The 60,948-nt window shown below is 45.7% G+C and overlaps 1 protein-coding gene across 1 annotated transcript; it reads right to left on the minus strand.

The window, feature by feature from the left end:
- Positions 1-31,136: 31,136 nt before the first annotated feature.
- LOC148514805 (C-type lectin domain family 2 member B-like) lies at positions 31,137-58,811 on the minus strand. The gene is made up of 7 exons (XM_088480934.1): positions 58,760-58,811; positions 53,220-53,273; positions 46,800-46,892; positions 39,913-39,978; positions 34,433-34,572; positions 33,294-33,403; positions 31,137-31,954 (listed from the first exon to the last, which is right to left on the minus strand). Exons 1-7 carry the CDS (start codon positions 58,773-58,775, stop codon positions 31,792-31,794), a joined length of 642 nt encoding a protein of 213 aa, XP_088337060.1. The 5' UTR covers positions 58,776-58,811; the 3' UTR covers positions 31,137-31,791.
- Between the last annotated feature and the right edge of the window lie 2,137 nt (positions 58,812-60,948).

The following is a 60,948-nucleotide window of genomic DNA, read 5'->3' on the forward strand; positions in this document are numbered from 1 at the left end:
GCTTCTTTTTTTCCTGAGTTGCTTGTTTTTTTTAAAGGTAGCTTGTTTTTGGGCTTGTTTTTTTGTGAGCATTACCGAGGCGCCCCTGGAGGTAAGTGTATGTGTGTGTGTTTTTTTACACCAGTAGTGACTGAGGGAGGGGGGAGGTTGTGTCTGGGGAATAGAGGGCAGCAGCCAGAGTGAAGTTGGAGGGGGCAGGCAAGAGGGAGAGGTAAAATAGATGGTGAAAATGAGGCAGGTACATGGGGGTGAGTTAAAATGACTGAGGCTGTTATAGTGAGGGGATAATAGAATTAGACAGGTTACAGGAATGAAGGAGGTAATAAAGAGGGGTGAGAGGAATGGGGAGTCAGGTAAAGGAAAGGTGGGTACATACTAGACGATATGTCACCCGATCCTGATGATCGGGCCGACAAATCGTCCACATCGGCCAGTGTGTACCCACTATGGTGACCCTGCGCACTCCCACGGGTCGTCCATTGGGGTCGTTCCGTCAGCCTCCATATAGGGCCGATGGATCGACCCAGGTGCCGACGCTGGCATAGTGGATGGAGCCGGTGCCCAACAGTTTGTATCGACCGCCCGATATATATTGCATAGTCGGGAGTCGCTTTGCTGGGTACACACATCGGCAAGTGTGTACCCAGCTGAAGACTGGCAAGGGAATGAGGTATGAAAAGAGGGAGGAGGTAAATATATGGAGGCTGGTGTAGAGGGAGAAAAGCAATATAGGCAGATAAGGCTGTGCATACACATATTTATATTAGTGAAGGGGGGAATAAAGGAAGTTAGGCAGATAGAGGACAAAGAGATACCCCATAAATTGGGCTTTTTTATTGGGCTTTTTATGATTGGTTTGGGCTTGTTCTTTACTTATTGGTTGCTTATTTTACATTTCAGAGTTGGCAACACTGGTCCCAGTTCGGAATCACTTTGGAGTTCCATGTAGCATAAAGTCCTGACTCTCTCTTCTCGCAATTCGGAACTCTGGTATAAAAACTGTATCTCGCGTGTTTTGGATTAAAGTCCCGTCCTCGTGATTTCAGGTGCTGTGAGGCGGTCAGAATTTACTGGAAGTGACTGGAAATGAAAACCAGGAACAGGTCTAAATTAAATGTTTTAGCTGTTTTTATAGAAAACCAAAGTCAAATCCGAACCAAAACACTTGAGGGTGTGTAAAGAACAAACAAATATGCTGGCGCTATGTAAGTAATTGTTAATAAATAAAGTGTAATTAAAGGCAAAAAATGATACTTTCCTCTATCTCTACAACAAATTTGTATTTTGCTTTTATAACAATTTATTGTTTATATGGAAAGTGTATAAAATAAATTTGTTGTACTTTCATATTTGTCTGTTTCGTTATAACATTTACAAACCTTTGTGGGGCTGTCCTATCATTCTGACTGTTGTCCCAACATGATGTGGCCACACAATGGGGGCTTGGAAGTTGCTGTCCCCGGGGCCCAAGTTCCTCTTGGCGCCCTGCAAATGCTAGTTGACCTGCTATTATGGATAAGTGATCCTAAAATACAGAGGGACTGGTTTGACTCCCTTGTCTGACAAACCATCCCCAAGCTAGACAATGTCCTCAGGACTTTAAAATGACCATTGTTTACTGTGCTGCTCTGCCCATTTATTTAATGAACAATATGTTTCTAAATTTAAACTTTTTCATGAAACAAATAGGTAAATATGTGTGCTGGCCAGCAGTTGCAGACTCTAAGGGGTATATTTACTAAGTGCGGGTTATTAGAACTGGAGATGTTGCCCATAGCAACCAATCCACTTCTAGTTAACATATATCTAGCTCCTTCTAGAAGATAATAGCTAGAATATGATTGGTTGCTATGGACAACATCTTCACTTCTATAAATCCGCACTTTAGTAAATATACCCCTAATTATTTTGGTAAACAAACATAAATTTTGGCAAACCATGTTATAGTTTTGAAAATATATTCTATTACAACATTCGAAAAATAAAATGCCATCAGACCAAGCAACATGCTTCTTGTATGACTCTTCATATGCCCCCATTATGCCATCACATCTCTCCACATACTTCTTGTATGCCATCAGACCCTCCACATGCCTCTTGTATGCCAATAGAACCATCCACCTGTATTTAATTGACAAGTAATATTTAATTTTTCTTGAGCAAACCGCAAAACATTTGATTATGTAATGGACATTGGGCCTGATTCAGAGCCGCTCGCTAGATGCAATCGCTCGCACAATGTGTACGCAAATTGCGTAGGCAGTGCTATCGCACAGCAATGCATTAGCATGCCCAGTATTTCTTAGAGAGCGATCACATAGTGTATGCAGACACCCACCAGCCTGTCTTAAGATGCCCACTTGTGCACGTCATGTCCAGGAAGTGTATGCAACCATCGGTACATCGGATGCTATCGCTGTGCATGAGGTTGACTATACCCTGCCGTAAGCACTGCAAGCACTTCAGTGTAAAAACAAGCCAGGTGACGTGTACTATGATGCTGTCTTTTAATTATGCACACCTCTAAATTGCCGTTGAGATTCTCAGGCACGCCTGCGTTTGCACCTCCACTCCCCCATTTTTAATGGCCAACCCCTGTTACCACCTACAAACGGCTTCTCCTATCACTCACTCTGCTGGGCTGTCTATGTGCAGCGAGCGAGTGCATTGTGAACTTTCCCTAAGGTATGCACATGCACACTGCATACCATCGGCAGCAGCGAGAGTATGCATCTTAGCGAGCGGGTCTGAATGAGCACCATTTTCCAAGAGAATCCCCCAATACTGGTATATTACGTGCATTATATATTGTAAGTGTTAAACCACGAATGTGACTCTTGAGGGTATTAGTCCCACAACAGCCTTGAGGGCTGGTATGTCTTGGCCAGATGCGGTCATGAAGCAGCTTTGAGAGCTGATATGCCTTGGTTTGATGCAGGGGCATTTTAAGAGAGGGGGCCCAAACGGAGGCTGCACACGGGCCCCCTCCTCTAAAGACACTTATGGAAAGATGGGCCTGTGGGCCGTAAGACTCGATGTGCCCTTTGGGCCGTGCAGCAACCTTGAGGACTAGAATGCCTTGGCTGGATGCGGCCTGTGGGCCGTAGGACAAGATGCGGCCTTTGGCCCATGCAGCAGCCTTGAGGGCTGGTATGCCTTGGCTAGCTGTGGCCTGTGGGCCATAGGACAAGATGCGTCCTGTGGGCCGTGCAGCAGCCTTGAGGGCTGGTATGCCTTGGCTAGCTGTGGCCTGTGGGCCGTAGGACAAGATGCGGCCTGTGGGCCGTGCAGCAGCCTTGAGGGCTGGTATGCCTTGGCTAGATATGGCAGATGAAGGACTAGTGCCGCTGGAGAGACACAAGCAGCTGACGCTGGAATGCGGCCTGTGCCGCCGGATTGACAGAACCAGCCAGGGCCAGACTGGCCATCGGGCACTTCTGGCATATGCCAGAAGGGCAGGACCGGCTCGTGGAGGGGGGAAAGGAAGAGTCCCCTGCCCACCCCAAGGCTCAGGAATCATTATAATCTCACAGAGACAGAAGGGGTGGAGGCATGTATGGGCCGGCGGTGGCTGTGCCGAGGAAGAGACGGGGCATGCCGTGAGGCCAGCCCCCGTTACTCGCGGCACACACCCTTGAATTAACCATGCCCCCTTTCACAAGCGAGTGCAGGGCGGACTGCCAGGGCTGATATACAGCCCCAGTCCGTCCCTGCAAGCAGCTGACGCTGGAGTGCGGCCTGTGCTGCCGGGTTGACACAAGCAGCGTACGCTAGACTGCACACTCTGGACACAGAGTGCTGTCCGTGCCGTCTGGATGACATGAACGGCAGAGGACAGGTATGCGGACCGTGGCGCCTAGATGACACAAACGGCAGTATAACAATATGGGTAGGAGAACTGGAACTTGACTGGATAACAGGAGACAATGCCAGAACTGGAAACACGGAAATGCTTTCACCGGCAACGGAGCAGCGTTTGTACCAGGAGGAAATAGATGTAGGAGCCAATCCAGACCAATCCCGGAATGATGGACAAGAGGTAGGAGGAGTTTCAGCGAACGCTCGCCCGGCGTTTGTCTCGACCCCTGCATTCGCAGTGTGGCGGATTGTGACAGTAAGCTTGCCAGCAGGGCCTTCACACCTCTATGTCTGTTGTTAATCAGTTTGGTTCTTTTAATGTTTCCAGTTGTGAAGCGCAACGGAATATTATACACTACTGTACATTACTGAAGCATCTTGTTTTAGTAATACACCTTTACTAAATGAATGTACTCTCAACCTTACATATGGCATCTCCCTGTCAGGCTGCGGCAATTTGGGGGCGAGGTGGGGGCGGAGCCGACCTCCTGCTGCATTAGCCTATCAGTTGTATGGTATTACACAGACACTTCCCTGCGGCTGTGCCATACTCACAGATCAGACCCAATAAGAAGTCCATAAGCAGCTTGGTTGGCTACTGTATGCTAAAATCTAGCTCAAGAGGATAAAGCTGCATCTTAGTTGACGTTCCGGCAGTGGGTTAGTGCCCACAACAAGCTTCATTTCATAACATTTTAAATAATTTTTAACCCCTCTTTTCCCACATAAATGGCAGTTCGGCAAATAAATACCACTTAATGTAATGTTTACAGCAGTATATAGGAGTGTTAACCATTAACTGACTGACACATAGCTATCCAGTTTCAGTATGGTATTTGCTCCATGCAGCCTTCCTGGGGTTTCACTGTACATTCAGCTTAATAAGGAGTGCTGCATTCAGTTACACGGGGCTGTTTAAGTACTGCATAATGGATAGTTATGGGGTGCATATTGGGTGACGGTATGGGGTGCATATTGGGTGACAGTATGGGGTGCATAATGGATAGTTATGGGGTGCATATTGGGTGACGGTATGGGGTGCATATTGGGTGACGGTATGGGGTGCATATTGGGTGACGGTATGGGGTGCATATTGGGTGACGGTTTGGGGTGCATGTTGGGTGACGGTATGGGGTGCATGTTGGATGATGGTATGGGGTGCATGTTGGGTGACGGTATGGGGTGCATGTTGGGTGACGGTATGGGGCGCATGTTGGGTGACGGTATGGGGCGCATGTTGGGTGACGGTATGGGGCGCATGTTGGGTGACGGTATGGGGCGCATATTGGATGACGGTATGGGGCGCATATTGGGTGACCACACCAATATGCACTCCATACTAGATGTGGCAGATGAGGTGGTGTCTGGCATTTGCATGGGAGATGGACGGCTCTGCACAGCTGCTTGTTTGTGGCTGTGTAAGTCCGTCCATCTCTGAGTCAGGCCTTAAGACGATGTATCCATCTTGCTTCTAGTTTAACTAATCTTTGCCCTGTCACCCCCTCACAAGGGCTTAGGTGCATGGCCTGTAATCCTATACTTTAAAGTGGCCAGACTAAGGGCTCTATTATTAACATTATTTTGACTAAAATAAAGTGAAAAGAGGTGTTTTGTGTTTTCACACCCTTTTCACATTATTTTAGTATCACATAAAGTTACTAAAGGGCAATTGGAGTAGAATTCGTAAAATTCTACCCCAAGCCCTAATTATCACATATTTTTAGTAAGCAGATCACATTTCCCATAATTGTAATGGGAAATGTGATCTGCCTGAGATTTACTAAAAATAAATTGTGAAAAAATACAGGGGGAAGCCCTGTGATAATAACGCCACCTGGAGATAGCATTATCCAGGGTTTCCCCCGGTTCCCCGACTACTACTTCCAGGGTGATCGGTGCTCCGGCGATTTCCTGTGTGTCTCCGGTCAGCTGGTCTCCCAGCTCTTGTTCTGTGACCTGTGTCAGCTGCTGCATAGAACAGCTGACCGGGTCACAGTGCAGGATGGGAGATCAGCTGATCGGAGCCCCAGGAAAGGACATCACCGGAGCAGCGATCTCTGGAGGTAAGTAAAATGAAGGGGAGGGTCGCGGTGGTGGTATAGCGGCAGCTGGTCGGTGCATGCGCGGCACCTTGTCACTGTATTTTTTCTGAAAAATACAGTGATAAGGCTGCGGAGAGGATTCGCAGGGACAGAGCTTTATCGTAAGCTCTGTCCCTGGAAGGGATTTTTAATAAATCTCTGTGATATTGCCTGAATTCGCATTGTGAACTCAGTCGGTAATATCACACTACAATCTGCATTTTAATGCGGATTGTAGTAAATAGAGTCCTATAAATTACATTTTAAAATGGCTGCTGGCTGATTGTAATCCCTCCCTTATGAAGCCAATCTAATGGATGAACTGTGCAAGGCTAACCTTTCTTTGAACTACCTTGTGGTCTTCCCCAGTAATAGAACACAATGACAGCAGATAAGGGGGCCTATTCATGATGTTAATTATCAGGGTCCGAATGGACGACGATAATTAACATTCCATCTTGCATGTTTTAGATAGCAATTAAGATAAATCCAAACTTAAGGGACACAGGGCCTGATTCAGAGGCGCTCGCTCTGAGTCAGGGCGTTTTTTCTTTGTGTCGGCCTTCAGGCCGCTTGCAAAGCTGTGGGTGACCACCCACAGCTAGTGCGAGCGGCCTGCCGATGGTTGCGATTATCACGACCATTGGGCTTGCGACGAGACCCTGCGGGAGGGTCTCGGCTCCCGCAAGCCCGAGTGGACTTACTGCTCTAATAGAGCAGGAAGTCCACTACTGATATCACGAGTCAGTAGGGCCGCCCACAAACGGCAGGCGTTCCTAAGGGAACGACTGTATTTGTGCAGCCACCCCCCTTCCCCGCCTACAAAACAGGGCGAGCTGTCAATCAACATCGACAGCCGCCCCGTCTTGTAGTGAGCCCCGGAGCGATGGAGCCGCCGTCGCTCGCCGGAGGCGGCGCATGCGCAGTCGGGGACCATCGACCTGCTTGTGAGCGCTATGCACTTGCGAGCTGGTCTGAATCAGGCCCACACTCCACAATTCCTGGGATTGTTGCTATACTGATCTGCGCCCTCAGTGTGGACACTTTCTAGGCTGTTATATCTTGATGGACATTAAACACTTATGTGAGATATTATGTCATTTCACAGAGTTAGCAATTTTAAACTTTAATGGTCCATTGTCAGTCTATTTGTTTTAAACTGTTATTTCCCCCCGGGAGTTTTCTATGTTTTATTTGTACTCATTTCATACATATACATGTCATTATTTATAATTAAACAATATATTAATGTTTCCTGTTTGCTACACCTAGCACCTGGCATAACTATTCTGGTAACTCTCCCAAAGCCCTGAGGGGATGAGTGATCATTTCACATCCAAACAAGTGACTCCTGTGGTTTTGATTTAGATTGCCATAATTGTGCAACTGTGTTTGTGGTTTGCAGATCACTTAGAAGTAAGAACTGAGATGTGGTTTCTCAGACTATAAGAAACTGATTTTTTTTTCACTGACATGTTTGTTACAGATCTGTTTAAGATTGTGGGCTCTATTTACTACAATCCGCATATTGAATGCGGATTGTAGTGTGATATTACCGAGTGAATTCGCATTGCGAATTCAGGCAATATCACAGGGATTTACTATAAATCCCTTGCAGGGACAGAGCTTGCGATAAAGCTCTGTCCCTGCGGATCCCATCCGCACTCTAGTCGCGGTATTTTCGGAAAAAATACCGCGACTAAGAGCCCGCGCATGCGCCGACCGACCACCGCTACTACCCCCCCACGATGCTAAGCCCCACCCCTGCCGCTAAGCCCCGCCCCCCGCGATCGCGGACCCCCGCGACCCCCCCCTCCCATCATTACACTTACCTGTATCCTCCTGGCCTCCGGTGATCTTCTCCGGGCTTCCCGATCAGGTGATCTCCCATACTGCACTGGGGCCCGATCACCTGATGACCGGGCCCCAGTGCACTGTGGGAGACCAGCTGACCGGAGAGGAGCCATCACCGGAGGCCCGATCACCGGTCCCTGGATTCAGGTAAGTAAAAAAAAAAGTTTCATTTTTTTTTTCTTTTTTTTACAGCAATCAGCTTGCGGTCTGCTTAGACCACATAGCTGATTACTGGTACCAGCTCCCGGCTCTGCTCTCCCCGTTAGAGCAGAGTGGGAGCCCGGTAACCGGGGGAGACCCTGGATAACGTCACCTCCAGGTGGCGTTATTATCACAGGGCTTCCCCCGGTATTTTTTTACAATTTATTTTTAGTAACTGTGGTCGGATCACATTTCCCATTACAATTATGGGAAATGCGATCTGCTTTACTAAAAATAAGTGATACTGGGGGTTGGAGTAGAATTTTACTAATTCTACTCCAATTGCCCTGTAATAACTATAGGTGATACTAAAATAATGTGAAAAGGGTGTGAAAACACCCTTTTTCACTTTATTTTAGTAAAAATAATGTTAATAAATAGAGCCCATGTGACTAGTGACATCCTTCCTTATATTGATTCCTGTGTTTCTTATTAGAGTTGTCACAATTGCAAATCTACAGTACAATAATGGTCTTTCAATTCATAAAGTACTTGGTTTCCTATTATTTGATATATTTATGTGTATATGCTTCTTTCTTTGATTACTCACTACATAATTTTTTTTAATAAAACTATTAAAATCGATGATTAAATATAATATTTTTTTTATTAATGTTTCTGTAATGTTTCCTGTAGGATTGGGTATAGAATCCCGGCTGTCGGGATGCCGGTGTTCAAAATCCCAGCACCCATAGGAAGTGACGGTAAGTAATTTTCTAACCCCTACAACTAACCCCTACCCTATCCCTAACCCTCCCTCCCCGGTGCCTAACCTAACACCCTAGTGCCTAAACCTAACCTCCCCCTCCCTGCACCCTAATGCTAACACCCCTCCCTGATGCCTAACCCTAACCTAACACCCTAGTGCCTAAATCTAACCTCCTCCTCCCTGCACCCTAATGCTAACACCCCCTCCCCGATGCCTAACCTTCACCTAACACCCTAGTGCCTAAACCTAACCTCCTCCTCCCTGCACCCTAATGCTAACACCCCCTCCCCGGTGCCTAACCTTCACCTAACACCCTAGTGCCTAAACCTAACCTCCCCCTCCCCGCACCCTAATGCTAACACCCCCTCCCAGGTGCCTAAAGCTAACCCTCCCCCTAGTGCCTAAATCTAACCTCCCCCTCCCTGCACCCTAATGCTAACACCCCCACCCCGGTGCCTAACCCTAACCTAACACCCTAGTGCCTAAATCTAACCTCCCCCTCCCTGCACCCTAATGCTAACACCCCCTCCCCGGTGCCTAACCTTCACCTAACACCCTAGTGCCTAAACCTAACCTCCCCCTCCCCGCACCCTAATGCTAACACCCCCTCCCAGGTGCCTAAAGCTAACCCTCCCCCTAGTGCCTAAATCTAACCTCCCCCTCCCTGCACCCTAATGCTACCCCCACCCCGGTGCCTAACCCTAACCTAACACCCTAGTGCCTAAATCTAACCTCCCCCTCCCTGCACCCTAATGCTAACACCCCCTCCCCGGTGCCTAACCCTAACCTAACACCCTAGTGCCTAAACCTAACCTCCCCCTCCCCGCACCCTAATGCTAACACCCCCTCCCAGGTGCCTAAAGCTAACCCTCCCCCTAGTGCCTATCCCTAACCCTGCTAGCTAACGCTAACCTCCCCCTGCACCCGGATACTTACCTTCGGGATGCCGACGGTCGGGATACTGACGCCGGGAACCCAACCCGATTCCTGGTGCCGGGAACCCGACCTGTTGGGATTTCAACGCCGGTATCTAGACTGTCAGCATCCCGCACGTCAGGATGCCGACTTCATCCCTTCCGATGTGTTTTCAACCTGCCTTTTGCGGTCTGTAGGAACTCTGGATTCCTGTGCCTGTTTTTGTTCCTGCAGCTTTCTGTGCCTAGCCTTGACAAAGCAATAGTGAAACGTGCGTTGCCTCACGCTGTCGGACTGCCGTCCTACATGTAAAAATATATTTTGTACTACAATGCTATTATAATAATGCTTTGTATATTGCCTCAGTATATGATATCTTAATACACAGAAGTAGACAATCTGATACTTCTAATCCTTCTTAGGAAATATAGTTTTTGTTTTATGACATATAGGTACTAAGTATTCGGGACATGATATTAGAAGCATAAATAGGTGAGCATAGTAGTATGCACAGCGGGGATGAGCCTATAATAGGAACAACAGATCGGTATGTGAATTGATTGACAGATCACTCACTAGAGTTCTTTGCTTACAATTCATCCAGCTTTATAATGATATATGCATTTATATACTAACAAATTAGCTCCGTTTGTGCTGGCAGGGTGATCATATTGCTATTTGAATATATGAATTAAGCACACGGCTGCATATGTTTATGGTGGACATGACTGTGATATCACAGACAGCAAATAATCACAGAGTTAAAGTGTGAATAAAGATGATAATTACTACACCTATTAAGGACATCAGTAAAGGATACGGCTGTATAGATATTTAGTGTGAACTATTCCACTAATACTAAGTTCCTGTCACAAGCTGCCGCTGCGTCTTGTTGGACAGAGATGCTCCGGACAGTTTTCTTAGGCCGGTTGCTGGGAGACGGAGACGCCACACTGTCAACCTATGAAAAAACCTCTCTCTGGGCTTAGGTCATCTCTGCAGGGACTGGATTGGTTGTTCTTCCTGTTTTTTTCTTTCCTGCTGAGGTGTTGCTCGGATGCCGGTGATAGCGTTTCACGTGTTTCCAGTTTTAGTATTCGCATCATGTCCAGTCGTGTGTCCTGTACCTCAGCCTGTCTCCAGCGTCCAGCCGCTTGTGTTATCTCAGTGGCACAAGTCGCACACCAGCAGCCTCTGCCGCTTTCGTCATCCCGGCGGCACAAGTCGCACTCGTGCGTCTTTTGACGACACAATACTGCGTCCTGCTACACAGCCCAATGGCTGCATCTAGTCAAGGTGCAACAGTCCTCAAAGCTGCTACACGGCTCAGTGGCCGCACCTTCTACCAGCCCTCAAGGGTGCTACACGGCCCAGTGGCTGCATCATCTGCCAGCCCTCAAGGCAGCTATCTTCTACCAATCGCCCAGTGTGTACGCACCATACGCTGCTGCAACGCTGCACTCGCGGCAGCTGGGCCAGCAGCAAAGCAGAGGGGTGGGTAAAGGAAGGGCGCGCCGGTCCTTAAAGGTATCAAAGCGGGAACCGTTCCGGCGGTCCAATCCGCCTCAAGACACCCCCTTCCATTCCTCCGCATCCGCTGACTCCTCAGCAACCCTGTTCCCGCTCCTGACTCATCCCTGCTACTCATGCCCGCCGACCCTCCTCAGTCAGTCACCCTTGGCTGGCCACTCCTCATCTGCCTGCCCGTTCCTCTGTCCTCCTTTTAGCCGCATGCCCACAGCCGCTGTCACTGGGTGTTCCTGGACAGCTGTGCCCATTACTGCGGAGGAGGCGGCCCGGGACAGTAGAAGGAGCCGCGGCCCGGGGGGCACATGGCACCCTGCCCCCCGGCCCAGCCCGCCTCTGTACGTAACATAAGCAATTGAAGCTTTAAGAGTGATAGAGGAATTTATCTATAAATAGAGAATCAAGTACAATACTCTAGCCACACAAAGCTGATGCTTTGATATAATGAATCTGGTTGTAAAAGTAATAGCAGCAATATGTGGATAATGATTTTGTGATATTATTAATATATGGGCATATAACAATGTAGTATCTGTTTGGAGACGTATATATAATGAAGTGGTTTTGTGGTATAATGTTTATATCACATACATGATTAATTGATGAGAGCACCAATATTCATGAGTGTAATACTGTACAGACCTCATTGGGATTGTCTTTAATATAGTCCTGCAGTACCTATTAATCAATGTGTGACCACTGATATTTGATCATTTATATATGTTAATACATGTATAGAGGTAAGGACTATATACAGCAGTGCACAGCAATTTTAATCATTTTGACACATTCTTTCTATCACTATTATATAATTCGCTTGATTTAAACCTATTGGTTAAAAAAAAAAAAACAACAACAACTTTATGATTTACAGGTAATTTTGCCATTAAATGTGTTGTTACCAGTGTTATGTTTTAGAATATACCGAATAAAGAATGGTTTTGTTTTTTAAAATTTGGGAGATTGGAGTGCACTACTATAAACTATTGGTGAGCGGGTTCGGTTTTACTCGGATTTACTCGGATCTTTAAACGGCATTTTATTGGCTATCGCCTATCATGTGTTTTGGTTAGCCAATATAATAAATCCGAATTTGCGGTAAAGTGGCGATAAGAACCGAGTAAATCCGAGTAAAACCGAGCCTGCACATCCCTACTATAAACTGACTACTTTTTCTCCCTTTTTTGTCCCAAACTTTCTGTGCCTGCCAAGCTAAGGAAATGATGTAAGACTTCTATTACCTTCCATTTAGGTCATTTCTGGACTTATGTTCCTGTGAGCTCCTGTATCTGCCAAGCTAAAGGAACGCTGCCATTTATCAGGTTACCATTCTGCTGTTTGTTTCTGGATTCTGGGCCTGATTCAGACCCGCTCACGAGCGCTTAGCGCTCGAAGCGGGTTGATGGCCGGGCAGTGCGTGACGTGCGCGAGCCCCGGAGCGAGCGAGAAATCACTTGCTCCGGCGCTCGCATCCAAAAGGCGCGGCTGTCGATGTTGATCGACAGCTCGCCCCGTTTGGTAGGCGGGCCGGGGGGGGGGGGGTGTGGCAGGCCATACGGAGGCGTTCCCGGAGGAATGCCTGCCATTTGGGGATGGCCCTACTGACATCACTGATGTCAGTAGTGAGCTTCCGGCTCTATTAGCTCACTGGGGCTTGCGACGGACGAGACCCTACCACAAGGGTCTCGTCGCAAGCCCGATGGTCGCGACCATCACCTGGCTGCTCGCAAAAGCTTAGCGAGCGGCCAGGAGGCCGGCTTCTAAAAAAAAAACAACCTGATTCAGAGCGAGCGCTCTGAAAGAGCGTCCGGCTCTGAATCAGGCCCACTGTTTGTTTCTGCCATTCACCACGTTATCATCCTGCTATTTGTTTGTTTCTGTCGTTACTATTGCAAGATTACAGTACTCAGCCTTGCCAAGTTCATCAGCCTTGCCAGTTAGGAAAGATCATGGAGCATCGGTTTAGGATGAGAGTCTGGAGGCTGTGATGAAGTAGTGGGTTTTGATAGCCCGTTTGAAGCTTTGAAGAGAGAAGTTGAGTCTGCTAGGGAGAGAGTTCCAGAGGTAGGGCGCACACATTGGAGGGAGCAGGAGGAAGTAATTTGTTGGCAGGAAGCAAAGTGGGAGGGCAGGAGTGTGAAGGGAGATGAGGTCAGAAATGTAAATAGAAGAGGATTGGGTGAATCTACATTCAAAGTTCGGTAAAATCACCAGGTTATTAGAGACCAAAGAAATATCTTATAAAAAAATGAAGGAAACCGTAGCCAGCGCTTCTAAACCAACGTTATCACACAATTTAAATTGAAAAGTAAATATGAAGTATAAATTTAGTAAATGTACAGATCCTGGATAGAGGTATCCAAATTAATATTCCTTGCGATTAAAACAAGCCCTATTAAGTTATTAGAAGCCTTGCTGCACTATATTGTATGATAATACAGTATGTATTGTGTGCAATTGTTGTTATTAGTTATTTCATTAAGTTATCATATTAAATAATAGTTTAAACTATTTTATTTATGAATTTATTTTTTGACTATTTTTTACTTATTTGTTCTATATTATGTTCTTGAAACCCTGGCTACTTTTTGTTTCCACTATGTTGACAATGACTATGTCGAAAGTAGAATTCTGGTACCAGTATTCCAGCACAGTTGCAATGCTACTTTAATACATTGTAACTGTGCGGGTATTCTAACTATAAACAGAATGGGTATGTAATACCGGCAGTCTGTATGCCTCCTGGGAAAATACCAACAGCAGTATCCTGATGATCAGTATCCTGACAGGGGTCAGGTAAGCAGGGCTGCCATCAGAAATCATGGGGCCCGGTACTGAGAAAGAAAGCCCCAGGGGATGGCGCAGAGGTGGGTGGAGCTATGTATAATATGGGAGCAGCTACACAGGGAAGGGGGGTCGGACAACAATTGTACATAACCCAGTTTAAAAATTCTCAAACTTTGGGGTGGGGAAGGCAGGATGGGCATGGGGGCACAGGGCTGGGAAGGCTGGACTAGGTGTGCACAAGATAGGGAAGGCTGGACCTTAATTGGGGGGCACAGGGCAGGGCTGGACTGGGGGGGAGGGAAGGCTAGGTACACTAGGGGGGAGGCACAGGGCAGGGAAGGCTGTACAGGGGAGGGGGACAGGGCAGGGAAGACTTGCTGCACTAGGTGGAGGGGCACAGGGCAGGGACTCCTACCTTGTTTCTTCAGCGGGCCCGGGTGACAACAGCAGTGCAGAATATATGAATCGACAGCCGGAGAGACACAGCACCGCTGGCGGTATTTGAAATATGATGCTGCCCGCGAGCCAATCACAGCTCGCGGACTGGCAGCCAATCAGGAGCGGCCGCAATGGCTGCTCCTGATTGGCTGCCGGTCCGCGAGCTGTAATGTCTTGCAGCGGGCACCATATTTCAAATACCGCTGGTGGCACTGTGTCTCCCCGGCTGTTGATTCATATATTCTGCACTGCTGTCACCCGGGCCCGGCCCCCGCTCTGTCCCCCCCTGACAGCGGCCCTGCAGGTAAGTATACTAACCATCCCCTCTTCTCCCCTTAACACTCCCTTCTTGTAGCCTAAGCCTACATCTCAAAATGTGTTTTGACAGCAGTTTTGCAGCGGTTTTGGCCTTAGTAAATCTACAGATAGCAAAACTGCCGCCAAACCGCAGTCACAACACATTTTAGAATAGAATAGAACAGGGCTGTCATTTAGTAACCGCTGCAAAACCGCCACCAAACCCCCGGGGTTTAGAACAGAATAGAACCCACCACCAAACTGCCGGGGTTTAGTATAGAATAGAAACCGCCGTCAAACCGCCGGGGTTTAGAACCCGACGCTAAGTAAATTTTGCACTTATTGTTTAAAGAGAATTTGACAAAATTTTCTGATAATCCAGATACTATAACATTTTTCAGAGAATTATACCCCTTTTCCACTGCCGCAAAACCCGGATTATTGCCGTGTCAACCCAGGTTGCAGCCCAGTGGAAAAGGGTCCTAGGAAAAAATCTCGGGTCAATTGACCTGGTATTTCTTCCTGGATCCCGAGCAGGGTTCTACACAAATAAAACCCAGGTCTCGCTCAGTGTAAAAGGGTAACCCGGGTTATCCGACCAGGGACCCATTTACAGCATGCTGATTGGATGAATTCGGCAGCGGTCTACCTCCAATTAAGAGGCTGTGTGATGAAGTCCATTGTGGCCATTTTGCTAGTCAATTGCTTCATGTTTGACATTGAGGAAGAGGTTGTTTTATAGCAATCCTAATGTTAGAAGTAACATTCTTTTATTTACTCACAAGCAAGCCACTGTATAGATGTGTCCCTCTGTATCTGGGAGGTGAGTACATGTAACTGCAATGTAATGGTGTGCTGGGCATATATGCTAGTGTAGGGACCTGCAGAAAAAAGGGGTCTCTTGCCGCTGGGCTGCAGGCTTATATGCTTTGATCAAATCATGACAAATTCCCATTGGTTTCATTTGCTGCACACACACAGATTTGCAGTATATTATTGTTAGCTCTAATAGCAAAAGTTTTTCTGTTTTGGATATATTTATGGCATTAATAATGCCACGCTGCTGGTACCATGTATTATATGGCTAAAACTGAACATGGGCATATTTATTTTCTTTTTAATTTACTAGATACATTGATGATCTTTTCCTCTTTATGTCGGGCTCTAATCACTTCACTTCATCCTGTCAAGTTCATTTGGTGTTTGTGACACGCATGAAATCTTCTAGCTGGATTTGGCAAATTACAACATCTGTATTTTCAAAACCAAAAGACCGCAACAATATATCGGTGGCTTCCAGTCATCATCCTATTCCCCTCAAGTGAAAACGACCTTATTCTCAGATGCTTAGGGTGCGACCACTTTCTGTGCATGTATCAGATACAGGAAACCATACAGTACTTTTTAACTTAACTTCCTCTATTCTGTTAACCACATTGGGTATGCCGCATGAGAAAAATGTTTTCAGGAGAGAATGGAAAGAGTGCAAAAAAAAAAGTCTCATAACATTTGTAGTTAGAACAAAGAATTGAAAAAAATATTACTTAATGGTAAGGGTCTATCTGTTAAACTTGCATGGATATAATGTAATATAATTATATTATGGTACATTCTTGAATTTGAGAGAATAGTATTTGATAAGTTATAGTGAAGCAGCAATTTCTATTGTAGTTAATTAAAAAAAGTAATGAGGTAGTTGGGACAATTGTTTTGCAGTTTTTTTTTTTTAATGCCATCTTACATTGTAAGGGTGAGTGGGACATACTGTACAGCAGAGGTTCTCAAACTCGGTCCTCAGGACCCCACACAGGTCACGTTTTCCAGGTCACCCAGCAGGAGCACAGGTGTATTCATTACTCACTGGCACATTTTAAAAGATCCACAGGTGGAGCTAATTATTTCACTTGCGATTCTGTGAGGATAACTGGAAAACATGCACTGTTTGGGGTCCTGAGGACCGAGTTTGAGAACCTGTGCTCTACAGAAAAGACCCATAAATGCAAAGGACTTACAAGCAGCATATGCGGGAAGTCTAACCAGCCACAAACACTGCAGCACTCCTGTCTCACAGACGGCTCACATGCTGCGTAAGAGATCGCAGCGATTAATTTATTCACGGCCCTGTAACGGCGTTGAAATGTTCCGACATGCCTGCGCTTTTCTAACCCCCCCCGTTACCTCCCCCAAATGCTGACTACCTGTCACTCACTTTGCGAGTGTTTTTTATGCGTGAGAGTAATCTCAATGCAGCTGCTGCACGTGCGCAGTGTGGCTTTTGCGTATGCACATTTGCAAATTATCGCACCTTCCAGCTTTGTGTAAATCTCTGAATCAGGCCCTGGACACAGAGCGACTGACTTTAATGCCGCAGCCTATGGGTTTCCCACTGAGACAGCGACTGACCGCGGCACCAATCTGCCGCTGTGCGGGAAAAGATGCACCGTCGGTCCACAACTGGACCTTGCACCAGCCTTATGGAGGCGCAGAATGTCAGTCTGAACATGGCTGCCAGTGCAACTGTGACTAAGGGCCTGATTCAGAGGTGGACGCTAATATGATCGCAGCTGTAAAAATATGCTAATGGTTCCAATGATCACCCGAGCATAAGGACGCCCACTGCTGCCTTCATACATGCGGATGACATTGCTTACCTTCATAAGGTAACATCGACGCACATCAAGCTGCCATCTTGCTCTTGCGAAAGGTCTGACCACCTGCAGACTCTACAGCACCCCTGACACGCAGGGGGCTCTCATGGCTAATTTATGCACGCTCACGTAACGGCGTTCATACAGTCAGACGCCTGCATTTTTCTGACAACCTGTCACTCACTTTGCGATGGGATCCTCGGTGCATCCGTAATCGCAATGCGATCACTGAGCATGCGCAGTGCCACTTTGTGCGATCAGTGCAAATGTGACGCTCCCTCACTAATCTGTCATTCACCAATGGTGACCAGTGGTTCAGGTAGGACAGTTTCTACCAGTAGTAACTCCTTGGTCTTCCCTGGCAGAGAGGTAATGGTACAGCACTTCCCAGACACAGAAAAATATGGTTTATCCTTAAATATATTTTTCTTTATTCAAATTCAATTGAATTCGTAAAAAAGTATATATTGAACAGCAATCACTTTCCTTTTCAACACACCAACAATCATTTACATTTATTAAGTATTGTTTCGGATAATAAACACTTTGAGCAAATTATAGGTTTATTGAACAGGAACATTTCCATTGCTTATACTGTAGGATTAAATATAGTTAATGTTTGACACCCAAAAAAATACATACACAAAAATGACTCGTCTCCAACAAGGCTCTATAGGCTATCGGGTGCTTTGCTACTAAAGGAATGATTTTATCTCCCTGTTATAACCCTACAATAAACAACAAATCCTACCACATTATTGCAACACTAAAAGCATAAATTATAAGATAACTATTATACTACATCCTTAATACTACATCCTTTGTAAAGTAACCCAGTCCTCTTTTGTTGGTGTACATAGGTTTATGAATTGTCCCTTTTTTATGAAGAATGCAAAAGGCTACCTGACCTTGGCAGTCTAACAAATAGGGAACAGTATTTATGGCAGGGATTATATAGTTGTCAGTAGTGAGAACAATAACTACAGTCACTTAGCGGAGGTAAAATGGAATCATATTTTTTTCTACTGAGACAAGGGAGTGACATAGGCTCCTTTTTCTCTGGAAAGACAAACACTGCACACTGACCAATATCTCCACGTTGAGCTAATCGTATATGCTTATTATACAGTGGATGTCATAGATCTTTACTGCTCTACAGTGTACTTTGCACCTTTGTATTCCAAAGTGATCATAGATCTTTGCCGCTCTGCAGCGTATTTCACCCTGTATTCCATACTGTAAAAGACTTGCTGCTTGCAATAATAGACAGAAATCCTCTATCATCTGATAAACACAGATCTATCGGTCTGCAAAGCACAAATGCACTTTATTATCAAGCGTTAGCTACTTCAGTATAAACTATAACAAGTACAACTGTGTAGTGGATGATATAGACATATCATTTTTGTGCACATTGTATTTCATACTGTGAAAAAAACTTGCTGCTAGCAATAATAGACAGAAATCCTCTATCATTTGATAAACAGCTTATATATAATACTGTTGGCAATTTGCAGGTGCGAAAAGTCTTTGTAATAAAACGGGGATAAGTTTTCACCACTGTTTAGGTGGCGAAAAAAAGTGCACAATTGGGGTTTTGGGGTGCAGACTTTAAAAAAGTAGCCTGCACCCCTTGGAATGTCCCCCAAAGGTTTTCTGTGTCAAAAATTTTGAAAAAATGTCCTCTACACCCCAAAAAAGGAACTTTCATTTTGGGGGGGGGATGATAAAAAAAAATGGGGGACAAACTTCTAAAGTAGTGAAATCTATCCCTGAGGTGTTCCCAAGTATGCGGCAGGTGTTTTCTAGAATGCGGGTGGTAGCAGCAGGCATAGGCAAACACAGGGGGGGTTTCCGTCTGCCTGGAAACCCCCCTCCTCAGCCCACACCATGACCACAATAGAAATAGCAATATAATAGAATTTTACTAGTGCTGCATGTTCTTCTCAGTATCACAAATGAAATAATTAGCACCACCTGTGGATATTTTAACATGTATCATCCAGTAATAAATAAACTGTGCACCAACTAGGACATCTGGAAAACATTCACTGTTAGGGATGTACTGCTTTAGAGCCCAATATGTACATATATGTCCAGGGCAGTGCTAAGTTATTCGGCTGCTCCCCTAGATTCCCAGAATTGCTCTAATACTCTGGAATGGTGCCCACATCTAAAATAAAACCATTCAGTCGAGGCAGGATGGCCCTACTGCCGCATCTAATGGCTTACTGTGATCCCTGGTCCTCTATATGCTGGAATTATGATACACAATACACTTTGTATGACGCATATTAAAGCTGGATAAGTGCTAATTTTATCCTACTTATGGACTGGTCACACACACTCTAAAATCAAGCTTTTGGAAACCCCCCTCTAGAAATCCTGCGTTTGCCACTGGCAGCAGGTGGATTTTTGATGAATTTTAAAAAATGACTTTAGGGACTTAAAAATATGCTTGCACCCATTTTCATGTACCCCAAATTTGATGGGACTAGTTATTTAAAAAAAATAAATAAAACCTAAGTGCTCTTCTTCACAACTTTTATGCACCTGCCGCGGCTGTTTAAAAAAATACCTTCAGCAGGCCAAATCGGGGTTACCCATAGTGATCCCCCATGTCAGGACATCTTTTGGAGGGGGGGTGACAGCATGATTTCCCCAAAAACTGACAGGACTTTTTGCTACTTACCTTTCCCCCGGGTCCCGTTTCCGCCGGGATCTAATTGAATACGCGGATAAGCGGGCACGCGCCCGATACTTCATCCCCTCTTAAAATGGCGATGATGGCGAAAAGTTCGACCTCTGACTTTTCGCTTCAAATTGAATATGGCCCATAGTGTTAGTCCATATGCATAGTCACTATGCTCATGGGAATCATACAATACATATAACCCAAAATGAAATCTGGGGAATATGATCCGTTGATAAGCAGCAGCAGCAGTGAATTAATGAAAGTGTTGTAGCAATCTGTATGTACAGTCAATTGAAAAAAATACAATGTTGCTACAAAACAAAGGAGCTATAGCCCTCATTCAGAGCTGGACGCTCTGAGCAGAGCGCACGCTCTGAATGAGGGCCGTCCTCCATGAAAATGGAGCGTCCTCCTGGACGCTCGTATAGCTGTGGGTCACCACCCACAGCCTATACGAGCGTGCAGGTTGATGGCCGCGATGGTCTTGACCATCGCGACCATCGCCACTGCGAGCCGGAGCCTGCGGTTGAGTTTCTCAACCGCAAGGCCCGGAGTGATTTTGGCTCTATCAGAGCCAAAATCACTCCCACTGACATCACTAGTGATGTCAGTGGGCCGGCTTCTGACGGTAGGCGTTCCCTTGGGAACGCCCCCGTCTGGGAGGCACGCCCCCGGCACGCCCACCAAAGTGCTGTCAATCAACATCGACAGCACGCCCCCTTTGATCAGACACAACGAGCGAAGGAAAGTCCTTTGCTACTCGCGTCTGGCGCATGCGCACGACGGAGCTCCCGCCGTCGTGTGCATGCGCAGTGCACACCATCGACCCACTTGCGAGCGGACAGCCGCTTGCGAGTGGGTCTGAATCAGGGCCAATGTTTGTAACTGAAACAGAATAAAAATCAAATGAAAAAAATAAATGAGCATGGCAGTACAGCTAAAGGCTCACATGTTAGCTATTACTAAATACCCCTATATGTGTGATACTGTACCTCTCTAGAGAGGTCACACAAGGTACGCAGTCATTTGTTACCTGTGTTTTAAATCAATAAACTGTAAAGTTTTACACTTTTGGCTTGTTCCCCTTCTGTCTTATATGAAGTATAAATGAGGAACAGCGAGACACTGCATTCACTTGAAGGAATCAGGATTCGGATTTGCATATGACACTTCATGGATATTTGTGGAATACATTGATTACCACCTGTGAAAGGAGGGTTTCTCCTCAAAGACGTCACTATAAACAACATTTTATTACCATATATATATTTATTTACATTTTATTACAATTTGGTTTCTCTTTGTTCTGCATTGACATTTTTATTGGTTAGTATCACCATTGTTTATTTAAGAAACATATTCTCTCCCATTGATTTGGGAACCGTATACCTTATACGGAAGAGCGCTTGGACCCCTATAGATCAGTGGTTTGTTTGTGTTGTGATCAGGTGTATGTCACTTGGGTCCTAGCAGCCATCCTAAAGTGTGAGTGCGAGGTGACTAATTTATTTTTACATTGTCTCATATACAGTGGCATAACTAGGGTAAAAAGGAGCCCCCCCCTATGTGCACGCACCAAAAATGGCCACTGAAGAATGGGGCGTGTCAACATGACACACACACCTTTTTGGTCACTCTGTGAACATTCTTTTCCATTCCATATGCACCTTAATGCAGTGCCCCTTATACAGTCCCCCTATGCAGTGCCCCTTATACAGTACCCCCAGTAGTGGTCCCACTTATGCAGGCCCCCATTTGTGCCCCTTATACAGTGCCCCCCCATTATGTAGGCCCCCATTGGTGCCCCTTATACCATACCCCCCCAGTAGTGGTCCCCCTTATGCAAGCCCCCATTAGTGCCCCTTATACAGTGCCCCCCCAGTAGTGGTCCCCCTTATGCAAGCCCCCATTAGTACCCCTAATACAGTGCCCCCCCAGTAGTGGTCCCCCTTATGCAAGCCCCCATTAGTGCCCCTTATGCAGTGCCCCCCCAGTAGTGGTCCCCCTTATGCAAGCCCCCATTAGTGCCCCTTATACAGTGGTCCCCCTTATGCAAGCCCCCATTAGTGCCCCTTATACAGTGCCCCCCCAGTAGTAGTCCCCCTTATGCAGGCCCCCATTAGTGCCCCTTACACAGTGCCTCCCAAATAGTGGTCCCCGTTATGCAGGCCTCCATTAGTGCCCCTTACACAGTGCCTCCCCAGTAGTGGTTCCCGTTATGCAGTCCCCCATTAGTGCCCCTTATACAGTGCCCCCCCCAGTAGTAGTCCACCTTATGCAGGCCCCCATTAGTGCCCCTTATATAGTGCCTCCCAAATAGTGGTCCCCGTTATGCAGGCCCCCATGAGTCCCCCTTACACAGTGCCCCCCCAGTAGTCATCCCCCCTTATGCAGACCCCCGGTAGTGATCACACACACAAAACAAAAAACACTTACCTGTATCTCCGCTCCTGCTGCGACCGCCGATGCTCCTCCGTTTCCGCCTTCATGCTCGGTCCTATGGGAGAGACGTTGTCAGGTTTGGATTATTTTTTTGAACCCGGGGTGGATGCAGGAGATAAAACTGGAACGGGTTTGCAGTATTGAAATGCAGCAGGTTTAATGGGAGTACTGGAATTCATGAGATTGTGGCAGAAATAAACAAATCCAAGTGATGTGTGGCAGAAACACAAGTCCAATTAGTGAGGCTGGAAACAGGTGTTAGGCTGAGAAAACCAAAATCCAATGGCATTGTAACTGAGGAGAATCGGCGGTCTGAAGTGCTGGAGTGGGTTCTGAGTCCGGAGAGCTGGAGGGTACACAAACCGTGGGGTGAGTGACGGAGTATAGCAGGGTAGATGTGGGTATCTGGGAACAGCCTGTGATGGAGACAGAGCAGGAGACGGAGCACTGCTGAGACTGCAAATAACACACCGAGCTAAGGAGCACAGAGAACTATCACACAGCTTGCGCTGTGTATACGTTGTACTGGCAACTAGAGGACATGCTGAACACCCTTAAGTACTGTAATGCTCTGGTTTAGTTGTGGGCCCGGGATGGTGACAGGAGCAAAGACAAGCAGATTTAAATAAAAAGGTAGAATTTTTAATGCGTGGCTTAGAAGACATGGGAATGGCAAAAGCAAAAAGTCCAGGTTTAGCACTAAAGTGCACTTCATTACTGTAGTGAGGATAATGGGAGAATGTCCAGAAAGTGGCAGATAAGAACAGTCCGGTATGCAGGTTAGTGAGCTGAAATAAATACAGGCAGAGGTGATGAGTCCAGCTGGGAGTGAGATAAATACAGGCAGAGGTAATGAGTCCAGCTGGGAGTGAGATAAATACAGGCAGTGGTGATGGGTCCAGCTGGGAGTGAGATAAATACAGGCAGAGGTGATGAGTCCAGCTGGGAGTGAGATAAATACAGGCAGAGGTAATGAGTCCAGCTGGGAGTGAGATAAATACAGGCAGAGGTGATGAGTCCAGCTGGGAGTGAGATAAATACAGGCAGAGGTAATGAGTCCAGCTGGGAGTGAAATAAATACAGGCAGAGGTGATGAGTCCAGCTGGGAGTGAGATAAATACAGGCAGAGGTAATGAGTCCAGCTGGGAGAGAAATAAATACAGGCAGAGGTGATGAGTCCAGCTGGGAGTGAGATAAATACAGGCAGAGGTAATGAGTCCAGCTGGGAGTGAGATAAATACAGGCAGTGGTGATGAGTCCAGCTGGGAGTGAGATAAATACAGGCAGTGGTGATGGGTCCAGCTGGGAGTGAAATAAATACAGGCAGTGGTGATGAGTCCAGCTGGGAGTGAGATAAATACAGGCAGTGGTGATGGGTCCAGCTGGGAGTGAGATAAATACAGGCAGAGGTAATGGGTCCAGCTGGGAGAGAGATAAATACAGGCAGAGGTGATGAGTCCAGCTGGGAGAGAAATAAATACAGGCAGAGGTAATGAGTCCAGCTGGGAGTGAGATAAATACAGGCAGAGGTAATGAGTCCAGCTGGGAGTGAGATAAATACAGGCAGTGGTGATGAGTCCAGCTGGGAGAGAAATAAATACAGGCAGAGGTGATGGGTCCAGCTGGGAGTGAAATAAATACAGGCAGTGGTGATGAGTCCAGCTGGGAGTGAGATAAATACAGGCAGAGGTGATGGGTCCAGCTGGGAGTGAAATAAATACAGGCAGTGGTGATGAGTCCAGCTGGGAGTGAGATAAATACAGGCAGTGGTGATGAGTCCAGCTGGGAGTGAAATAAATACAGGCAGTGGTAATGAGTCCAGCTGGGAGTGAGATAAATACAGGCAGAGGTGATGAGTCCAGCTGGGAGTGACATAACTACAGGCAGTGGTGATGAGTCCAGCTGGGAGTGACATAAATACAGGCAGTGGTGATGAGACCAGCTAGGAGTGAAATAAATACAGGCAGTGGTGATGAGTCCAGCTGGGAGTGAAATAAATACAGGCAGTGGTAATGAGTCCAGCTGGGAGTGAGATAAATACAGGCAGTGGTAATGAGTCCAGCTGGGAGTGAAATGGAGGCAGGGTGCAGGGTGTCAGCAGGCTCAGGCGCTCAGGCAGGGGAAAAAGTAGTGGAGGATGCAGGGTAGTCCAGCAGGTTTTAGGAGTTGACTAGCAGGCTGGCAGGTAGCGTTTACACAGGTAACAAGAGGTGAGCACAGAGAACTCCCTCTCAGCTAGGCTGAGATACACATTGCACTGGCAATGAAGGAAAGCTCTGGACCTTCCTAAATACCCCGTGCCGCACTATGACTGGCTGGAGGGAACACATGACTCACCAGGATTGGGCAGTTGAATCACATAGTCAGAAGACAAGATGGCGGTATCCATGGCAAACAGAACGGAAACACTGCCAGGCCTTATCAGCCCTGAATGACAATGTGCCCGCACAGAACCACGCGCAGCCAAAGCCCCTTGCCAAACACCAGCGCCACTGCCAGACACCCCCCACCATAGTGACCTCACAGGTAATACCCACCGACCACCATGCCGAGAAACCCCATAACTGCACGGGTAGCGTGTCCCCTGACCACCAGAGCACGTCGGCTTCTGACAAGCGGCTGGACAGGTAAGAAACAGGGCCTGGTTTTGGGAACATTACCCAGAATCGTTACAGTACAGTACATTGTGTATGATCTTTGCTATATCTAATATGCTTGAGTTACTATTGTACCAACTAGACTTTGATTCGGCTTTCTTAAATGGTGAGCTGGATGAAGAAATTTACATGGAGCCACCTGAACACTACTATAATGTTGATGCATTTCCAGAAGGAAAAATATGCTTGATAAAGAAATCATTGTATGGGCTAAAGCAGAGTGGCCACTACTGGTACATCAAACTTGTGTATTATTAGAAACTGACTTTATTGAGTTGTGTACGTGGATGATTTGTTGCTTGCAGGGTAAGAGAGCCAAATAGTCGAAGTGAACATGCTGCTAAGTGACAGGTTCAAATCAAAAGATCTTGGCAGGATGTACTAAAGAATAAAGGGCCTGATTCAGAGATGTACGCTAACCCGATGGTTAGCGCACAACTCCGATGGTGGGAGGACTGATCATGCACAGCAGGTGTACTGCACATGTGCAGCCATCCGACAGCAAGTCCGCTCGCAGTGTGTCCCAGCCACAGCCTGATTGACAGGCTGCGGCATTTGGGGTGATCCCTGGCCGGGAGGAATGAGGCCAGACTCTGTGTGGGTGCACGCAGATTTCCTGTCCTCGCAGGCTGCGGGAAGCTTTAGCGCCCACAGCCTGGCCAAAGGAATTCCGATGGTGAACCCAGGCTGTGACCTCGGTCGCAGCGCTGGAATCACGCAAATGCAGCGTGTGACACCTCCTTCTGCATTTGCATTTTAAATGGACAGAATTGCACAGCCACTTGTGTGCGCTTGTGTGTGCCTGTACAATTCCGTCCATCTCTGAAACAGGCCCAAAATGCGGTAAAACGCCTGAAAATGCAGTTTTCGGGGGTTTTACCGCATTCCCCATTACAAAGCACCGGAATGCGATATAATAGATGCGTACAAAATCTACGTTTTATCCGCAACATTTAAAAGGACCACTTATCAAAACATTCCAGAGATTGGTAGAACAAGATATAGAAAAGATGACATCTCAAATTAGCAAAAACAAAGGGAACATCACCAAGAAAGAAAGAGAAGCTATTAATACATTAAGAGATGATAATAGTGTGGTTATTAAACCAGCGGACAAAGGTGGAGGCATTGTCCTGATGGACAGGAAATTATATGATGAAGAAGCATTGAACCAACTTCAGGATAAATCTACATACGAACCACTGAAAAGAGATCCAACTATAGAATATAAAAATTATAAGGAATATTACTGGAGAAAGGTTTGGGAACAGGGATCCTGACCATACAGGAATATAAGTACATTAAGAAAGAAGATCCCATCATTCCGGTATATTACCATCTGCCGAAAATTCATAAGGACACCAAGAAACCACCTGGAAGACCGATTATCGCAGGAGTCGGATCATTAATGGCGAATCTGTCTGGATATGTCGATAAGTTTTTACAACCGGTAGTAAAACGCCAACCGGGGTACATTAGAGATACCACGCATATTTTGAACGTATTAAAAGACATCATCTGGGAGGAAGATTTACTCTTAGCAACTTGTGACATCAAAGCTCTATACATGTGTATTGAACACGAGATGGCTTGCACCAACGTGAGAAAGAAGTTAGAAAAAGACTCAGACTTAGAACCGTTACAAATAAATTTAATTATAGAAGCCATTAAGTTTATCCTCCAACATAATTTCTTTTGGTTCGGTGATACCTCCTATGTTCAGCGGAAAGGGACAGTGATGGGGACTAAATTTGCACCGTCTTACGCAAATTTATTCCTATCCGAATGGGAAGACGATAATATATGGAATAGTAAGTACTATGGAAAAGAATTAAAGCTATGGGCAAGATACATAGATGACGTGATCATCATCTGGAAGGGACCAAGAGAAGATCTTGAAGGATTTATACAGACCATCAACAATAATCAGGCGAACTTGGAGTTTACGAGTACAATTAGTGCAGTTACAGTTAATTATCTTGACCTACCTATATATATTGAGGATGGCCATATACAAACAAAGACCTTTTATAAAAGCCACAGACTGTAATAGTTACTTGGAGGCCACAAGCAACCACCACAAAAAGTGGCTATCTAATATTCCAGGTGGTCAACTAAGAAGATTGAAACGTAACTGCTCTAAGGAAACAGACTTTGAACTACAATCAGAAGAATTATTGAACAACTTTATTGATAAGAAATATGATCCTGAACATCTAAAACAAGAGAAATCGAAGTTCAGCAATATGAAAAGGGAAGACCTCCTAAAGTACAAAGAAAAATCCGAAGGGAAATCAGAAGACGTGCTCTTTATCTCTGACTATTCAGCACAAAGTACACTATTACAAAACAGTCTTAGAAGGCATTGGCACATCCTAATGGCTGACGAAGAACTGAGGAAATACCTGCCAGAACATCCGAGGATTGTCTATAGAAGAGCCCCGACAATCAGATCATCGCTAGTCAACAGTAATCTTAGGGAAAAATGTCCCAAGAAGCAATTAAGCACTGTAGGCTTCTCGCGATGCGGTATTTGTACGGCATGTAAGAAAACAAAGAGGAATCATACACAAATCATAAAAAAAGTTACATCCTTTAGCAATAAAAGTAAATTCACTATTAAAGAACGAATCAGCTGTCAAACCATAGGTGTTATCTACATGTTAACCTGCCCATGCGGGCTACAATATGTGGGAAAAACCAAAAGAAAGCTCCATGTACGCATACAGGAACATCTCTGTAACATCCAAAATCAAAAAGAAAACCACAGTATTCCAATTCACTTTAAAGAGCAACACAACAGCAACCCCAGTGACTTACAATTTATTGGCGTCAAAAAAGTAACACCATCATGGAGAGGAGGGAATATGGAGAACTTACTAAGTAAAGAGGAAACTAAAACAATCTATGAAATGGGTACGCTAAACCCAAAAGGACTGAATTTAGATCTAGAGATCGCACCATTCTTGTAAAGTGAATATCCCTGGAGAAATAGGATAAAATTTACAAAATTAATGATTTCAATTATTTATCTTTTCAAATATCATCTATATGATGAATTAATATTCATTTAACGTCTGTGAATAAGACCTCGGCTAAATAATTTGTGCCCCCTAAAGCATTCATATACGTGTAAACTCCATGCACCTATATAATTAGAAATTATATCAGAATAGGAAAAAGCTATAATACTTCATGAAGTTGAATTAATGTAGCTTTTATTTAATATGTATAGTCCTTCAAATCACGAAGTGATTTGAAGAAGGCATTAAGAAAAATTATAAAAAATTATAAAAATTATAAATATAATATAGGTCTAAGACAGTTTTTTAAAAGTATTATTAATATATCATTCACTTTTAATGAATATAATATATGTTTAGTGTAGTATTGTCTTTGGTTTGTTATTTATGTGATGTTATGTCTGTTAGACATAGATATGTGTATTCTTGGCAATGTCACCATATAAGCCCATCATTAAAAGGACTGCCGTGTATATTATAAAGGAGCCACCGATGGAATGGGTAAATCGCCCTTAAATAAAATGGCCACCATGGCCTCAGAGAACTGAATCAAACGGAGCCCCAGTGGATTTGACTGCTATCTGTCAATATGAAGAAGTCTTCCATCTTAATTTTTAATGAGTACGATATATGTTTATTGTAATACTGACTTTGTTGTGTTTTTTATGTAATGTTATATTAATTAGACACAGATGCGTGTACTCCTTGCAAAATTGCCATAGAAATCCCATCACCAATATGGCCGCTATGCACATCACCAAGGAGCCACCGATGAAATGGGCAGATTCCCCCAAACAAAATGGCTTCTGTGGCCTCAGAGCACAGATTTAAATAGAGCCCTAGTGGATCCGACTGCTATCTGTCATCCTGAGGAAGCCTTTCAGGTGAAACGCGTCGATCACAGAAAAATCGATTCTCCCTGCAAGCCGCATGAGCAGATACGCGCTCACCGCGGCGGAGCAAGGAAGTCTGCCGGCAGACACATCAACCCCACGGGATCCATAAGGACTTGATCTGGAGGAAGATTACCCCTCTACACGTTCAGACTGCAGAAGGAAGGTAATCATCAACCTAATAATCAACTTAATAAGGTGTTCAAGACTTTACCACCTTTTGCATCTGATGCATGTCAGGTTAACCCTGCCACTTGGAATCTAATATTCCCTCTGGAAACCAGTACTATATCACACTGCGCCCTACAGGCTTATTCCTGCTACTGGGAATTTATTATTCCCTTTGAATATAACAATTTATTGCGTCCAGTCCACCCTGGACCCAATACGAGTGCAGAGTAAGTAATACGCCTATAGTGTATTACTCTGCCGAGTACACGCACAATTATTTGTTCAATGGTCTGTATGTATTGTGTGTCTGTCCAATTGTTGGTTAATTTGTGTTATATACCGGTATTGTCTTTTAACACTAATACGGATATATAGTATGGTATATTGTACCTATCAATAAACACTGATTTTTATAGGAATTTTCCTTCTCAGTATTTTATTTACAATTACCTCTATTTGAGTTACCACTGCATTGATTTAATTTACTTATTTATTGTATTGCATTTTAAGTAGTTGAGTATCCATATAATTTGTATAGCGGTTTCCCTATATGAGCCCACACACTGTAGTAATTTAATCCTTTACGATCATATCAATAATCACCTTAGGTGTTACATGCGCTGGATGTTCACCTCCCCCTCTCTCTTACGGACCATTTCTTTTTAATGAGGATTTGTAGTGCCCTCATTTACACCCAGCTGCAATAACCCCTATTAGAATTCTATAGATTAGCGCATCCCTTCCCCCACGTTATTGTACATATTTTTATGTTTTCACCTGATGGTTATATTAATAAAAATATTATAACTGACCCATCAACTGACTCTGGCCCTTATTCTGCAAGGATCGTAATGGCAAAGCTGCACATAGGCTATAGATATATGATGTATGCACGCAGGCTATAGATATATGATGTATGCATGCAGGCTATAGATATATGATGTAATGCATGCAGGCTATAGATATATGATGTATGCACGCAGGCTATAGATATATGATGTATGCACGCAGGCTATAGATATATGATGTATGCATGCAGGCTATAGATATATGATGTATGCACGCAGGCTATAGATATATGATGTATGCACGCAGGCTATAGCTATATGATGTATGCATGCAGGCTATAGATATATGATGTATGCACGCAGGCTATAGATATATGATGTATGCACGCAGGCTATAGCTATATGATGTATGCATGCAGGCTATAGATATATGATGTATGCACGCAGGCTATAGATATATGATGTATGCACGCAGGCTATAGCTATATAATGTATGCACGCAGGCAGCTTTGCAATTGCGATCCTTTGCAGATATGGTAATGCAGCAGGAGGCATCATGCCCCCTGTGCATTACGTAACCGAGCTGCATTGTTCAACGCAGCATCGGATAATCTGCGTACCGTCGGCTGGCTGCGGTGACCCATAGGGTTCCGCAGCCGGCCGCCGCAGTTTAGAGGAAGAGGCCAGGAAATCTCCGTCACCTGACCTCTTCCCTCTCCCCCAACGGGGGCGACATGTCACCGTTTTGGGCAACGGAGGCTGCCGCCACCCCCTCCCAGCCCCCAAATGGCAGCAGACTGTCAATCACTGATAGTCTGCTGCCAGTTTACAAGCGCACTTGCAGACCCGTTCTGCACATGCGCAGAACGGGTCTGGCGCCTGCGCAGATTCCCAAACACTGGGAATCTGTGTGCATTGCTGAATCAGAGTCTCAGTACGAGCGCGCAGTCTTTTTATTCCTGTTGTACAAATTGTCAGTGGTTAGCAGATCCCATCGTGTGAGCTGCTGCTTTAATCAGGAGTGTTGGGAGCATTACATAGCGCACCTTACCTTTTGTATTTTCATTTTATACCTGTTTGGTTTTGTAAATACAATGGAAAAATGAAGAAAGAGCACATTTGAAAAACAATATTAATTTTATTGCACAAGCTACGAGATAAAGCAGGAATCTTTATTGAAAGAAGATATTTCATCAACACAGTGTAACAAAAAAATCACCAACAGTTTAGTAGCATTTAATTTAAAACAATAACTACTATAATAATAGCAACAAACCGGTGAGTCTAGCTCCAGGTAATCTCTCTGAGTGTAAGCCTCCCAGTTTTACAGTAAGATCCAGGGCTCCAGACTTTCCGCCGCTAATTGACTCCAGCCCTTAATCGCACTAACTGTGGGCGGTAGCCAGTCCTCAGCGTGCAAAGCTTACTGTACCAAACCGATGGAGCTGGCTTCACAGGATAGTTTTTTTTTTTTCCCGATACAGACCTAATATCAGTACATACATAGTAAGCCAGTTTAAACACATTTCATTTAACATATTCATATGGGAAGAACGAGTCATGTATCTGAAGGACAGTGTTTTCCGGTGGGCTTAGACTTTATTTAAACATGCCTGGTACCTGCCTCTTTTACATCCTAGGGATGCAGGGTGCAGGAACAAGTCAAAAGTACTCTGAACACTTTCTATTACAAGAGCAATGTTAGTCCTTCATTCCTTCACAAAGGGACTCCGGTTCTCATATATAGCTCATTGGTCTATAGATTCTTTATCCATCTATCCCTGGTTATTTATTTCTCCATCTCTTCTTATCCGTCTTTCCCAGGTTTTTTCATGGTCATCCCAAAAAAGCTTCTTCTGCTACAAATCCATTTTTTTTCATGTTTTCCGTTCTCACTTTTGACACCCTCATGATTCAGGAAAACACATTTGGATTTATCATGCTTTCCTGATATGCTCTGGATTGGAAATCTAGAGAAAACCACAAAGACAATATAGTTCTGTGAGATGATACATCCGGTGGTTGCAGTCTTGCTCAGGACATACTGTACTTTTCTGTAATGCAGTTTACAGTTATTGTATACCTTAATAAAGCATTGACATTACCGAGACAGCGAGATGTTGGACTCACATTTGATTTTAGGTTAATTAGTGATTGTTGGTTAATTTTATATTCTGTTCTTATACAACAAGAATATCAAAGATTTGGGGTAAAATGTAATAGTCTCCGAGCTTCTAACGCTGCAGGATTTATGCGAGTCTCCCCCTATTTTCAAAGTGACAATCCTTATCAGGGGCAAGTGCAGGACTTGTAAGGCTTCTGCCTATCAATCAGACAAAGGCTTGGGGGGACTCCGTATGGTATTGCAGGACTCATTCTGCACATGTGGAGAACGGGTCCTGCGCACACGCAGAGTACAAAAAATTGGGCATGTGCGCTGACCATTGGCGTCCATCTCTGAATCGGTCCCAAAGATGCTTTATTGCTCACATTGGGGGCCATGCTCTGACGGGTAAGCTGCACCTACAGTAGCATAGCGCTGGTGCAAGTTTCAGTGGATATGCCCACTGGTGCGTGTAAAGATGCACCAAACATGATTACCGGGCCTGAAGTTGCTCAAAATGGGCGTCTCAACCCTTGCACAATCGGACGCACAGTTGTACACCAGGTTAGTGTTTTGTAGTGGCGTTAGCATAAAGTCGCAGACAGGACTGAGCCCTGATTCAGAGCCGGACGCTCTGACAGAGCGCTCGCTCTGAATCAGGGCCGGGCTTTTGTTTTTTTTAAAGTGGCCTCCTGGCCGCTCGCATAGCTATAGTGAGCGGCCAGGAAGATGGTCGCGATGGTCAAGACCATCGCGACCATCAGGCTTGCGACGAGACCCTTGTGGTAGGGTCTCGTGGCCGCAAGCCCCAGAGAGATTTCGGCTCTAACAGAGCCGATATCTCTCCCACTGACATCACTCGTGATGTCAGTGGGGCCGCCCCCAAACGGAGGCGTTCACATGGGAACGCCTCCGTTTGGGCAGCCACTCCCCCGGCCCGCCCACCAAAGGGGGCGTGCCGTCACTCAACATCCACAGCACGCCCCCTTTGTAGCGAGACCCGGAGCGATGGTTTGCCCGTCGCTATCCGGGTCTCGCACATGCGCACGACGGAGCCGGCTCCCTCGTGCGCATGTGCACTGGGCCACCATTGACCCGCTTGCGAGCGCATAGCGCTCGCGAGCGGGTCTGAATCAGGCCCAGAGGCCCTTAGTCTCTGTAACTGGTAACATTGTTAATGCTATGGTCAGAGAAAGAAAACTTACAGCTGTTCAGTGTATAATGTTCCATTAGTCCAGGTCCAGCCATTATTATCAATGTTCCATCTTAGTCCAATCCAGTGATTGTCTATGCCCTTAAATCTGTCCAAGAATAACTGCCAGGAAGAAAATACATGTGTTCGGTTAACTTAAAATGCTTGTTAAGTCCTATCATGTAGTAATGTACTGTATCATAGCAGGCGATAACCTGAGTCATGCAAGTTTACTTAGTACAGTATAGCACCTGGATGAGCCCATGGCCCAATTTCGGCAAGACAATATTGACTTCAGGCAAATGCCTATTCTGGAGCTTGACACATTTATTTCAACTTGCAGAAAGTTGGGGAGTATGAGGGCGTCCTGGCACTTAAGAAGGCCTAGGATAGATATATATATATATATATATATATATATATATATATAGATATATATATATATATAACAAAAGATTGTAAATATTTATGTGCAATAATATGTGAAAGAATGACCCATGCTGTTATATTTGTATAGGTTATACTGTCATAGGACCTAGTTCAGCATGGAACGCAACAGCGTACGCAGATCGGTCTATGGTGCATACTGGCCATGCGTATGCACTGCAATGCGCGTGCGCGACCGCAGCATTGCGAACGCATTGCGATTACGCAGACCATGGGAAGCCATCACAGAGTGAGTGACAGGTAGTCAGCATTTGGGGGTGGTGATGGTGGGGTTGTCGGAGAACGCAGACATGCCAGTCCGTTGTATGGGAGTGCATAAATAAGTTGCTGCACTGGCATACACAGCTTGAGTACTCACTGCATGCAATGAGGTTAGCAATTTTAGGGTAAGACAGATGTGAGATAGTGGTAGTGGGCGTCTCTAGGCCGGATGTGCAACTGATTTGTGAATGCATTCCATAGCATATATTTGCAGAGCATGGCAGTGGTGTGTGCTCCCCCTCCACAGCCAGCCATCGGATGGACATCGGAAAGCTGCATCCGATGGCTGGCAACAATCGAATTCCCAGTATTTGATGGAAAAAATACTGCCATCAGATCGGAAACATCGATGGTTGCTAACCAACAACTTCCGATGTCCATCCCTACGTCAGAGCTCTTGACGGCCCTGATCACAACTCATACGAGACCCCCTCTCACACTCACCAGTTCATCCATGTCATTAATAAGTGCCAGAGATGCATGCTGTGAGAGACAGAAGCTCTGGCTGTTGGTCCATGTATCACGGTCCTCAGAATAAAAGTAACATTTATCATTGTACCAGATCCAATTTCTCTCACATGGCACTATTGCAAAAAGAATAAATACCATATAATTTGCATTACTCATTTATGTTCTGAACAATAGCATTGATCAGCTGTAGTTTATCTGTCACTGTAAAATAGAGGTCAACCTTGTTGTTAACTTCATACGCTACAATGTAGCGGTTCCCACCATAGACTTCAATGGAGCTTTCCCACCATTGAAGTCTATGGGGGAAGTGTGAGACAGGCTAACCGCTTAGAGCCAATCAGCGGGCAGCTCTTACGGAGGCGCGCTCTGATTGGCTGGTGGCTCCTGCAATGACAGGAGTCATGCGGATCCCTGTCATTCGCGTGAAGGAAGAATATGTGTAAATATATACCCTTCCTCCTATCTGTGCTGCATTAGAGTATTCGTTTTTATTGTTTTTAACCCTGTGGATGCCTACATGGACCAAAGAGGACGTGATCTATGGTAGGAATAGGTGAGTATGGATTTTTTTTACAGGTGTCGTGGATGTTACAGGAGAAGGGGACATGAATGGCTACAGGGATTCTAGGTGAGTATGCGTGAATGTGAGTGTGTATGTGAGTGTACTGTACATGCATGCTTTAATAAAACTTTACTTTCATGGTTTCTGAGTCTTGTCTTTATTTTAATATTTCTTTTGCAGGTGAACTACAGGTACCAGCGGGCCCTTAATGCCCCGCATGCTGGTACTTGTGGTTCTCCAAGTACAAGCATGCAGAGGAGGCTTGCTGGGGTCTTTTGTTCTCCAGCAAAAGACAATATTAATTCATCTATTTTTTACACACACTATACACAATCAACCTGGCATCCACCAATCCACCAGCCAGGGGTGCCGGGGATAGCCCCGGGCTATCAGCTCAGGCCTGGGGTGCCCTGAAGAGGGGGATCCCATTATTGACCTGGCCTGGGCTGCCTAGTGGTCAGGTGTAATGCTTGGCCGGTGAAAGGGTTCCCCTGGCTGTGACACTACACCCAGGGCCGGTGCTAGGCTGTGCTGCGCCCAGCGCCGTCCTGGGTTTCCGCCCCTTCCCTCCTCCACTCCCTCCCCCTGAGCTTAAGTATGAACTATAGCGCTGGGTGGGAGGTGGGCGTTTCCTGCGCCCTCCGGAAACAGTAGCGCTCCGGGCGACGGACCGGCTTGCCCGTGCCTGGAGCCGCTACTGACTACACCCCCACTAGAAAGAGTTCAGTGCTGGTTATGCAAAATATAGGGGACCCCTTCTAATTTTGCCCCCTGTATTTCCACAACCAGGACCGGATCAGCAGAGCCTTGTGCTAGTTCTTAAAATACAGGGGACCCTTATACATTTTTTCCCCTGTATTTTAAGAACCAGGACCGGCTCAGCAGAGCCCAGTGCTGGTTCTTAAAATAAAGGGGACCCCCTACGCATTTTTCCCCTGTATTTTAAGAACCAGGACTGACTCTTGGGAGCCCGGGGCTGGTTATGCTTTTGGGGGGTGGGTGCACGTCAATTTTTTAAATTGAACAGTTTATTGTTTTTATCACACAGAAACATGCACGGATCTCATGGATATGTGCATGTTTCTGTGTTATTAGCATCTGCTTAGGCTAGACTCGCCTATCTGAACCTTGTCTATTGTTTTTGCGATTTCTGGTAAGGTTGTGGATGCGAGTTTCAAACTCGCTACTTATTACATTGCCCGACATCTATCTGTTTTTATATAGTCTCACCCTATTACAATTTGCGAGTGTGTAAAAAATGCGAGATTAGCGCTATCCTCGCATTTTTTACAGAATCGCATCCCATTACATCTGGCCCATCGCCTGTACTAAGGGGAACCCACAGATCAGCAACCTTAGTTTAGTCTCCCTAGGCAGCTGTAACATTAGGGTGGTCGTAGTAGTACATCATTGCTGTGCAGCAATACAGATTATGGGCCTGATTCAGAGCCGTTCGCTATTTGTGGTCGCTCGTTTAAAAACAAGGGGTGGCTATTCAAATGATCCGTACGCACATTGCAGTCTGTTCACACCTCTAAGTCTGAACGAGCGTGCAAAACATACGCTCGTTTATTTTTTAAAAACGCCCCCTGGCCGCTCGCACCATACGTCATGTCCGCTATTTATTAGATTAATCGAGTACATCGACCAGCGTATGAACTGCTCGCTATTCTTGTGGTTGGTGTTTGCTACCACAAATTTGCGAGCAGTTCTGGCTATAAAATAACCCAGTGACGTGGTCAATGACGCTGCTGTTTTAAATATACACACCCATAAAACGCCCGTTTTGACCTTTAAGCACGCCTGCGTTCGGATCTCCACTCCCCATTTTCAAGCTCCTTCTCCTGTTACCACCCACATACGCCTCATTCTGTCACTCAAAATAGCAGGCCCTCGCTATATTGCGTACCAACGATTTTCGGCCGCACTGACTGGTTCGCGCATGCGTACTAAAAACCGTACGCATGCGCAGATGTGCAAACATCGCTCGGAACGAGCGTACTGCCGCTAACGAGCGGCTCTGAATGAGGGCCTATGTTCAAATAATAACTGAAAATAATTAAATAATTCACTTTACATTCAATATGCACAACTTCACTAATACATGCTGATTATTTTTCAGTGATCTTTTGTGTACTGTTTTTTGTGAAATTAGCAATTAGCTGTTGAGTGTATTCTATATGGAGGGTGGGATCTTCAGTATATTGTTTTGAAGCAGCAGTTTTTACTTTACTTGTGACTTTGTAGCAATGTTATGGGGCCCATACAACTAGGCTGTATTGGGGCAATTCCCCATTCTGCTGACGCCAGGGTTGAGGGATTGGAGAAATCCAATATGTTGGACATCTTGATTCCATGTTTCCCACTCAAAAAAGATTAGAATCGGCGAGTCAGGGACTTTTAACATGTTGAATTTCCCTAATTGCCCGAAGGATCGTGATCATCGATGTCTGTCGATTGCCGTTTTTTGATCGCCGATCGGATCAGGGTTAAGCATGGCTTAAAGTGGTCCTGGAGAGGTGGTGGAACACATCTCCCCCGCCGTCTACTCCCCCCCCTCCCTCCCACACACGCTAGTTTCACTATCCAAAACAAGTGTGAAAACTGTTCTTTACACACACACATATATTTTTGCGGAATCGGTATGCCGGCAGCGGCAGCCGGACAGATGGACAGATCCCGACAGCGGCAGCCCGACAGCGCTGGAAATCCCGATCTTCCTCAGGTAAGTATATACTAACCTAACCCCCCTAACCCTAACCCTCCTTAGGGGTGCCTAACCGTAAACCTCCGCCCCCAAGTGCCTAACCCTCCCTTTAAGTGCCTAACCCTAACCCCCCCTTCCCTGCTGCCTAAACCTAAGTTTGGATGCCTAACCCTAACCTCCCCCCGGGGGTGCCTCCCCCCTCGGCTGTCTGCTCACGGCGCCCGGCATCCCTTCGATCGGGATGCCGGGCGCCTGTCTCCCGGCATCGGGAAAATGACAGGCGTCTAGATATAGACACCTGTCATTTAACCCACGCCGGGATAAAGCAGTCGGGAAGCCGGCTGTCGGGATCACGTCAGCCGGTTTCCCGATTGCATCCCATTTTTGCAACCCCTATGTATTGCCTTCGCTTGATTCTTTCCTTATCTACTGTACTGTATATGCTAGTTTCTCTGAAATGAGGGACCTCTGAAGTAATTGAGGCTCCCTAGGCAGACAGTGAGTGGCTCTCTGTGTGTGGGTCCATTAGAGATGACGGAACTCAGTTCCACCCCATTCCTGCCCGTTAAACCCCTAGTCAGCAGAATGTGGAATCCAGGCATAGATATATGGCCTGTATTAGTTTGGGATTTATTTTGTGCCGCATTGGCCTAGTAATTTTATTTTTGTGTATATAGTTGGATTAAGTGTATACTTATGTCACTAGCTTCTTGCTATTGTTTAGTATGAAGAGGGTGTGGCCATGCAGAGAGGGCGTGTCCACGTCCGGTGGGGAAGTTCAGGTGCCTCCACTAAAAGTGGGATATCCACCAAGTTGTGAATGTGGATCTGCATCTGTTGCAGACCCTGGCCCAGCACTTTGTACTTACCCACTGGCGTCACTAGAGGGTGGAACAAAAATAACAGAGCTGCTCTGCTATTTTGGTGTCACCCCTCGGATGGTGTCACTGAGCAGCCACACTGCAGAGAGGGGCTGAGAAGGCTGGGCTTACTCAGCGGAGCAGCAGCTGCTGGGCAGACCCCAGCCTCTATCCTGCCTCTAAGCCCATTGAGTGGCAAGAACAGTGGGTGTGACATGTGGTCACGCCCCCAAGAGTGCAACACATGAGTGGGCGTGGCTTTGTGGCACGAGGCCACCGCTCTGGCGCACAAGACACCACACCGAGTGTCACAAGGTTAGTGACGCCGCTGTACTTACCCCCCTTTCCCATCTCTCAATGCCCCTAGTACATCTCCAATTAGGCTGAAAGATGGCTTCCTGACCTCCAATTATTATTTTTTTTATGGTCAAAATGTATATACAATGGTAATCCTGCCACAGTAATAGTTTAGTAATGATAGTATATCCTTACACAGATAAGTGGTAAATATAATACAGGACTCACTATGGGCAACATCTCCACTTCTAAAAACTCTTACTTTAGTAAATTTACCCCCTGGTCTCTATGGATAGTAGTGATGTAGACATTGCCCCTCCCAGTTAGGGGAACAGAAGTGCAACTCTCATCTGGTACATGTCTTACAGATATAACCTGCTCTAGACTGGTGTCAGCCCCCGGCAGCGTCAGAGACCATCAGATGCTTTTCTTTACTCTGTTATTTGGTTTTCTCATTTTATCAGATTTTTCAACATTATGTTTTTGTATTTGTAATTAGGGTCAGAGTTACCGTAGTAAACTGCTGCGGCCTTTTCACTAAATCGTCATGCCGCAGGTGTATTTTTATTTACAGTATGTGAAGTTAGCACAGGTATATTTAACTTTTACCCATGACAAGAGAAGTAAGAAGGAGCAGCTCAAGGATAATATAAAGCTGCATACACACACAACGATTTTGTTACCAATGATTTTATGAACGATTTTCCGTCAGAATATCTGTCAAATTTTTTAACGTGTAATGAACGATTTTTTTGAACTACAAACGATTTTTGCATATTCCCTTAATGAAAATCGTTCAGTTGGTCAGTCTGACTGAACTACAAACGTGAACGCGCATGAACGATAATCGTTCATCGTTTTAACTTAGAAAGTGAACGATTATTTCAACGATTGAACGATATCGTTAACGATAATTGTTAAAAAAATCATTGTGTGTATATGCAGCTTAAGAAGTAAGCAACAGATACAATTTTAAACTAAAATAAAAGAAAAGAGGGAATGCATCCACGTGTCACCTGTTACTTACATGTCTGAGCGAAGGCGTTCAGCGATTTCATGTCATCCTTATTATTACATGAGCATGTCTGACTATCTAAAGTGCAAAGAAAAAAGATCGGTGAACGAACCTTCCTGCTGGTAATTACAGTTTCCTATCTATCCAATGTTATATTTAGTTCTAAGCTACAGTCATTGTAATTTATGGGTTACTATATCAATATGTACAATATGTATGTGTGCAGAAATCTAATATTCTTATAGTGCCAACTCAATAAGCACATATCCCTGCATGCCTAAGTAAAATATAACATGTCTATTGATCATCATTAGACATTAATTTAGTGTTCCCAACAATGTACCTCAAAATGCCCAGTCACAGCTGTGTAAATCTGCCGCAATACCAACTACAGTAGACAGGTGGCAGTGTACTATCAGTGATGACAACTTCACACTCACCTCACTGTATGCAGCCTTTATTAGGCTATCACTGCTACCAAACCTTCCACAGAAAAAGTTACAAACTTATTGCTTAAAAGAGTCTTGATTTAGGTAGGAGAGGGGAGAACAGAGCGCTTCATATGAGTTCATCCCAGCCTTTGCCGGCCGGGGGCTCACAAATGAACAAGCCAGTTGGCTTCTAGTGACTAAGGCCCTCATTCAGAGCCGTACGCTCTGAGCAGAGCGCACGCTCTGAATGAGGGCCGGCCTCAATAACTATGGAGCGTCCTCCTGGATGCTCATATAGCTGTGGGTCACCACCCACAGCCTATACGAGCGTGCAGTTTGATGGCCGCGATGGTCTTGACCATCGCGACCATCGAAACTGCGAGCCGGAGCCTGCGGTTGAGGTTTTCAACCGCAAAGCCCGGAGTGATTTTGGCTCTATCAGAGCCAAAATCACTCCCACTGACATCACTAGTGATGTCAGTGGGCCGGCTTCTGACGGTAGGCGTCCCCTTAGGAACGCCCCCGTCAGGGAGGCACGCCCACCAAAGGGGGCGTGCTGTCAATCAACATCGACAGCACGCCCCCTTTGATCAGACACAACGAGCGAAGGAAAGTACTTCGCTCGTCGCGTCTGGCGCATGCGCACGACGGAGCTCCCTCCGTCATGCGCATGCTCAGTGCAGAACATCAACCCACTTGCGAGCGGACAGCCGCTTGCGAGTGGGTCTGAATCAGGCCCTAAGTCAGCTATAGCCCAAATAAGCCGGGTATAACATCATTTATTAATAATTAAGTATCAAGAGGTAACTTAAGTGTGATCACACCAAATACTGTAGGAAGAAACACAATAACAAATACAACAACATGCACTAAGATATCATGGTGTATACATTATAAAGTGAATACATTTTGTTGGCCCTCTATCAGGATGTGTTATAAATACAGTAAAATACAAAAAACACACAAAATGGTCCACACATGATTTTTGTTTTAATTTTGTAGGGTTAGGTTAAGAGTTAGGCACTTACCCCGACGGTTAGGGTTAGGCACCAGGAGGGAGGGTTAGGGTTACACACTTTTTTTATCGCTTTATACTGTGTCGTATTGTGTTTGTAATTATTTTATGTCTGTTTTATCAATCGTGATCAGCTGACAAATGAGTCTTACATTTATTAATATCATTACTGTTTTTTTATTTAGTGCTATTGTTGCTATTATTAAACTGTGATCATGTATATGGTTAGCACGCTTTCTTTTTGATTATTTTTTTCCTGTTGAGAATGTGTTAGATAAGGCCCAGCTCCTTATCCGTTAGTAGCTGCTACTGTATTAAATTGTCACAGGATTTTATGTGGGATTACACCTGCATCAATTTATTGTGGAGATTTGTGGTAATTCAAAGTCACACTAGCGCCATTGTGAGGTTTTGTCCTCTGTGTGTTTTTACTTACTGGAGGGTTAGGCACTAGAAGGGACGGTTAGGGTTAGGCACCAGGAAGGAGGGTTAGGGTTAGGCACTAGAAGGGACGGTTAGGGTTAGGCACCAGGAAGGAGGGTTAGGGTTAGGCACTAGTAGGAACGGTTAGGGTTAGGCACCAAGAAGGAGGGTTAGGGTTAGGCACTAGAAGGGACGGTTAGGGTTAGGCACCAGGAAGGAGGGTTAGGTTTAGGCACCAGGAGGGACGGTTAGGGTTAGGCACTAAAAGGGATGGTTAGGGTTAAGCACTAGGAAGGAGGGTTAGGTTTAGGCACCACGGGGAGTATTATGGATAGGGTGACAATTAGGGACAAAAAAAATCTAAAATTCATGTGTCGACCATTTTCATTTCGACCTTTTGACCCTGTCGACCATTTGTACCTGTTGACCTTCTTACATGTCAACCTTTAGTGTGTCAATATTTTGTCCCTTTCAACTTTTTGTCCTAGTCGACCTATTGACTGTCTAACATCTGGTTTCTATCTAGACACTGTTGACCTTTTTACCTGTATCTGTTAATCCACACCCGGCTAAACAGTATCTTGATACAACTTTGTTACTATGCAATGAGAAATCCTGCCTGTATTGTGCACAGTAAGTTTTCAAATTTAATTAATTTCTCTAAAAATTAGAAGAAAGGGGGCGCCACATTATCCCGTACAGTTTATTCAGGCAAATAAAAACAAGAAAGTCAAAACCTGCATACCACAGAGGAGATCAGCAATCAGTATAATCCATAGGATAATGAGGATCCTGTTTAGTTATAGCAGAGATAACAAAGATCTTAGTTCTCATTAAGCTGTGAGTGTGTGTAAAGGCCACGACCTTACGCGTTTCGTCATCCAGACTTCAGTACCTTATTTCTTTATTTAAATAACAAAAATAAAACCTTTACTATATTACACAGCCAGTCATCATAGCTGGCATCTCTCTCTGCCACACGATGATACCTTAGAGCACATTGTAACCTTCAGGGGATCTTATTGCAGCACATTTTACATTGCACGCTGATTCAGACATTTCTTAAGATACGCGAGCGATGTAAGATGTAGGGTTCTTTTAGGTACAGTTTACATTTGGTTTTTTGACAGGAAATTCTCAAAACACTATACAAGGTCTCTATACTGTATATCCACCCCCCCACTCCGGTATCCACATGATGCAAAATGGTAGTTAGTCTCACTTTCCATGCTGGATACGTACAGGCTGGCAGTAATCACAGGCAGAACATTTATGAAATAAAACTAAAGCAGTGTGGACTATTTATTAATCTATCAGTGTTTCCCTGATGAATAAGGAATGACATTATATATTTTTTATCTCCAATATATTGGAGCTATTTAATCAATTTTGCTTTCTGGGACAGCGCTTCCAAAAAGAGGCTCATCCAGCAATAGACTGTCCCAGGGGGATGTAGTCATTATATCAACATTATCAGTGTCCACATTTTGTACCACAGCCTACCCTGCACCACTAGCTTAATACAGATGTAAAATACTTCACTTCCTGGAGGAAACTACTGCACATGTGTGTGCTAGAAAGCTTGCGAATGTGCTGATAGCAATGCTCATTTTTGCCTGGGCTTTACTTATGGGAAACTAGCTGGGATACCCGGCATTGCCCAGGTTGAAGACTGGACCCTGAAGTACACCTGCAGCCTGAAAGGACCCCACTGTTTGCTAACATGCATGCAAACAGTGATGTAACTAACACGGCCCACTACTCCCCCCTGCTCCCAGTCATGCACATAAAGTGGGCCGGTCCAGTCTGGGCCACCGACGGGGGCCCCTCGGTGTTAGTGGTGTTAATATGGTGCCGGCCCGCCAGCTGATTACAGCTAGCGCACTGGCGGGCAGACATGGAGAGACAACGCCATTGGTCATGAGACAAAGCTCGTGGACCAGCAGCCAATCAACAGTGGTGGCTCCTGACTGACTGCTGGTCAACGAGCTCTGATTGGTTTGCCCTTGAAGCCAAATCCATGTATGATGGCTGCGGAGGGACACGTGGAGGTGAGTTGCTGGGGGGGGCGTATTGTGTAAGAGGAACTACTATTGTGCAGAATAATGTTATATGGAACACTACTACTCTGTGGCATAATCTGTAAAGGGCATTCCTGTGTGTTATAATGTGTAAGGGGCATTACTGTGTAGTGTAAAGGGCATTACTATGTGGCATAACCTGAATGGGTTCTATGTGACATTACATGAATGGGCTCTATGTGGGGGCAAATGCATGTATTTTTTTTACCTGGGGGCGGCTTTTAATATCTTGCTTTGTGGCCCACAAAGTTCTAGTTACTCCCTAGCATGGAAACACAGAGGCTCTGCATTTTAATATGAACTTGCATGAGTCATCAAGTTTGCTCAGACTGAGTTTATATGCCAATTTCCACTGGAGCCATACATGTAATTAAAGAGTGTCTCCATTTTTAGGGATTGTGTGACAGTATGTGGCCCTGATGAAGTTTAAACCTAGGCAAAAACCTAATACTGGTCAAACTACACTACCATGCCAAATTTGGTGGAGCTAGGTCCAAAACTCTGGCCATGCATAAGGAACATCCAGACAGACAGACAAACACGCTTTCTCGCTTATTATATAGATTTATTGACTTTAGGCCAGAACTTTTTTTATAAAGATAATCCTACTGGATGTGATGCTGAATTATATTATTTCCAATCATACTGGGAATGTTTTATTCACTGATCACCAGAAGGCCCTTATTCTTTATTTACTACCAAAATTACTTCTTATTGTGTTCACTCTACTTTCCTGTTCTTCCTGCCCCATTTACACAAAGTACCGCGGCATCGATCATCTGGTGTGAATCATCTCACAGTGGGCCTGATTCTGAAATGTATGCTAATTAGATATGTGCGCTGACCCCCATGTTTTGATTTTGATTTTCGATCTGGATTCATCTTCGTGTTTTGGTTTTGTTTGTGTTTTTTTAAAGCCCCAGAACCTGTGTAATTTAAGAATGCCCCCATTTTAGGGATTGCGTGCCAGTGTGTGGCCATGACGAAGTTCAAACCTAGGCAAAACCTAATCCTATTCTATATATTATATATATGATATATATATGATGGTTTTTGGGATGCCTCCTGTCAAAATACCGACAATGACATCCCGATGGTTGGTATCCTGACAGGGGCTGAGTAAGTACACTTACCCTCCCCCTTCTCCCCCTAACCCTCCCTTCTTGTAGCCTAACCCTCCCCACCCTGCACCCTAACCCTCCCCTTTAGTGCCTAAACCTAACCTTCCCCCCTTGTTGCCCTTAGTAACCCTACCACCCCCCCAGTGGTGCCTAACCCTAACCCTCCCCCCTAGGGGTGCCTAACCCTAAACTTCCACCCCCCCAAAACCTAACCCTAACCCCACTATGCTGCCTAAACCTAACCCTCCCACCTGGCGGCTAAAAGCTAAGGGCGCCCCGGACGTACCTCGTTCGGGCTGGCGTACTTCTGGATTCCGGCATCGGAATTAAGATAGGCATCGGTATTTTGGCACCTATCTTTAGGCCCGTGTTGGATTTTCAGCGTCGGGATTCAGACCAGCGGCATGCCGTCCGCCGGTCTGATAACTACATCCCATCACATATATATTATAAACATGTATATCATAAATATAATATATTTTATATATGCAACACAGTATTGCAGTGTCTTATATAATATATAATATTAACGCTAACCCCGCTAACTGCCCAATCCCCCCCTCCCTGCGGCTAACAGGACGGGCGCCGCGGTCTTCGGCACACGTCTTCCTGGATTCTGGCATCAGGATAAAGATAGGCGTCTGTATTTCGATGCCTATCTTAACTACCTTGTCAGGATTTCAGCATCAGCATAGAGACCGGCGGCCGCTCTTGACTACATCCCAGTCAGCACCTATCACTACAGATAGTGTATATAGGTATGTATCTTTTTTGTACTTGTGTGTTCTTAATAAAAGTCTTTGTGGCTGAAACGTTGAACAGGATGTGACACAGTTGTCAGTGTGGCCCCTGTAATTGGTTTATTTATGAAACATCCAGGAGGGCACCTGGGCTTTTGTACTTTTTAAATAGTGGAGTGCCGGCAACATCTACTTCGTATGTATATACTGTATGTATGTATATATATATATATATATATATATATATATAAGTGAAAAACAGCGGCACTCACGGGGCTGGATAAAGAAGAGTCAGGTACACAATAGGTGTATGTGATCACATACACCTATTGTGTACCTGACTCTTCTTTATCCAGCCCCGTGAGTGCCGCTGTTTTTCACTTTTATTCAACAGGTCTTCTCTACCTGAGATGGCACCCGGGCAAGTATTTTTGGTTATTATGGAGTGCCGGCCTCAGTGACTTTATATATATATATATATATATATATACAGAAACTGTACATAATATAGCAGCAGGCAGTCCCATATAGAGTGGACTGGAGGACACTCCCCATACTTAGGCTCAATTTTAAAGGCTATATTTCTTCATCATATCAGGAAATCACATCTATAAAACTCGTCCATGTTTTGGTCTGAACATTATTGGAGTGTCGACAGAGTGTTACTGAGAGTAATTGTGTTCAGAGACGATGACTCAGAATCCTGTCCTATAAGAAGGGAGAATCACCGCACCCTCTCAAAAGACCCCACCCCATTAGGGCTGCTTCATAAAATGGCCCAATCCGCCCCTGCCTCCTCCTCCCTTATGGGTTATGTTCCAGACTGTGCACTCAAATATACTAATGTTACTCTATTAGTGGGTTGGTTAGTTACTCGGCAGAGCAGGACCATGTACTGGTAGCTGGCATGGGTCCTTACTGCTGCATTGCCCCCAGTGGGCCCTTTCTGCCCCAGTTCAACACTGGCCATGGGAAACTTACTCCATAATAGTTTACCACTTTAAGCTTCTGCAACATGTAAGCCCTAACATTATACAGTGCAGATCTGTGTAACTTTTTGCTACAGCTTGTAGAATATTTTTGCTTACCTCTTAAGATAACAGCAGTTAGAGAAATCAGGAGGAATATCGCAAATACCATTATTAAAACAAACAGGCGAATAGGGACATATTTCACAGTTCCTGAAAAAGATTGGATACAAGATAAGATTAATAAAAGGTGAAATTTGATTCATAGGGGTATATTTATTAATGTGCAGGATTTTAACAACCAATCACAGTCTACTTTACATTTATCAAGCTCCTTCTAGAAGGTAATAGCTAGAATCTTATTGGTTGCTATGGGCAACATCTCCACTTCTAAATACCCGCACTTTAGTAAATATACCCCATACTCTGAAAAATCAGAAACAGAGCAAATTTATATAAGTACAAGCAGTAAGACTCAGTAACACTTTAACGGGTCCAGTGACCTGGAACTGAAATTGGTTTTCAAATTGGTTTAAAGGGCCTGATTTAGCAAGAGTACAGCCTTTGTAACCAAGCAGCAAGCAACCAAGCAGACCATTTCCAGCTGGATTCTGATTGTAGAATATCAGAGGTCACCCTACCAGATCATTGAATGTTTCCTGAGCAGCACATCATTGAGCATGGAGCCTTGGCTGGACAACTGTGTTCTCAAATTACCATTTTTTGCACAACAATTTCTGAATGTACCCAGAACAAGGACAACTGTGGTATGTTCCCAAGGTAGCAGTGTCACCCAATAGGAAAAAAGAGAAAGTAGTATTTTTGTACTTCTATGTTTCTGATTATCATTGGGAGACACTGTCACTGACACTGGTAGCAGGGTTCCCTATTGGATCCATAGAAATAGATTTGATGCAAGTTCAAAAATAGTTATTTAGATCCCAGCCGAGATGTTCACCAGATGGGTAGAAGCGAAACTGGAAAGTGGTCATGGAAACAAGCTTATGGCTCGAAAAAATTACTGCAAACAAATAGAAATTGGCAAGGCAAAGAATTCCGGCAGAGGTCAAGTGTTGTCAGTTAGAACCAAAATATGTCCAAGAAATAACAAGCACCCAAGGATTAGACAAAGGAAACCAAAAATGTTCTATGTAAGAATTGAAGAAACATAACAAGCCCCATGCTAACCTGTTTTCACTGTGGCAGGTGAATGACAAGCTCATAGCTTTCCTGTAATACCCCTTTTACACCGGAGCTAAAACCCGGGTTTTTGAAGGGTTAACCCGGGCAGCTCCCTGGTGTAAAAGGGGAGAGGGTTGGATCGCTGGGTCGAGTGACCCGGCAATCCAACCCAGGTAACTAGTAGGGTTTAACACGGGCGCAGCCCGTGAAACCCTGCTGTGAGAACAGCGCACTCTGGGTCACGATGACCTGGAGTGCGCTGCTAGCCGGCCGATTGGTCCGGCTTCAGTGGCACTTGGAGATGACGTCATCTCCAAGCGACCACTTTCACTCCGCAAAAGCCGGGTCTATGCAGACCCGACTGCGGTGTGAGTGGCGCTGACTCGGAAATATCCCGAGTCGGCGCTGGCAAAATTCCGTGTCTGATCCGGATAGGAACTTTGTTCCAAATCCGGGTCAGCCCCAGAATTTAGGTGGAAAAGGGGTATAATAGTGGTAACCAGCTCTAGGGCTAAATTTACTAAGCAGGAGGGTTTGGTGCCATTTAGAACACAACGCTAATCCCAGCAGATTGATGGCTGTTTTCATGTCAAATTGCTAGCATTTACTAAAGGTCAGTTTTGATGTCTAAAACCATAAATTTTACCCCAGCGCTCGTGAACCAATTAATCAATTCAAACAAGTCTACCTGCTGCACTTCATTAAAGGAAAGATTTACAAATCCCTTATAGCAATATACCAAGAAACAAAGTGAATGCACTGGTAAATAAATATCTTGGGCCACAATTGATATTCCACATATAATATTTATTATTAAAATTGCAAATATAAATAAAAACATAAATATCAGCACATAAAAAGGAGCATCTACATAATTCTGTGATTATATAAACAGGTCTATATTACTCACTCAAGTAGCATTGGATACAATTACACATATAGATACAACATAACCACAGATGAAAATAACAATGTAGAGTATCAGTGCTGCATTTAGCTTCAGCATCAACATAATATCACATGAACACCCAGTTGTAGTAGTGTCTGTACTATATATGAAAAAAGGTTACTAGTTTCTCTCCATTAGGTCATACTTATGTGAATTATGTTTGATTTCAGTCACAGTATGGAGCAAAAAGTCCCATTAATTGGAAAACGGAACAATGACTCTGTATTTGTAGCCATCTTTCCTGGCCGTCATGCAGCCCGGTATTAATATGCCGGCCGTCTGCTGCTAAGTACGGCACAATGTCAGGATCTGGGGTAAATGGTGACTTGATTGGAAGGGAAGGGGAAGCTAGGGAGAGACAAAGCACCAGGCAACTGCCGGAAGTAGCCTAGGTCGGGCCCGAGAACAGACAATACTACAACTGGGCATTCATGTGATATTATGTTGATGCTGTTGTAATCTAGACCGGTTTATATATTCATTTTATGTGCTGATATTTCTGTTTTTATTTATATTTGTTATTTTAGAATAATAAATACATGTGGAAAATCGGAATCGGTATGTAATCCCGGCGGCTGAATAGTCGCCAAATCATATACCGACACCAAAATCCCAAAGAAGCCAAATCCCAACTGGGGCAGGTAAGTACACTAACCCTCCCCTCCCCTCTCCCTACCCTAATCCTCCCTTAGTGGTGCCTAACCCTAACCTCCCCTCCTAGTGCCTAACCCTAACCTCCCCCGTTAGTGCCTAGCCCTAACCCCCCTCCCCGCACCCTAATCCTAACCCTCCCGGGGGGTTCCTAACCCTAACCTCCCTTCTGGTGCCTACCCCCCCCTTTCCCTACCCTAACCCTCCCAGGTTGGTGGTGCCTAACCCATAGTCCCCCTGGGGGTTCCTAAACCTTACCCTCACCCCCCGGCGGCTAGACGCTAAGACACCCGGCTAACCTTCGTCCGGTATGCCGGGTGCCGGGATTTCGTAGTGGGGCTAATGATAGGCATCAGGATATCAACGCCTATCTTTAGTCCCATGTCGGGCTTACAGTGTCGGGATATCCCGCCTGCTGGTGACCTGACTTCATCCCAGAATATCAATTATGGACCAAGATATTTGTTTACCAGCGCATTCACTTTTTTTTCTCAGCTTTGATGTCACATTATAATCCGCCATCTTATTAGAAATGACAAGCTGCCGTGGCGTCTTCTATATGGCGGTGTATTCTATAGCTTTTCTATTCACATTAATTTAATGATGTTTTTACAGAACCACCATTCAGTTGACATCACGGAAACAGAACACTGTGGGTTAGAGGCCATTCTATTCATATTTATTTACTTATACTACTTTATTTATTATAGCAAACACCATTTCATTGACATCATAGAAACAGATAGTATATAGTGTATACCCTGGCCACTTTCTCTTTCACTTTGTGTGTTTGTGAGGAATATAAGTAGGGTAGAAGATAGGAAAATAGTAGGAGAAAGATATAAAGTTTTTGCTGATTGTGGTGATTGTGGTTGTTTCTCTTTGGTAAAGTCACATGCTCCTAACGATGAAATGCGTTAGTGGTGGCTTCCAATCACCTCGCCTCACTGATCAGCGCAAATTGACCAGCTAGGCAGGAGCACTGGTCAGCCGACCATCGGACTAGTGTGACGGCTAGCTGCTTCTTCTTCATTTTTCTGTGACCTTCTCCTCCAGGGTTATAGTATTGCTCAGTTGCGGGTTCACCGGATTTCATTCCATCATATCCAGTGAACCTTACTCGTGCGATTTATACAGCAGGATTATAGTGTCACATTACCGTGGTTACTCTGCCATTTACGGATATTTATATGTGGGGCTTTGAGACTTTGACCACCTGGTTACTTACTAGCTGGTAAATACCATTCATTGCAGTGGTATACATTTTGGTCCTGCAAAGACTATTTTTTTTAATCTATAATCCGGTCACTTGCTAATTATTACGAGGTGGTATTGTCATATGTGCTCTCATGTTTTAATTCTTATTTTTTTATGTATTTATTGTTATTTTAGTGATATTTATAGTATTTTGAGTAGTTTATTCAAATAATCTTATTGGTACATTTGACTCTTGTTAATCAGTAATCTATTGCAAGACTATAGCGTTTGACTAGTGCTGCCTAGTCAGGATGGGTGCGGGATATTGGCACTTAGGATCCCGGCGGTCAAAATTCCTCCCTCCCCAGTGCCTAAACCTGAGTGAGGATGGGGGGGCGGGGGACCTAGGGGGGGGGGGGGCGTGAAAATGTTGCTATGGGGCCCCCTTAGGTCTGGTTATGCCTCTTGTATCTGTCTGCCTCAAACCCTAACAGCTCCGCTTTGGTGGAGTAAGGAACCATCGACTTTCATTAGCCAGATTTCCATAAGGCTTTGAATTTTCATCTTCAATGGCGCCAGAGAAAACCCCGTTTTTCCATATACTACTAGGGGTGCATAAATCTCTGCGGTTTTGTAAAACTATCCGAAAACAAAAGTCGCCAATTAGTAACTTCAGTCCCTAGTGTCCAGCATTGCAGCAGGTTGAGGATTTAGAGAAGGGGGCGCATTGCCTATATTTCTTATTGTTCACTTTAAAATGGTGCTCTTACATTACTCAGAGTGCCCCAGGAAATGTACTCCTCCACCAAAGTCCAACACGTACACTTAAAATATGATGATAACTTACATGGGGCTAGCTACCATAGGGGCAAGTGGTGCAGCTGCTATGGGGCCCAGAGCTGAGGGGGGCCCATCTTCCTTGTCATAGTTACATGTGTTATATACATTTTTCACCTTTGGGTGGCACATATTTTGCTATGGGGCCTTCAAATACCTAGTTACGCCTCTGGTATCTGATGTCATCGAGCTCTGACATTCCAGATTTCAAGTCATTTTGCACAGTGGGAATGGATGGGAGTTACTAAGCAGGGCCAATGGATAGTGCATTCATTATTATAGGCCACAGTTAGGGGGTCATTCAGACCCACTCACGAGCGGCAGTCCGCTCGCAAGTGGGTCGATGTTCCCCACTGCGCATGCGCACGACGGAGGGAGCTCCGTCGTGCGCATGCACGAGACCCGGCGAGCGAAGGACTTTCCATCGCTCCGGGTCTCGTACCAAAGGGGGCGTGCTGTCGATGTTGGGAACGCCTACCGTCTGAAGCCGGCCCCATTGACATCACTAGTGATGTCAGTGGGAGTGATTTTGGCTCTGATAGAGCCAAAATCACTCCTGGCCTTGCGGTTGAGAAACCCGACCACAGGGTTTCTCTCGCAAGTCCGATGGTCGCGATGGTCAAGACCATCGCGACCATCATCCTGCACGCTCGTATATGCTGTGGGTGGTGACCCACAGCTATAAGAGCGTCCAGGAGGACGCTCCATTTTAATGGAGGTGGGCCCTGATTCAGAGCGAGCGCTCTGGTCAGAGCGTCCGGCTCTGAATCAGGGCCTTAGTGCTGGCAGTACAGAGGAGCACAGGGTAACAGGTCCTGTGACACCACCCGGCAGATATCTGGGAGCTCTCGTGTACACCAGCCTTTCAGATCATGGACACTGTGCTAGTGAAGTAGGCAGTCCAGGTACTTGATGATAGGATCTGCGAACTGCACCACTGTGGCCCTGACTCACCCCCACAGCACAATAACATGGCCTTGTACTATGGGGAAATGACGTGACTCACACCCCTGTGCCTCCCACCTGGACCTCACTCTCTAGGACAGGGGTTCCCAACCACGGTCCTCAAGGCACACTAACAGTCCAGGTTTTAGGGATAGCTATACTTGAGCACAAGTGACTTAATTAGTACCTCAGTTACTTTGATTTAACCATCTGTGCACAATCATGGATATCACTAAAACCAGGACTGTTAATGTGCCTTGAGGACCGAGGTTGGGAATCACTGCTCTAGGATCTTTCAAGGAATATCACTGAGTAGCTGTTACATATGTGTAACGTGAGCATGTGATCACCGGTCTTGCTATCCTGAATGTTTTCTGGTTCGTGATGATGTCACAGAGAGACTCGGGAGCACAGTGAGCTCCTGCCAGGACCTGGGATGTCCTCTCTCATTAGTACTCAGTAATATTTATACAGTACTTTCTCAGGACATGGCTATCTGCATGCTGACATACAGATAGGAGACTATGGTTCCTCTCTATAAACAGATACGTCCTCATCACACTTTGCACTGCAGAGAGTTCCAATACTTACTTTTACCCAGTAGGTACTGCAGATACAGTGTAGGTTTAATACCTTTTTACTGTAAGTTCTGTTTACTTTACACATACTGTAACATGCAGTAAAAGGAAAGAATTGTTTAGTTTAATGTATACAGTATAAGTGACAGGTGAGCTTCATGTGAGGAAACTATAAACTTTCATTTCTCATCCTATTATTACCTGGCTGATGATTAGAGTAGACTGTGGATTCCCCATATATGGATTTTGAACCATCTGCAAAGAAAGAGAAATCATATCTGAGTAAACACAATACAATGTAACCTTCCTGCTCTAACCTGTATAACCTGTATAACCTGTAGTTCACAGCTCATCACTGATAATAATGTGTAACTGGCTTCTGAGTCTGGTTAGGCTGAAGCTATTTTTATCAGTATACTTCATGTATACAATGCTATCATATTACATTAATCATTCACATCCATCACTTTCCTCAGATCTCTCTCTCTCTCTCTCTCTCTCTCCCCCCCGCCCCCCCCCCCAGGGGCTGGCTGGCAACTGGGGGGCAACACAAGCAAGTGGCTCTGGTGTTGGTAACCCCGACTAGAGGTTGCATTTAAAACACAATAGCCCTCACAGGAAATAAATAAAACACATTGGGCCTGATTCAGACCCACTCGCGAGCGCCTGTCCGCTCGCAAGTGGGTCGATGTTCTGCACTGAGCATGCGCACGACGGAGGGAGCTCCGTCGTGCGCATGCGCCAGACGCGACGAGCGAAGGACTTTCCTTCGCTCGTTGTGTCTGATCAAAGGGGGCGTGCTGTCGATGTTGATTGACAGCACGCCCCCTTTGGTGGGCGTGCCGGAGGCGTGCCTCCCTGACGGGGGCGTTCCTAAGGGAACGCCTACCGTCAGAAGCCGGCCCACTGATAGAGCCAAAATCACTCCGGGCCTTGCAGTTGAAAACCTCAACCGCAGGCTCCGGCTCGCAGTTTCGATGGTCGCGATGGTCAAGACCATCGCGGCCATCAAACTGCACACTCGTATAGGCTGTGGGTGGTGACCCACAGCTATACGAGCGTCCAGGAGGACGCTCCATAGTTATGGAGGACGGCCCTCATTCAGAGCGTGCAATCTGCTCAGAGCATACGGCTCTGAATGAGGGCCCTTGTCCCCTACAGGAAAAACAAATCAAACACAATGGCCCTCACAAGAAAATAAATAAACACATATTCATCGCCCATGCCGCCCTACAAAAGTCTGACCTGACCTGTCAGCATCACACAGCGGTACTACCAGTTGCCGCCACTTCAACTTGCAGGCACTGAAGAGCGGAACAGAGAGAGGAGCTCCCAGTCTCCCCCTTGCCCTCAGCCACGGGCAGCACCGGCACACTGCAGCATCAGTGACTAAGGACCTCATTCAGAGTCGGTCGTTGCGGCCGCACGGTCGTACGGGAAAAGGGGCCGGATATGCAAATGATGCACTCGCATGTTGCGTCCCTAAGATCGGATCGTTAGCTGGCCGACCAAGGGGAGGAAGCAGCCGGAAGACAAAAAATACGCCCCCTTCTCGTACGCATTACACGTCATCTCCGGCCATATAAGGATTAATCGAGACCATCGGGAATCATCAGAACTGGTCGTAGAGCTTAAGGTTGACCATACCCTATCTTAAGCACTACGATCAGGTCAGTGTACAAACCACCCATGTCATGACACTACTTTGTTAATTATGCGCTCCCATAAAACGCCGTTCGCATAATTAGGCACGCCTGCGTTGGGATCTCCACTCCCCCGTTTTCAAGCACCTTCCCCTGTTACCACCCACAAACGCCTCATCCTGCCACTCAAACTACCGACCTGGCTGTGTTCAAGGAGAGAGAAATTTCTGATCGTAGCAGCTAGTTTGCGCACGCGCATTGCGAACTTTACGCATGCGCAGTTCAGCGAACATCGGTGGCGTACGACCGTTCGGCCGCAACGACCGACTCTGAATGAGGTCCTAAGTCCCTGCAGATCACAATGCACAGTACTAAGCCCTGGAGAGAGTTAAAGTGAATGAAGATATAGTGCCAACCAATCAGCTCCTGTCATTTTCAAACACAGCCTGTAAAATGACAGGAGCCGATTGGCTGGTACTTTATCTCCATCCACTTTATCTCTTTTTAGGGCTTAGTACCCTTAGTGTTGATCTTGCATGTGCGTGTGTGTATCTGCCTCCAGTATACTTACAATGATTTCGGCTATTATAATCTTCCAAAAATACACAACATTACAGCAAAAACAATATCCACAAAAGGACTGACATTTAAAAACATACTGCACATAATATATACACTGTATTTACACACACTAGATATAATGTCTGGCGTTGCCTGACTTTCTTTTTAATTCTTATAAGCTCTCTTTCTTCTCTCTCTCTTCCACCCCCGTTTCTCCTCCCCACTTTTCCCTTCTTATTCCATCTTTCACTTCCCGCTCTGTCTCTTCTCCATATCTCCCTTCTCCCTCCACTATTTCTTTTTCTCTGATCCCACTATTTTGTCTCTCTCTCTTCAATCTCATCTTGGTCTTTTTCCCCTCTTGCTTTCCTGCTCCTCTCTGTCTATCTTTGTTTCCTTTCTGCCCCTCTTTCCTGCTCGTTCTGTGTGATGGAGAACATCAAGAGTAATTTTACAGTGTGTAGAGTGTGTGGTGCTTAGCGTTAGGGCCAGGGTGAGTGTGTGGTGCTTAGCGTTAGGGCCAGGGTGAGTGTGTGGTGCTCAGCATTAGGGCAAGGGTGAGTGTTTGGTGCTTAGCGTTAGGGCCAGGGTGAGTGTGTGGTGCTTAGCGTTAGGGCCAGGGTGAGTGTGCGGTGCTTAGCGTTAGGGCCAGGGTGAGTGTGCGGTGCTTAGCGTTAGGGCCAGGGTGAGTGTGCGGTGCTTAGCATTAGGGCCAGGGTGAGTGTGTGGTGCTTAGCATTAGGGCCAGGGTGAGTGTGTGGTGCTTAGCGTTAGGGCCAGGGTGAGTGTGGGGTGCTTAGCGTTAGGGCCAGGGTGAGTGTGTGGTGCTTAGCGTTTGGGCCAGGGTGAGTGTTTGGTGCTTAGCGTTAGGGCCAGGGTGAGTGTGTGGTGCTTAGCGTTAGGGCCAGGGTGAGTGTGTGGTGCTTAGCGTTAGGGCCAGGGTGAGTGTGTGGTGCTTAGCGTTAGGGCCAGGGTGAGTGTGTGGTGCTTAGCGTTAGGGCCAGGGTGAGTGTGTGGTGCTTAGCGTTAGGGCCAGGGCGAGTGTGTGGTGCTTAGCGTTAGGGCCAGGGCGAGTGTGTGGTGCTTAGCGTTAGGGCCAGGGTGAGTGTGTGGTGCTTAGCGTTAGGGCCAGGGTGAGTGTGTGGTGCTTAGCGTTAGGGCCAGGGTGAGTGTGTGGTGCTTAGCGTTAGGGCCAGGGTGAGTGTGTGCTGCTTAGCGTTAGGGCCAGGGTGAGTGTGTGGTGCTTAGAGTTAGGGCCAGGGTGAGTGTGTGGTGCTTAGAGTTAGGGCCAGGGTGAGTGTGTGGTGCTTAGAGTTAGGGCCAGGGTGAGTGTGTGGTGCTTAGCGTTAGGGCCAGGGTGAGTGTATGCACAGGAAGTCAATGGCCTAGTAGTAGAACCCCCGGACTTCTTACCTCCATGTAAGGCTACCAGGGAAGTCTCCAGGCATCTGTATCAGCACAGCCGCCGCAGGGATCACTGTATGCTGACAGTAGTGTAGACAGACCGCGCGGGACAGCTGGGCAGTGGAACGGAAGAGGAGGTGCCTTGCTCCCTCCCCTCACCCAGTGGCGCCCCGCCCCCAGCTAATTCAGACTCATGCTCATTATGATTGATATGCCCCTGAGTCCGGCTCCTGGCCTGCATTGCCTGCTGCTGAGCGTGCAGACTGTGGCGGTGTGGATCTGGACCGAGGGTAATCACAGATGCACTGCTAAGGGGTGGTCCTGTGCACTCCCGGACCACCCCTTGGTTTTGCCCATGGCTCTGGCGGTCGGGAGACATTCACAAGATGCTCCCCGGCTGCTTATTACAGGCGCTTCAACGAAACTCAAGGAAAATTATCCTTGTTACACTAACTGAGTGGCCGGGGAGCATCCTCTGCATGTCTCCCGGCCGCTAGAAATGTATATATATATATATATATATATATAACAACTAAGGCAACTTGTGGCCCCATAATACTGAGATTATACCGGCCCGGGGGGCAGATGGCACCCTGCCCCCCGGCCCAGCCTGCCTCTGCTCCCCCCCCTTTTTGGTGCCCTGTGCCAGAAAGAGCATTGGTGCCCCCCCCTCCCTTATTTTCAAATAGTAACTTAAGATGTGCACCCGAAAAAGAGCCATAGCCTAATGGGGAAGGGCCAGGGAAGAGATAGGGGATGCCAGGAGATGCTGGGGATAAAAGAAGATGAAGCTACCACTGAAGATGATAATAACCAGAAAATTGACAGGCCCAACACCGCCCCCTGTGGTGCCCTGTGCCATGGCACTGGTCGCACTACCCTAGTTACGGCCCTGAGAGGGGCACATAGTGTACACAGAGAAATTGATGTAGGAATGATTTTATTTATTCATCTCTATTATTTCTGACATTTATACACAACAAGTAAGGAGGAAGTAAAAGAATAAATAAATACACATGCAGACAACTAGAGCATTAGGTGGAGGAGATGGGTCATTAGCTCATTAACTGCCAGCAAATATAACGTTTCTGTCTTTCAGTTTTCCCCAGGTCTGTACCGGGCTTATTGGGGGCACAGTATAGACCACCTGTACACTCTTCTGCTATACGGACACAATGTTCCCCGTACTGCTACCTTTATCTCCTCCGCATAGTTCCCGGCTGGTGAGTCCCATCACAGCAGCCTGTCAGTCCTCAATGTACAATAGGGTAACAATATAATATGCTATCATTATATATTATCAGGGTGCCAGCAGCAGGGACTCTCACACAATGATAATGTTATTTACCACCAGGGGTGTATCTAGGGGTCTTAGCGCCCTAGGCAAAGCAAGGGACTCTCCGTGAATGGCACTGCCAGGTGGCACAGACCAGCACCCCTTGCTAGTGCCATCCTAGCCAATAGGAAGATACGGCCCTGTTACCACCCTGGGAACTGATGTCCCGATTCAGACCAGTTCGCAAAGCTTCATTCGCACATAGCCATCCACATTCAAAGTATGCAAATCCCGCGATCGCAAGCAAGACATTAGTACGCCCACTATGTTTTGCCATGCGATTGCGGTATGTATTTAGACGCCCACCAGCCTGACACAAGACACCCACTTGCCCTTAGTAACATGCGTCATCTACAGGAAGTGTATTAAACAATCGGTAACATCGGCTGACATCGGACCCATACGCAGCGCTTGTGGTTGTCTTTACCCTACCGTAAGTACTGCGAGTGCTGCAGTGTTTATTTCAGCCATGTGATGTGTATGCTGATGATGCGTCTTAATTATACACGCCCCTGAAACGGCGTTTTGATGCTCAGACACGCCTGCTTACGTACCACCACTCCCCCGTTATCATCGACCTCCCCCTGTCACCACCCACAAATGGCACATTCTGTCACTCAAACTTGCGGGGCATCTGTGTACTCGCTGCAATCGCTTCCTGATCGCAGCGGCTGGTTCGCGCACACGCACTGCATCTTATATGCATGCGCAGATTGTGAATATCGTCTGGCTGCATGCTAATGCAGCCTTGCAAATGGGTCTCAATCAGGCCCTGAGCACAGTGTAATATTACTGACCTGGGAGTTGCATCATGTTCTTCCTTCAGTATCTACGGTGCTGTGCTGTACCTGTGGACGTACGTGGGAAATTATAGAAGATTAGGGTATTTCCAGGAAAGGTGTGCCACAGTCAGTGTTTAGCAACATGAACATAAATGTTCTCTGGCCCATGACATTCTGCATACTTGCATGAGATTCCATTAACTCCCCAGTTACAGTAGCACCAGAAATATCATTCCTAGCCTATGTATAGGGATCTGCTTTTCTGTATTTTAGTTACAGGTGTGGCCTGTGACAATGCTGAGGGGTCCATTAATACTAGCTCACATTTTGGGACATATATATTTTTATTAATCAATTCTGCCCTTAAAATATTATTCATGTGCAGAATGAAGTATCCCTCAGATGTACCAATGAGGAAAGCAGGAGACACTGGCCTGTCGCAATACAGATGTACCACTGAGGAAAGCAGGAGACACTGACCTGACGCAATACAGATGTACCACTGAGGAAAGCAGGAGACACTGACCTGACGCAATGCAGATGTTTTTGTAAATGAGTGATATTTTTAGTACTGCGCATGCATCAGAGTCTCGCTGTACATGTGCCTCTATGGTCTTGCGATGGCGGTCGCAGAGAGGATTTATTTGCAAAGTGATTGACAGGTACCGTTTCTGGGCGGTAATGGGGGGCTGGCAACTCAAACGCAGACGTGTCGCCATCGCTTCGAGGGCCTGTCGCAGTCTTTGACTGAGGTCGCATACGCAAGTTATAATTACTCTGCCGTCATAGTTCTGATGGCCATTCTGCATAAACATAGAGTTACAAGCAATATGAGGGGGAGCAAAGGGATTTTTTAAAATTAAAACATAACTTTTATTATTCACATTATAACAATCAACCTTTAAAAACAAACAGCTAAATCAAATGTTGTAATACAAATAATTTTTAAACAGGAAGTGTTTTCTTTTACAACTGATGCAAGTTGTTACTCCTGTACTTGTTTGTTACAAGTTGTATCCAGTTATATGCTGTCAGATGCTTAAAAGCTTCTTCATTCATCTCAAGGGAAATCTATATCCATTTAGCAGGTATTGTAGTAATCAGAGATTATTCTGTTGTTATACAATGGTCTGAAATATATAATGTTAATTACATCCACTCAGAGAATCAAATACTGTAAGTGTGATCCATATAATCGCTTTATTCATGGGTAAACTCCACTCAAATTGAACTATCATTTTCTTTTTAGGTATAATCTGTGTATATATATATATATATATATATATATATATATATATTTATTTTTTAAACTCAATAGCACTCATATAATAGTGGCTTTAGCCCATATATTGGGTTTAAACTGTGTTATCTTATTTAGGGGCCCATTTATTAATAAACGCATCTGCAACGTGATCTGGGCGCGTTATTAGTGCCAATGATCACATTGCAGTTGCGCGGGGATGTAACAAAGAGCACTCGCAGGGACAAGGGCTCCGAAAAGGAGCCCATCCCTGTAATGTGCTCTGAGGGAAGTAACAGCATTAGCTGGGACTCCTCCTCCTACGCATGCGCGGTCTACAGTCCACTCATGCGCTGCGGCCATTGCTGGGGACGGTACCTTCGGAATCCTCTCCTAGTCATTTTTGCAAAGAGTAACTCATAGGATACAGCAGCTAACGTCATCTTAAGATGGCGCCAGCTGCGGGGACCAAGCTCCGGACTTGGTAAATCTGATAGCATCGCATCCCCTATAGAAACCTATAGGGGTTGTGGCTGCTGTTGGAAATGAAAGTACCCTAGCAGATATCATTCTTCTGGCGCATGTCATCTCTGAGCTTTGTTAGAGCAGTTCCACTGCATTTGTGTGCAGTGTGAACGGTGCTGACCCGGGAATAGCCCAGGTCGGTACAGCTATGAGAACTGGCTCTGTCCCAGGTGTGACCTGTATTGGAACCATGTTCCAAATACCGGGTCACACCCAGGCCCACCAAGAGCCACGGCAGGCCCTGGTAACAGGGAGCGTGGCCTTATCACGGGAGGCGTGACCACGCCCCCTTCCCAGGAAAAAATAAACCAGTTTTGCAGCGCTGGGGAGGGGGGGGCACTCTGAGCCCCCTCAGCCCTGCTCAAAGCCAAGGGGGCGCGATCAGTGTGATCGCTCCCCCCCACAGGCATAGGAGACTGCTGTGGCTGCTGCTCAGTCT

This window comes from Taudactylus pleione, unplaced genomic scaffold (assembly GCF_031769625.1).
Source record: "Taudactylus pleione unplaced genomic scaffold, aTauple2 ptg000258l, whole genome shotgun sequence".
Classification (NCBI taxonomy): Eukaryota; Metazoa; Chordata; class Amphibia; order Anura; family Myobatrachidae; genus Taudactylus; species Taudactylus pleione.

What these genes read in the sequence shown, in the direction of transcription:
- LOC148514805 (XM_088480934.1), bottom strand. An exon ending in CTACTCTAATCATCAGCCAG is followed by an intron (nt 46,893 to 53,219) that starts GTAATAATAGGA and finishes AATCTTTTTCAG; the next exon opens with GAACTGTGAAATATGTCCCT. An exon ending in TTAATGACATGGATGAACTG is followed by an intron (nt 33,404 to 34,432) that starts GTGAGTGTGAGA and finishes TCTTCCTGGCAG; the next exon opens with TTATTCTTGGACAGATTTAA.